Genomic DNA, 72,089 nt, shown 5'->3' on the forward strand with positions numbered 1-72,089 from the left:
CATCGTTTACATTTTCACCAGTTAATTCTTGTCCGTTGGGTGTGATAGCTATACTTGTATCATCGGCAAAAAGTACCAGCTTTGCATCTTCGTGAATATAGAATGGCAAGTCATTAATATATATTAATAACAGCAGAGGAACCGGGACCAAACCTTGCGGCACCCCATTCTTGATTGTTCCCCAGCTTGAGAAATCACCAGTTTTTTTTTTTTTTTGCATATTATGTGAACTGCTTATTTCAACTTTCTGCACTCTTCCAGTTAGGTATGATTTAAACCATTTGAGCACTGTCCCATTGATACCACAGTACTTGAACTTATCTAGAAGTATTCCATGATTCACACAATCATCGTTCGCGCGTACGACGTAGATGTGTTGAGCGTTGTCTTGTAGACTGCATTTGTTCAGGACACACTGGCCCCATCCCTGGCCTTATGATCTGGGGTGCGATAAGCTACATCTCTCGTTCACCTTTGGTGTTTCTGGAGGGGACGCTAATCAGTGCTCGGTACGTGCATAACATTGTTTGCCGTTGTTGGAACGGGAAGGTGATACGTTGTTCCAACAGGATAATGCTCGCTCACACATTTCCTCCTGAAAGTCAACGTTCTCGGCAGGACGTGCCCCAACTTCCCTGGCCAGCACGACATCCAGACTTCTTTGCAATGGAGCACATGTGGGATGTGATGGGAGGAGAAATGATTCGTGCGACTCGTCAACCAATAATTCGTACTGAACTACGTGAACAGGTCCAGATGGCGTGGCATAACGTATAGATTGGATACCAGAGCCAGCACCTGCATTGCCGCCCGTGTAGACGACATCACTTACTAATGCGACTGTTTCAGCATTGGTCTATACTTTGTATCTCAGAACCGCTTGTGATATTGGTATGTTAATGTAAACATTTCATGTACTCTATATGCACTTCTGCAACAACAAATCTTGAGTGAATTGCAACTCACTATAAGGTCATAATAATTTTCTTTCCCACAGTATAATTCTGTAAATATTTTAAACTTTCTTCAAAATTCAGTAAACGTAAGGACGAGAAAATGATTCTCACAGTGATTTACCTAATACTAATAAAAGGAAAAAGGAATAAGCAGAAAATGCTCGAATCTTATTACTGGAAAAATACTTTAATTTTAAGGTTGATATAATATTTTAGACTTAATCTTTGGCATATAAAGAGTGACAAGGGTGGAGTATGATTCCGCATCCCCGGTAGCAGTTCAGACGCTGCTCTTTAAAAGAAGCACTCTGAATAAATATTTTAGATCTTTTTCCTACTTTCCGTATCCATCGGCAGTTGGTTACATAGAGAAGCACGCGAATATCGAAAAGTACGTTCACGGACTATTACGACGGAAGCCTTTGTAAAGTGTAACATGCTCCGTTAGCAGTTCGTTCTGTGGATAACAATATGCATGCCACGGGAGAGTGCTTTTTACTCCGGGATTGTGGTGTACGTTCATCTACCTTGCGCCGACAACTTCTTCAGATACAAAGCCTGTCGGTGAAATGCTTCTAGGTGGTTGATATCAGCCAGTGTATTCTAGTTAATAATACAAACTTGAAGTTGGATCGCGGTCGATCAAAGTATGACACTCACATCTCTCGATCACCAGAAATCTACATCTACATCCACGTTTGTACTCCGCAAACGAGTGTGAACTGCTTGGCAAAAGCTACTTCCCACTGTAACATTTATTTGGATTCTTTCCGTTACATGGAACGCGGAAAAACGTTTGATTAAATGTATCTGTATGCGCCGTAATTTGTATAATCTACACTCCTGGAAATGGAAAAAAGAACACATTGACACCGGTGTGTCAGACCCACCATACTTGCTCCGGACACTGCGAGAGGGCTGTACAAGCAATGATCACACGCACGGCACAGCGGACACACCAGGAACCGCGGTGTTGGCCGTCGAATGGCGCTAGCTGCGCAGCATTTGTGCACCGCCGCCGTCAGTGTCAGCCAGTTTACCGTGGCATACGGAGCTCCATCGCAGTCTTTAACACTGGTAGCATGCCGCGACAGCGTGGACGTGAACCGTATGTGCAGTTGACGTACTTTGAGCGAGGGCGTATAGTGGGCATGCGGGAGGCCGGGTGGACGTACCGCCGAGTTGCTCAACACGTGGGGCGTGAGGTCTCCACAGTACATCGATGTTGTCGCCAGTGGTCGGCGGAAAGTGCACGTGCCCGTCGACCTGGGACCGGACCGCAGCGACGCACGGATGCACGCCAAGACCGTAGGATCCTACGCAGTGCCGTAGGGGACCGCACCGCCACTTCCCAGCAAATTAGGGACACTGTTGCTCCTGGGGTATCGGCGAGGACCATTCGCAACCGTCTCCATGAAGCTGGGCTACGGTCCCGCACACCGTTAGGCCGTCTTCCGCTCACGCCCCAACATCGTGCAGCCCACCTCCAGTGGTGTCGCGACAGGCGTGAATGGAGGGACGAATGGAGACGTGTCGTCTTCAGCGATGAGAGTCGCTTCTGCCTTGGTGCCAATGATGGTCGTATGCGTGTTTGGCGCCGTGCAGGTGAGCGCCACAATCAGGACTGCATACGGCCGAGGCACACAGGGCCAACACCCGGCATCATGGTGTGGGGAGCGATCGCCTACACTGGCCGTACACCACTGGTGATTGTCGAGGGGACACTGAATAGTGCACGGTACATCCAAACCGTCATCGAACCCATCGTTCTACCATTCCTAGACCGGCAAGGGAACTTGCTGTTCCAACAGGACAATGCACGTCCGCATGTATCCCGTGCCACCCAACGTGCTCTAGAAGGTGTAAGTCAACTACCCTGGCCAGCAAGATCTCCGGATCTGTCCCCCATTGAGCATGTTTGGGACTGGATGAAGCGTCGTCTCACGCGGTCTGCACGTCCAGCACGAACGCTGGTCCAACTGAGGCGCCAGGTGGAAATGGCATGGCAAGCCGTTCCACAGGACTACATCCAGCATCTCTACGATCGTCTCCATGGGAGAATAGCAGCCTGCATTGCTGCGAAAGGTGGATATGCACTGTACTAGTGCCGACATTGTGCGTGCTCTATTGCCTGTGTCTATGTGCCTGTGGTTCTGTCAGTGTGATCATGTGATGTATCTGACCCCAGGAATGTGTCAATAAAGTTTCCCCTTCCTGGGACAATGAATTCACGGTGTTCTTATTTCAATTTCCAGGAGTGTAGTTCTTGTATCCCCTACGGAAGCGCTACGTGGGTATTGTGGTACATTCCTAGTTTCGTCACTTAATACTGGTTCTTGAAACCACGTAAGTGAGACTGGTGGCCTTAATTTTGGCGGGCATGCCACTCCACTGGCGCCACTAATTTTGTGTACAGTCGACATCGGTCCTTGTTGCGACAAAGGGCTAAGGTATTTAATGGAGGAGTGTGCTGTTGTGTTTGGCGGGCCGTGGTACCGGCAGTTAGCTGGAGGCCACATGGCTGGTGAGTTGGTTTTTGCCGGTTTCTTGTTGCCCGGGCGTTGAGCTCTTGAAGCCCTTTGTTAAGTTGGTCGCAGCCAAAGTTTTCTGGCTGGAATAAGTATTGATAGCCGTGAACTGCAATAATGGTAGCTGAAGCCGTGTGCAACCTGGTCAGCAAGCACCGGGTCAACCCTGGAGGCTCCAAAAATTATAGATCACTTGTCCCGACTGCAGGCAATAACACCTCTGCTTGTAATCTTGTAAGTCAGGGCTCCTTCGCACCTGAGTGGAGTTAATTTTTTTTGTACTTGTTACTGTAAGCCCACATCGTTGTTAATGTTATATCACACTCGTCATGTTCATGTGGATTGTCACCAGTCAGTGTAACTGATTTTAATCTGTTTGTTCCAGATCATATTCATTGCAAGTGTATGAATACTCTCCGTTTTAAATTGAGTTGATATTACTGGGGCTGCAATATAGTCTTTGTCGAAGGCAATGCTCTGTTAAAAATCGTGCATTGTCAACCTACACAACATTAGTCATTTGGTTAATACTGGCATCATCTATCCAGGGTTAAAATTCCGGGACAAAATTTTTCTCCACCTTGCATATTAAGAAAAATAATGGGCCGAAGACTGTACCCTGAGAGACACCATTCTTGATGCCTACCCATTTAGGGGACTCTGCTGATTTTTGCAGACTATCTGTACTGTTAATTTCAACCTTCTGCACTCCTCCAGTTAAATATGAATTAAACCATTTGTGCACTGTCCCTCTCATACCACAATACTTAAGCTTATCTAGAAGAATTGTATGATTCACACAATCAAAAGCCTTTGACAGATCACAAAATATCCCAGTCGAGCTCCCACATTCCTTTCCAACTCCCTGCACACCTGTTCCCATTTTCTGCACTGCCCAGCTTGCCCATCGTCTAGAGTGTTCCGTTCCTCCTGACACCTACTCGAGCGACCATTTCCCACGTGCTATCTGTTGGCTGACTCCTCCCCCCCCCCCCACCCCCACGTGCATGCACACCCAAATGGCAGCTTAGTAACGTTGAGTGGCGGCTTTGCTCCTCCCTGGCGACCTTCGAAGAACAAGATTTCCCCAGTTGTAGAATATCTTGCACACGTTATCCTTACCGCTGCAGGACGTTCCATTCCTCGCACTTCCTCTTTACCACACCGTGTCCCAGTCCTTTGGTGGACTGTGGCATTCTGCGACGCAATTCGTACGCGGAGACGTGCTCTCCGCGTTTTTAACCTTCGTCCTACGATGGTAAACTGCATTCATTATAAACAGATGCATGCACAGTGTCGTCGCATTCTTCAGGATAGTAAAAACGCTTCATTCACTAGTTCTTTTGACAGCTCCACCACTTCCGGGTAGTGTGGGCCAACCACCGACGGCTCCCTGGGACCAAAAGTCATTCCCCAACATTCACTCTGACAGTAGCAGACGATGCCATTGTGGACCCTATTACTATCTCCAACGCCCTAGGCCGCCATTTTGCGGAAATTTTGAGCTCTTCCCACTATCACCCTGCCTTTCTGCATCGGAAATGAGCGGAGGAGGTTCGGGCTATACCCTGCTCTTCTCAGAATGGTGAATGTTACAATGCCGCCTTTACTGTAAGGGAGCTAGATCGTGGTCTCAGTTCATCCCGATCCTCTGCCCCAGGGACAACCGCTGATCACATTCAGATGTTGCTGCACATTTCTCTTGCAGGCAACCACTTTCTACTTAACACATACAACTACAATTTCCCAGCGGGTGTGAATCCTTCATCACCTTGGCTTTGTGCGGCGCCCGTGTTCACCTTGGCCTTTATTCGCTTCTTAAGGACACCATCCCAGCCTCGGTCTATTGCCTTCAGTTTTAAGACCATTGCATGGAACTTCGCGATAGTACCTTTATGCACACTGATGGCTCTCGAACTGACCGTGGCGTCAGGTGTGCCTTCGTTATTGGCGCCGATGTTTTTGGATATCGGCTTCCGGCACACTGCTCAGTATTTACAACCGAGCTCTTCGTCCTGTATTAGGTCACAGAGCACATCCGCTGACATAGGCTTTTCAGTTGTCCCCCCTGCTCAGGCTCTCTCAGCGCCCTTCAAACTCTCTATGCACAGTACACTTGCCATCCCTTAGTGCAAGATGTCTAAGAAACCTGTCACTTGCTCACTCTGGATGGAGTCACTGTGATGTTTATGTGGGTTCCTGGTCATGTCGGTCTGCCAGGAAACGAGGCTGCTGACGTTGCTGCCAAGACTGCAGTCAGCATACTTCGGCCCACTAATTGCCCTATTGCCTCAGATGATCTCTGTGTTGCCGTCTGTCAGGAGTTTATGTCACTTTGGCATCGCCATTGGTCCTCCCTTCATGGGAATAAGATCGAGATTATTAAGCCTCTCCCAGACGCTTAGACGACCTTCTTTTGTCCCTCCCGCTGGGAGGAGGTCGTTTTAAGTAGGTTGCGTGTTAGGCACTGCCTTTTTAGCCATTGTCATTTGTTAAGTGGCTCTCCCCCACCATTCTCTACACACTAGGCCCAAGTTTCAACTGTCCACTATTTCCTGAAGGAATGCCCATTTTTTTAACCGTTTACGTTCCAGCTTGGGTTTGTCGTCTGAGTTATCGGCCGTTTTAGGAAACGACGCGCAGGCTGTCGACCGCATGTTACTTTTTATTCGTCACAGCAATATGGTGAAGGCCATTTAATTTTTAGCTCTGGACTTCCTTTCCTGTATGGTGTCTTTTATAGCCCTTTTCCCATGTCTCTTTATTTAGCTGTCTTCTCTTACGTCATTTGGGATTGAGGTATAGTCGTTTTTCAACTCCTCTGTGTCCTCGTGTTCTATAGTTTTGACACGGGTGCTATAAACCCAGTTGTTTTTGCTCCCTAAAGGAAAACAGAACAAAACCTAATTATTTACTGCAAGATCTGGCCCACACCTCTTCCATATTACCTAACAACCGAACTTTTCTTTTACTTTCTACCTTTTTTTAAAACAGTTGGTTTCTTAGTGAAAGTCTATATCTACTTGAGCCTCTCCCTCAGTTGACTGAGGTAGCAAGGCATATCTATTGTTTGTGTCAACGATGAAACTGTCAGATACTGTTCTCTTTCTGTGGCCCCTGTTTCTTGCTACAACTTCCCACCTGTCTTCACCCTTCTCCCCCCTTAATCCCATCATTTCCACCCTGGCACAATCCAGTTCTGCCTTAAGGGTTCTAATCTTCCGTTTCTGTTCAGATATTTTCCCGTCCCTTGAACGTACTCTGCAATACCATGGAAGAGATCCATTTATTACCCCAATTCCCATGTCATTACACTCCCACCAATGTAACCATCTGTCACAACAGCTGCACAGAACCCCAGAACTGACTTTCTTATGGCAGCTTAAACACTTCTCGCCCCTAATACCAGTGTGTGAAGAACTGCGTCAGTTACGGCCATAAGGAGCGTCAGTCCTGCATGAGTGCTTGGTCCATCTCTTGGCAATCTTCCTGATTCCGTCCAGGAACACGATTCGTGAAATCGTGCACACCACTCTAGCATCGCTTCCACAATCCCGTCATTTGTCGAAGGCTCAGATTCACGCATGCCATTGGACCAAAATAGTGAAAAATCATATGGATCTGTATCAGAACCATATTGTGGGTGCTCCACAAACTCAAAACCGATATTCTGAATACAATACATTTTTTTCCCTAGCTCTGTCATAATACTGAAGCTAAATCATTCCTTTTGAAAATTTCACAGCTCTTCTTATTGATTTTAGGTTTCAGCTTTCGCAGTAGCTGTCAGTATTCAATGTTTTACTTTTAGGAATGCTGTGATTCAACGGTGGACCTTTCTTATCCGGAAACACCGTCGTCATCAAATTCGTTGCAATAGCTTAATTTTTAAACTTCTTTCTGTTGGTCCAGACGGATGTTTCCACAATACGTTCTGCCTGTTTCTCTCTGTTACAATGCGATTGAGAAAATCTTCTCCGTCCACTTCAGAGTGGCTTAAATGTGATTTGGATATTTCCAGACGTTTTTATTTGTGTTTGTCTGTTATTTGACACGGTAACCAATGAGTATAAACTTTGCGATTGTTTAGGGATTCGTGGACGATTATGAATTCAGAACCGTGGTTAATGTTCAGTTCACACGCAGTATCATCAATTATCGCACGAGCATCGTCACGAATCATTTCTTCAACTATCTCGATGATTCTGTTCGTTCAAGATTATGGCCTTCCCATACATCTTTCTAAAACCCAAGACACGTTCACTGGATCTTTGGGCCTAGAAATAGTGGTCGGCAGTCTCAAATGGTACGAGATGTTCCAAATTCTGAGAAAAATTGGAATATGCTGTAGGAAAAGAGCATGCTGAAAACTAATTCCTCCGAATTTTTATGTGAAAAATATTAAAATTTTAACTAAAACTTTAGTTACATTCCATATCTTTGTTCTTCATATGTACATACTTTTTCTCAACAGTCACCCTGGCGACGAACACATTTCTCCGAACGAGTGGCCGGTTTGTTGATACCGTCGCCGAAGATCTTTTGACTTTTTGAGGGAGCTACAGCCTCAACTCTGTTTGCACAGCTTCTTCACTACCAGAGTGAAGTCCTCGAAGATGTTCTTTATGTTTTTGCGAGACTCCATTGATGCTCCCTTGTTTTCAAGGTCAAAATGGTGAACCCACCTTTCATCACCTGTCTTAATGTTGTTAAGGAATCCATCACTCTCACGCTAAAAACACAAAAGAAATTGTTGACAGATGTCCACTCTTCTCTGCTTCATGTCAGAAGAAAGCATGCATTTCATGTTCCCACCGTGCTTTCTGTTTGCTCTACCACAATTCAGCAGTGATGACCTGTACACGCTCTCAGGATATGAACGCGAACAACCAGAAGCTGCACGCTGCTGATTATATACAATCATCGCCATTTGCAGCTTTCATTCTTCTTCGGATTTCAGTTGGAGGCAAGTTCTCTGTTATAAGAAATTCGACTGTAGCCCGCTGTTTCTCACCCATCGATATACTTACGTTACACATCGCTATGTTTTACATTACAATTTGGAGCACTCTAGCCGCAGAGGGTTGTAGCTTGCGTCAGCAAAGTGGAATGTCGCTCGAGTAATATGAATGACATGTAATACCTCTTACGATATTGAGACCAGCATAAAAAATTCGTAAATATTACTTTTCAGCACACACTCGTACAATAAGTACAGCAATCGAGAGGGAATAACAGGAATCTCAAGACCAAGTGTGAACTTCTCAAATTAGAAAGGTTGTAAGGCAGGCTTGTAGTCTCACGCCCCTACACCTAAGCTGTACAACTAAGGAGCAATAACGGAAATAAGCGAAAGGTTTGAGAGCACTTAAAATTCAGGTTGAAAGGATACGACTGATATGATTCGCTGACGACATTGATATCCTCAGTGAAACTGAGAAAAAAAATAGGAGAACCTGTTGAATGGAGTGAACAATCTAATAAGTACAGAATATGAACTGGGAATAAATCGAAGAAAGACAAAAGTAATGAAGAGTAGAAGAAATTAGACCAAAGTCGTGCGTAACGTTAAAATTCGTGACAACGAAGCAGACGACGTTAAGTAATTCTGATACTTATGAAGCAAAATAAACCGTGATGGGAGAAGGAAGGAGGACATGAAAATGAGATTACCATAGCAAAGAGTACATTCTTTGCCAAAAAAGTCTAGTAGTACCAAACATTGGCCTTAATTTGAGGAAGAAAGTGCTGAGAATGGACGTTTGGAGCGCAACACGGTGTGGTAGTATATCATGCATTGTGGGAAAACCGGTGAAGAAGAGAATCGAAGCCTTTAATGAGAGGTGCTATAGAAGGATGTTGATAATTATATGGACTGATAAGATGAGGATTGAGGACATTATTCGCAGCATCAGCGAAGAAAAGGACACATGGAAAACAGTGATGAGAAGAAGGGACAGGATGAAAGGACAGGTGTGAAGACGCCCCGAAATAGCTTCCGTGATACTTAAGGGAGATATAGAGGGTAAAAACTGTAGAGGAGGACAGAGATTGGAATATATCGACCAAACAACTGAGCACATGGAGTGCAAGGGCTACTATGGATGATGATGTTGCCACAATAGGGGAATTCGTGGAGGCCGCATTCAACCAAACACAAATTGAGAACAACAAAAACATCCGTTTACTAAGACAGCTGTGATCCGAATAATCTCCGTAGATTTAATCCCCTCAAAGTACTTAAACATTATGACCTCCTTCATTTTGCGTTGATGCAAACAGACAAGAAGCCACTCACTACCAAATTCTACGACATCACAGTGAACTGAGCTGTTGACTGAACCACTACGCATAATGCACAAAAACAACAGTAAGAATAAGGCACGCCATTGTTGAGGCAGCCCAAGGAGCACAAAAATGGCCTTTACTTATTAATTTCCCCCCGTATATTACCATTATAACCTAATGTTTTCAGATGAAAATCCTCGAGCTGTCATGAAAGCAAAGCATGAGGTTCGCTTGGGCATCAGTGTACAAACAGGAATATCAGGTGACATATTTGAGTCATGGACTTCACCGTATAACAGGTGATTTATAATGGATTCCTGCGCGATAAATCTTCCGCACTATGGGAGGACGTTGGTGCTGTAATAACACCACAGATGTGTTTTAGGCATGACTGGACGTCACGCCATTTTCTTCACCTCCTATGAAAGTGTCCGACACAAATGTTTAATGAGCAATGCATTGGTCGAAGAGGCCTGGTAACATGGCCTCCCCGTTCAGCTGCAGTAACTTGGGGTCTGGTTATGGGACATTGTAAAGGCACTGGTGTTTCCACACAAATCGACAACATTCACGCGTTGCATGATTCATTTGGCCAAATTAACTGTGTTTGCGAGAGGTGCTGATTCTGTGCGGAATACTGAATGACGAGTAGAAATAAGTTAATCAGATTCAGCACATCGTGTCAACATATACATCAATACTTCTCGCGCCAACTCAAGGTGTGTTGCGGAACGTAGTGCGTGAACCACTGCCGCGTTCCTCCTCGCCCCCGCCCCCCTTTCAAGCCCCCCTTCTTTCAATCCCTACATTTCCATTTCCATGACTACTCTGTAATTCATACTTAAGTACTTGGCAGATGGTTCATAAACCACTTTCAATTTCTCTACCGCTCTATTCTCGAAAAGTACGTGGTAGAAATGTACATCTCAATCTTTTCGAGAGAGCTAATTTTATTACAACGGTCATATTTCCCTGTGTAAGCAGAAGACCAAAAATATTTTCACATTTTGAGGAGAAAGTTGGTGATTCAAAATTTTTGAGACGATGTTACTGCAACGAAAATGCATTTGTTTTAACTATTCCTGCCCATAATCGCTTCTCATATCCGTGACACTCATCCCCTACTTTACGTTCCTTAACCTTCTTTGGTGTCATCCGTCAGTCTTATTTGTTGTGGATCCCTTACCTCGCTGAAGAGTACGGATAAGTCGCGAATAACAACTAGGAAGAACAATTGTTGGAAGAAGTGTGGCGACTTTAGTTTTGGCGGGCATGCCACTCCTCTGGTGCCAATAACTGCCTGTACAGCCGTATCGATTCTGGTCGTATGCCAGGGTTAGGGTCTTTGGTGGAGCAAGATGTTGTTGGGCTTGGAGGGCCTAGGTACGGGTAGTTAGTGGGAGGCCATATGGCTGGCAGGTTGATTTTTGCGGCCTGATGCTGCCCGGGAGTGGAGATCGTAAGGCCATGAGTCGTTAAGTTGGTCGCAGTCGAAATTTTACGGCTAAGTGTTGATAGCGGCGAGTTGCAGGAAGGGCAGCTGGCACCGCGTACAACATGGGGTCAGTAACCACAGGGCGAGTTCTAGAGGCTTAAACATTACAGCACCTGTAGATCACCTGTAGATTGGAAGCAATAACACCCTTGCTTGGAATCCTAGAGGTCATGCCTCCTTCGCACACACATCAACGTAGATTCTCTGCGAATCACATGTAAGTGCCTGGCAGAGGGTTCATCGAACCACCTGAGCGGAGTTAAGTGCTGTTTTTTATTTGGTAGTCGTTGTCGTAAGCCCATGTCTGTGTTAAAGTTGAATAACACTCGTCATGTTCATTTTGCCTCTGAGTGATTGTGTGGATGGTCACCGGTCAGTGTAATTGATTTTAATCTGTTTGTTCCAGATCATATTCACTGCAAGTGTGTGAACACTCTCGGTTGTAAATTGAGCTAATGTAGTTGGGACTGCAATATAGTCTGTGTCGGAGGCAATGCACTGTCAGAAAAGGGAGGGGGGGGGGGGGTGCCCTGCTATTCAGATTTGCAGATGACTGTATGTAGTTCACGTCTTCAGTTTTAATGTATTATTAAAGAGCGTCAAGCTCGTGACATGCATGTGTAGTCACTTCCGCAATAAGTTAACGTTCCCTACATCTCAGATACTGTCGTTTGTAGTCTTATTTGGGAGATTACTGTTTCCTTTCTGACGCATGTTGGGAGGGCAGTTCCGGCAACGGACGACACATTCCTGTTTCCTGGGTCCTGAGCAGAGACGTGTTTTCTTCCTTCTGCGGCGACAGTTCCGTCGTCGCAAGACGTCTAGGTTTTCCCGCAGGCAGGCGCCTCTATCAGCTGCCTCGTGTTAGATCAAGTTAAGTAGATTTGATCGTTTTTGTACGTGCCACGGCGGAGTGTCGCCCATTTAATTCCGGAACCCTTGATCTATTCAAATATTGAGGGTTAATAACGTACACAAGCGTTAAGGTGTGCTCTGGAAGTCCAAAGTTCCTTGTAATTAGATTTGCCCTACAACAATTTATCTTAAATCTTACAGGCCCTATTTTGCTAGTTCTGGATCGTGTTAAGTTGTAAAGGCTTTTACTTATGAGTGTCAAATTTGCGTGGTTGCTGCCAGTGTGCTCAGAGGGTGGTTACTACATTTTTTCACCTTTCCTGTATTTTGAGGGATTGTATATTTACTTGAGCGTCATTGTTAATGTTTCTGTTAGTGTGTACCAGCCGGGAGTCTCGTTTAAATTGTATGGCACTCCAGTTATTCTCGTATTTTAAGATATTGTATATTTAATTGATTAAGATATTTTATTAAGGTTTATTCATTGTTAAGGGCCTCCGAACAGCCAGTCAGTGGCATGAGTTGTAATCCTTTCCATATTCAGGGTGCGCGTTGGCTATTTGTTTAAAGTATTGTCCATGCTTGGGACTTGTTGGTACGTTTAGTGGCAGTCATTTGTAATTCATTGTACTGCTAAAACTCAGCTTGTAGTCACACTTGGTGTGATTTCATGTATTTGGTGACTTATGTATATTCCTGGTCATAAAGCCCGTTCTTCATGGTATAAATTTTTAAAGTCTTTTATTAATGAACTGATTCTGTTTAAGTTCTTTAAATTGTTATGAGCGTTGATATTTAGTTTTGACAAGGTTTTTAATTTGTAATCATAATAATTGTTAAGCAAAAAATGGTTCAAATGGCTCTAAGCACTATCGAACTTAACATCTGAGGTCGTCAGTCCCCTAGACTTAGAACCACTTAAAACTATCTAACCTAAGGACATCACACACATCCATGCCCGAGGCAGGATTTGAACCTGCGACCGTAGCAGCAGTGCGGTTCCGGACTAAAGGGCCCAGAACCAATCGGCCACAGCGGCCGTCCTGTTAAGCAATAAAGCATGAAATGACAAATGACGAAATATGTGGGACAACCTTTCTCGTGCTTTCTTTTTCTTTTTTTTAACTATACCAACAGTTGTTTAGACGTATCGGGTAAGCCTCTGTGTGAGCTCTAATTTCTGTACTTATACCTGCATTGTCTTTTTCCGAAATTTACGAGGGAGGAAGCAATGCATGGAATTCTAGTACTAAACCACAGGTCAATGCACAACGTCTTTTCATTGAACGAAACTGTGACGAAAAGCGCCGTTTGAATCTTCTCTGTTTCCTCTACCATTCCTTTCAATAGACGCTCTTATAGAGAACTAATAACTTATTAACATGGTCTTTCTCCTTTCTAGCATGGAGGATGTTACTCTCCGTCATTAATGGAGCAGTTCATGTTCCCTCTAAGGAATCACAATGTAGCTTACGGCATCTGTGGAGGGATTTGTCAAAAAAAGAAAAAGAAGTAGTGCATTTCACACGTACTCTGCTACCCTTGTAGCTAGCTGCTCCGTGTAGTGCACGTGTGACCTATTGCAAGTGCTCTTCAATTCTCGATCTGATAACGAAGGTCGAGCAAACTGGATCTAACAGCGTCACAGACTCATCTGAGCCTCTGTTTATCATTCCAATCGTCACCCTACCACAGGATCACTATCGGCTCCTGAAACGATGCTGCAAAAAGTTAGCTCTGCTTCCACCGTGTGCACGAGTCTAGAAATCTTTATGTAAACCTAAGTCTAGGAGACCGTAAAGAGATTCAGACTTCGCCACTTCCGGATTCTACTCCAGTACCTTAACCGCTGCTCACTCTCCCTTCGTAGAGATAGTAAAAGATTGCATCTGAAGTAGCCGCCCTTTAACACATAATGTTACACGTCTGCTGCTGTTTTCGTTCTTCATTTTCTATCTTATTTCACAAAAGTTGTGGGTAACGATTAGAGGAATTTAAGAAGGAGACTGTTCCTGAGTTTGTTTCAGCTTTGTTTCCGCACTGCTGTCGAAATGACGGGGAGGCACATTTTGCTTACGTAAAAGCTGTACGCAGAGAAACGCCCGTTCGCCATTGTGCATCCCGTAGCTAGCTGCTCGCAACAGCGGGGCGTCACCTGGGGCTTCGCTTCCCTCATTTAACATAAAGCGACGCGGCGCCGCTACAGCAGCGCAAATTTTGATTATATGCTGGTACAGCCTCAGGTGCTTTGATTCTTTATTTAGTTCATCGTGACAGGTCGACAGCTCCCTCCGCTTACACGAGCAAAAAATTGTGATGCGCGTAATGCAATTTTTAATTAAAAGCGCCTCAACAGTCAGCACATCAGACATATCAAATTAAAATTTTATATTAATATTTTAAGCACAAACAAGAAGCGAAGGGCGGGCAAAACGCACGACAGCGTTCACGCGCAACAGGAAGCGGGCATGCACGCACGCAGATAGCAGCGGCCACAGGCAGCGGCTGCAAGTCGCCACGCACCTGCTAAGAGCATTCGCAACGGCCACGCAGCACGCTGGCTTCACACCCGCGGACGTTTCCTATAGTGTCGTATTTCTGGAACACCTAATGCCGTAACGCTTTCGTTTTGTCTCCACAAGGAAGGCAAATCACGATCAGCTCACTTACACGGCTGTCCGAGGCTAGATACTGCTTCATGGCAGGCTCTAACAACGCTGGATCCTGGATGGAAACAAAAGCTGAATGAAGTCAAGACGTGCGAGAGGACTGCTACGCGAGAAGCGTTCAGAAAGTTCATTAGGAGCATCTTACCCGCAGGCTTATCACAAAACCGTAAGACATTTTTGACCCACTTGAAATCAGTCGACGGATCAAAGTCGCCTGTCCAAGTGCTTCTTGATCGTAATGGGACTAAAACGGAAGATTATAAAATGAAGAAATGGAGGCTCAAATTTCAGTTTCAGTCTTCCAACATTACTTCATCAAAGAAGCTTAAAAAAACAGTATTTTTGAGACAGAGCAACTACCCGGTGTCAATCACCACCAATTTCACAGTCGCCGATAGGTCAGATCCAGCTTCTAGTTACAAAAAGTGCTTATGAAATGTTGCAGAGTCCAGTGTACCTAAATTACGTAAGAATCGTTACAGTAAACGACACCCCAGCCGTGGTCAAGTGAATTTCGTGAAGAAACCCAACGTTTCGTCCCCATCTGTGGAGGACATCTTCAAAGAAAATGGTTCAAATGGCTCTAAGCACTGTGGGACTTAACATCTGAGCTCATTGGTCCCCTAGACTAAGAACTACATCAACCTAACTAACCTAAGGACATCACACACGTCCATGCCCGAGGCAGGATTCGAAGCTGCGACCTCAGCAGCAGCGTCGTTCGGACTGAAGCGCCTAGAATCACTCGGCCTTCTTCAAAGAGGACTGCAGTTTTTATTAGCGTCATGATGCTCGTCGCAGGCCATACAGACTACGGCAACAGGCAAAGGTCAATCGCGCTAACGTTTTCAAAACAAAAAAAAATTTGACGTCGCTCCTTTCCGTGGGAACAGGCGGCCACGAACTTTTACTGCAGTCAGTACCAAGCCAGAGTATAACTCGTCCTTTCATAGTCGCTACAACCCACATTGAACATGTGCTGTGCAGATGGAGATGAAATGTTCGATTCATCCAAGAAATACATTGGACCAAGTAATAGTAGCTCGGAATATTTTACTATTTGTCTTTTTACAAACTCCCCCCCCCTCTCTCTCTTACGCAGACACAACCACACACACACACACACACAACGACACACACACACACACACACACACACACACACACACACACGCCAACGTGCTCACCTCGGTCGCATTAATTTCACATAAGTGCACGCGGTTTGAAAATGCATGCAGTTAGTGCAAGACAATAAATACAGCTGATCGGACAAAAAAGTAATAATTGAAGGGAATTAAATGTTTTCAGTCTCCGTAATGAGATATTTACCAGCTAATGACCCTATTGTTTCCAGCGCTGGCACATAATTTTTGTACAAAAAGGAATTCCACATCAACGTAAGGAAATAACTGATTTTGTTTGACTGTACTGTCGGACATAACTCATTGGAAAAGGTCACAGCCATAAAGCACGAAAGAGTATCTTTCCTCAGCGATTTAAGGTGAAACGACCACATAAAATTAGCCTAGTACGAGGCAGACTCCTGAGTTCAACCTACGCGAAGAATGCTAAAGAATCTGTTCACGAAGAGCGCTTCGTTCGGTCAGTTGTTTAGTTTCTCGGTCAGGAAACCATCACTGACGAGAGAGACAAGCCGGAAAGAAGATCTGTCAACAACGGTTGGTTCAGTCAGAGAGAGAACGTCCTAGAAATACTCAACAAACTAGAGGTTATCACGTGAGACGCTACAAGAAAGATGCCACACACGCTCTCAATACGGCGGGAACACACTTACCAATACGAGTCAGGAAAATTATTTGCTCCCTCCAACATTCATCTCGTGTAGTAAGCACGACGGTAGACTCTGAGACATTTGTACTCATACAGAGGACCGTCGATAATCTTTCTCCCTACATAGCTTCTTTGATGATGATGATAACGATGATGATGATGTTTGGTTTGTGGTGCGCGCAACTGCGCGGTTATCAGAGCCCGTACAAATTCCCAACCTTTGCTCAGTCCAAACGCACCACTTTCAGGAATGGTGATGAAATGATGAGGACAACACAAACACGCAGTCGTCTCGAGGCAGGCGAAAATCCCTGACCACGCCGGGAATGGAACCCGGGACCCCGTGCTCGGGAAGCGAGAACGCATAGCTTCTTTGAACTAGACAGGTGAAACTGGGGTGCGTAGGGGGGGAGCGGGGAGGCGGGGAGGGTACTAAAGGAGTTGTTAGTTGTACGATACGGGGTTCGGGAGGAGTTCCTTTATTGGAAAGCTGGAAAGCATCTCCATGACTAACGACCGGAGCCTTATCTCTACATCCACCTGTATTGAAAGCGTTGGAGACCACAGTGACGTCCTCATGACCTCGCATAATTTTTACGAATGTAATCGGATTCCTTGAAATCAGGGGTAAACAACGGCCGTTCACTTGCGTCCTTTGTGAGAAAGCTTCACGTACTAATGTCCTTGGATGCCTTGGCAGGATGTATCCAAAGAACTTCCATAAGTCTGCCACGCGACTCTGCCCTCTGGTGTTTTTGAAACCTCTCACATGGTATGTATGGCGCTGCTGTCAATGTGACCCTCTCTGGCCGCTGTTTCTGCGATCTGAGGCGTGTAGCGGCCAGAGACCGGTTCTTCTCTCCAGTGACAAAGAGTAACAGTGGAACTAGCTAGTTGTATAGGCCGCCTCTTGCGGTTGTAGTGATAGATTTTCCTCGTTGCATCGCCAAGGCCTGAAGTCATGCATTTAAAGATTGTTGTGACAGGCTCTATCTTGTGCCTTCATGGACAGTACAGTGTAGTTCCGTGTCGCTGAAGTTCTTCTTGAATTTTGTTCTGTTGTTTGATCGTTGTTACTTATTCGTCAAATGTTGGAACCATCGGATTGAATTCGTACTTTCTAATGTCTGAAGTAAGAGTTGTTTCTTGTAGGCACCGGCATGCTAACGTCCCCCGTTGTTAGCGGTGAATGTACTGTGTGTTTCTGTTCTAGACTGATCATGATCACGTGTTCTGAAATACGTTGGCCCCACTGGGAGTGGTTTACCAGACGACGCCTGGTCAGTGGTTAGGAATACGTGTTTCGTTTGATTTATTTTCGAGCCGCTTGTAGGAATACTTATTAACTTTGCGTCGGCCTCATGTTTTTCACCAATGAGCTTTTGTGTTGCCGGCAGGGACTAGCACCATGCCAAATGAAATGTTTTTGATCGCTTGGCGAGCTTTCCAGTGCGACGTCGTGTTCCTAATGGATGTTTACGTTTGCCGTACCCTGGGAGGTTTCGTACTTGAAAGTTTATTCCCGATGAGTATTGTCAGCTGTACATTGAGATCTGGGTTGCGCAATCCACTGAAATGCTGTATTCGATTTTCGTAATAGCGGTTGCAGCATTCGCGTTGTGAGTTGGGTCACTTGCAACGAACTCGACAGTATTAAACCCTACGCTTTATGCACCTGGCGATGGAAGTGTTTTGAATTGTTTCTTTCCGCTACCACATTGCTTGGTAAGTTATTTCGAAATCTGAAAGTAATGGCTAGCATCAGTTATGTTCTATCGGCACCAGGCTATGGTTCGTTGCCTGATGCAGACACAGAGATACTGCTGTCAGCGTTGGTTTATAGCAAGTTTGGTTAGTGATTGCGTTCCTGATTAAGTGATCCACGTGTTGGGGAATCGGTTATAGCTCCATTGTAAGTGGTTCTCCAGGGAATCGGATAGCTCCATGGTGAGTGGTTGCTCTTTGGCCTAGACCTGTTATATATGACTGGATAATTGCACCGTAATACTCAAATTCGATATCAGTAGGGACAATATTTTTGTCAGCTGCAGTGAACACACCCTCTCCAATGGCGTCTAACCGATCTTTTCGATTTACGTTCCATGAATCGCTAAATGTCTCAGAGCTTCCGCTTTGGATTTCACCCATCTCTCAGTCCCGAGAATCATTTGAGCGTGAGAAGCTTCATGGAGATCAGGAAATTCGAGAATTTTCTTACGAACACATCGACAGTTTATTGATGAAGGCTTGACAGTCCAAGTGTCTTTACTCTCAACGTGGTCTGGTTTCGCTACCAGTCAATCGCCTGGCGAGTCTTCATCAGAGAGCTTCAACGAGTGCCTAACCTAAAAAAATCCCTCTGCAATCCACAAGCACTCTGCTACCCGAGTAACTGCTTCCTTTGTGTGGTTCAAAATGGTTCAAATGGCTCTGAGAACTATAGGACTACACATCTGAGGTCATCAGTCCTCTAGAACTTAGAACTACTTAAACCTAACTAACCTAAGAACATCACACATCCATGCCCGAGGCAGGATTCGAACCTGCGACCGTAGCAGCAGCGCGGTTTCAGACTGAAACACCTAGAACCGCTCGGCCACATCGGCCGGCTCCTTTGTGTGGTTCACACCTGATCTATCAAGGGGAGTCTCACGATTTCCCAGCCCTTAAAACAAGTCTAGAAAGCTGCAGCCAAGACCATCACAGAATCGACAAAGCCTTTGATTCCGACCCTCCACACGGCTCCAGAAGACCCCGATTGACTCTGGAACAATGCAGGAACTTGGGAGCTCCACTTGCACCCTGCCCACGGGACCAGCAGCCTTCACCACCTCCGGGAGCCGCCTGTGTGAACCGAAGATGGCTTCACAACCAAAGCTACAGGCGTCGTTGGTGCCGACGTGAGCAACAACTTGAAGACGACAGCACCCTGCACGCTCAATAGTAGAAGGCAAGGCCCCCTCCACATCTCTGATGAGCTGTCCCCACCGCTGAGATACCGACTGTACATTGGTTTTATTTTCAGCTCTGAACGCTATCTGTCTATGGGGCTCCATAACGAGCCTAACGTTGGTGCTCCTGCCCACAATCTTTGCAGCGTGGTTCCTAGCATACAACGCTACACGCCTTTCACGTTGTCTGTGATCAAAAATCTCCCGACAAAGCAACAGCTTGGATAACCACAGCGGAAGCTAGCTTTTCGGCTTTAGAACAGGTAAACTCAGTGGAAAAGCAATTTTGGCGTTGTACTTGACAATGGAAGCATAACTTAAGACAAGACACATTCATAGGATGTGTCGACCTATAAAAGGATTTGACGATGTAAAACGATGCAAGATTTTCTAAATTCCCAGGAAAACTGATACAAATTACAGGGAAACGCAGGTAACGTGCATTATGTATAAGCACCAAGGGCGGTTGGTAAGAATGGATGATCAAATGCTAGGATTAGAACAGATATAAAACAAAGATGAAGTCTGGTCTTTCACACCCACTGTTGAATCTAAAAATTGAATAAGCAATGATAGCATGAAAAGATCAGTTTGGGAAAAAGAATGAAGTATAGGGTTAAAGGATATCGAGCGTTGAATAACACTTAGGCGGATTCTTGTTCTACCGATTTTTATTTGTATGAACTAGTTTTCGTCTTATTAGGCCATCTTCAGATAATTACTGGCTATTGTCTACAAGGAGCTTGTGTTCTTACGAACCAAACATTCTGGTCTAAGATACAACGCACTTACATACGATCTTTAGTTGTAGTATTGTCTTTGGAATTGTCAAACGGGTCTTTTGACGTTTTTGTTCTGTAAAACTGTTCTTTAACATAATAAATCACATTTTACGGTTTGTCAGTATCATGTACGAAAACAATTAGAATTATGTAGAATACACATTACTGCAAATTTTTTTGGTGTTGTTGTAAACAGTTGCACTAGACATAATTGTTGGTTGTACAACAGCGATGTTTTCTTTGGGGGTTACATTTTGTTATTAGAATTGTGCATTAATAAATGCCAAATATTACATTGTTACAGTTGAGTTACAGTTAGGAATGTAAGCAATTAAGCGATATTACATTATACTGGGGTGTTAACTTGATTATTATTGGGGAATTTTGTGGTTAGTAGGTTTACTGTATTGTGGAAAGTTTAAGAGTGGTGATGTGCTCAGTTGCAGTTGGTTGTTTAGAACCAGCTGGGGATTTAGGACTAAGTGTTTGTTAATTTCAAGTGCTTCTAGTAGGCTGAGTTTTCTGCCTTTGTTGGCTATATGTAGGACTTCTGTGTATGTTAGATATTTATGTCCTTCTTTGAGCACATGTTCAGCATGGGTGCTGTCTGCACTTTTTTCTCTGTGTTTTTGATTTTCCAGTTGTTTCTCGTTTTACCACAACATGTTGAGGATTTCTGACTAGCCGTTCTACCTGCTTTTGTGGCAATAGTGCTCTTACAATACTGAGTCTGAATTCTTGGAGGGGAATTCTTGTGCCAGAATATTTATTGTGTAGGGTATGTACGTTTGTCAGCATCATTTCCATAACGTGGAAAAAAGTTTCTTGTACCAGCGTATGGGTTTTTCCATTCTGAGAGGTAATATGACAACATCTGATCGTGGCGATCAACTCCCGACATAAATTTATTGCAGTTTACAAAGGTCAAGGGCTTAGATTTCTTCTCCTTTCCTCTGTTTTCAACCTCAACCATTTCATTTGTAAATGCATTAGAACTGTAGCAAACGTCCCTCTTATCACGCCACTTACCTATTATAACTCCTTCCGCAAATCTGGCAGCGGCTTCACCTTTTCGTAATTTTGCCTTCTGTATTTCCTTGGGTGTATCATTCCTATTTGCCCTCAGAGTTCCCGTGCAGTGAGTCTTCTTATCCAGGAGCAACTTAGCCAATGCGAAGCCTTTGTAGTATTTGTCCATGTACTTGTGGTGACTAGCATTCAACTTTTCATCCACTAAATGAAGAACAATTTTTTTTCACATGACCTCTTCCTCCTAAATCGTAGAGCATGCCAGTGTATACCGCGAATTTTAGAACCATTCCAGTGGGAGTTGTCAAAATATATAGCTTTATGCCATATTTGTGCTTTTTATTTTTTATGTATTGGCGGAAAAGTAATCTTCCACGCCAAAGGATCATTGATTCGTCCAGTGACAGCTCCCGTCCAGGGTACTACACTTGACACATACTTATATTGCAAAAATTGATAACTGGATGTATTTTATACAACCTGTCGGATAGTTTTGGTTCGCCCTGTTTTGGATTTTCAGAAAAATGCAATGCACGTAGTATTAGAAGGAAACGATTTCGTGAAATACTATCGGCAATCGGAAATAAAGGGTCCTTTTTCCGATAGTCCTGCAGCTTCCTCATCTTTACATTTCCCATGTGGAGGGAAACTCCCAAGAACACTAACAATTCGCCAACGGTCCCATCTTTCCAACAATTTATTCGTAATTGTTCTTTGGTTCCAACAGCAAGGAATAATTCAATTGCGTTTCGATTTGTTCTTCCTACAGCTTTCAATAGAAATTCGTCCGTCAGCAAAAGACGAAAATAATCTAAAGGAGTGTTTCCCGTTGGTTGAATTAGCAGTCCCTCATTTTTTATAAACGGGCAATTTACCATTCCAACTGGCACGCTTTCCCATGCAACATTTGTATCAGCTAAGTTACCACTTGTTACCACTCCTCCCCCTTACCACTCCTTCTGCCTGTCGCTTGGATTCAGAGCCATTTCTATAGTCTCATCTAAACTCGGCTCCGTCAGACTCTTCACTGGATTCCCACCCGTCCTCCCCACTGGCCAATTCCGTTTCCGAATCTCTTTGTTCTAATACTTGTAATAATTCTGCATCCGTTACTTTTTGTACGTTTATTGTGTCCCGTATTTTACATTTCTTAGGTTCTGAAGGGTCCGCCGTGTCACGATTGCCGGCCGCGGTGGTCTAGCGGTTCTAGGCGCTCAGTCCATGCCTCGGGCATGGGTGTGTGTGATGTCCTTAGGTTAGTTAGGTTTAATTAGTTCTAAGTTCTAGGGGACTGATGACCATAGATGTTAAGTCCCATAGTGCTCAGAGCCATTTGAACCATTTTTGTCACGATTGTTTTCCATTTTCAGTCCCACAACAGAGTAAAACTGTAGGGAAAAAACGAGAACCACACCCGTAAAAATTGAAAACAATACGTTCTTAGAGTGCCTGCGCAATAAACCACAGCGAATGGTTGTGCCCGACTAAACCGTGGTGCATCGCAACAGGTGAGTCTCTCGCCGCGCAGGCGCGTCCACGGCATGTGCACCAGTATCGGCCGGGCGCGCTGGTGCGCCAATGGCAGCGAACGTGTTCATACTATGCCAGTAGGTACTTGTGGTAAATATGGCGGAAGTAACCGACACTAACCGTGGCTTGTTAGGTATTTAGTTTAGAGCGGGTACTTGACCTCTTCATAAGTAGGCTGGCACTAGACTGATAAAATTACTAAATGGGCACTAGCCTGATCAAATAACTGTTACTAGCCTGCTCAGCAGTAACGGTAAACCGCAGAACACAGCACTAGCTTTAGCAGTAACCAGCGCTCTAGACATCACTAGGACCACTGTAGGACTTTGCAGATGAGAGCTCGAGAGAGCCACAGAGAAAAGTGAACATCAAACACAAGGCGGTTGATTCTAAGGGAAGACAAGGGCACAGCTTAATAGGTAAATGTCCGTGATGTAAGTACAAGGCCAAGTATACCAAATTTTCACATAACGCTACGAACAAGGCCCAAGTTCCTCGGAACCAGCAAGGAAACACATCGCCATTCCTGAAGCCATACGTGATCAGTATACATTCTTTAAAAAAACGCGCAGACGCGTGTTGAACACACAAGTTATATCAAAACCACGACGTGAGTACTGAAAGCAAATACAGAACAACGCAGTGTAACGAAGCAACTAAGCACACCCATGTTGGTCCCGTAATGGAACACTCAACAAGATAATGACAAATTAAAAAAAAAAAGCAGCAAGTTATATTTATCACTTTGTGGAACGCGGCTATCGCAAACCACGTACCGTCGAACAATACTAAGAGTGGTCATCTAACGCACAGTGGCGCCTCCACTATTAATTTAGTTGCTCAAGATTCCACGCGAGACTTTCTGCTCGTTCCTCTCGAATGACTTGCAAAACTTATTTCCTAGTCTATATCACTAATGTTTCATGTAGTTAGACTATCTAAACACACGACACTAGATCTTGCCGATAAACCGACAAAATACTGATCGTACGTAAAATCGGTAAGTGGGTCTAAGGCTTCTATCCACTCACTCGTTGACCAGTCTGGTGTGGCAGTAACAGACAGCAAAAGTAAAGCCGAAGTTTTAAATTTCGCCTTTGAGAAATATTTCACGTTGGAGAATCGCATAAACATACTGTCGTTTGACCATAAGACATACTCCCATATGGAAGAAACAGTTACAAGCATTGCTAATGTGGAGACACAACAGAAAGAGCTGAAAGCAAATAAGTCGCCAGATTCTGATGTAATCCAAATTCTGGTTTACAAGGAATGCTCCACAGCATTGGCGTTTTACTTAGCTTGCATTTATCACGAATCTCTCGTCCAGCACAAAGTCCCAAGCTATTGGAAAAAATGAACAAGTGACTTCTGTGTACAAGAAGGGCAAAAGAACAGACCCGCAAATTACAGATCAGTATCTTTAACATCGGTTTTTATGTATATAGAAATGGAAAAGTGTTCGAATAAATTGTCGGTAATCACTCTGACCTACGAAAGAGAGATGTAGAAATAAATTGCCTGTTACAGTTTTTATTATTTTCGCGCCCAAAACAGTAAAATACAGTTATTCATGAGTTGCAAAATAATGCAATATGTAAAACATAGGCATTAGAATTGTTACATGTCGAATTGATTTTGGCAAAAATGCAGCAGTCTTGATTACTAGGACATTTATTGAAACCAAGTCCACCAGCGTGCGGGCTTCAGTTGATTTCGCAGAGCGTGCAGGTCTGAGGCAACTTCGGCCATACCAAGAGGTGTTCACTATGTCTACATCTACATCTACGTGCATACTCTGCTATTCACAATAAAGTCCCCGACAGAGGGTTCAATGAACCATCTTCAGGCTATCTCTCTGCCGTTCCACTCTCGAACGGCGCGCGGGAAAAACGAGCACTTAAATTTTTCTGTGCGAGCCCTGATGTCTCTTATTTTATCGTGATGACCATTTCTCCCTACATGGTGGGTGCCAACATAATATTTTCGCAATAGGAGGAGAAAACTGCTGACTGAAATTTGATGAGAAGATCCGGTCGCAACGAAAAACGCCTTTGTTTTGCCACTCCAATTCGCGTATCATATCTGTGGCACCATCTCCCCTATTTCGCGGTAATACAAAACGTGCTGCCCTTCTTTGAACTATATCGATGTCATTCGTCAGACCCATCTGATGCGGATCCCACACCACACAGCAGTACTCCAGAATATGGCGGACAAGCGTGGTGTAAGAAGTCTCTTCAGCAGACCTGTTGCACCTTCTAAGTGTTCCGCCATTGAATCGCAGTCTTTGGTTTGCTCTAGCAAAAACACTATCTATGTGATCGTTCAAATTTAGGTTATCTGTAATTGTAATCCCTAAGTATTCAGTTTAATTTACCATCTTCAGGGTTGGGGGAGTTATCGCGTAAACAAAATTTAGTGGATTTCATTTAGTACTCATGTGAATAGCGTCACACTTTTCTTTATTCAGGTTCAATTGCCACTTTTCTCATGATGCAGATAATATCTTCAAGCTCTCCACGTTCGCATGTTGCATCTCAGTAATGTAGCCCCACGGCTTCAAGTTTTGTTTGCACTTGTCGCTCCAGTTCGCAGTCTGCTCACAGTCTTCCGCGTCTGGTAGGGTAGTTGGAAACCAGCAGCCGGTTCTTCCTCTAGGTTTTGTTTGTTACTTCCAGCTGCCTTGTTTCGCCACAGTTCTATAAAAATGGTTCAAATGGCTCTGAGCACTATGGGACTCAATTTCTGAGGTCATCAGTCCCCTATAACTTAGAACTACCTAAACCTAACTAACCTAAGGACATCACACACATCCATACCCGAAGCAGGATTCGAACCTGCGACCGTAGCGGTCGTGCGGTCCCAGCTTGTAGTGCCTATAGCCCCTCGGCCACTTCGGCCGGCGCCACAGTTCTATTAGTCGATTGAAAGGTTCAGCTGTTCAGTGAATACTCTTTCTCGACTTCAGCCTTGGACATGATGGTTCAAATGGCTCTGAGCACTATGGGACTTAACATCTCAGGTCATCAGTCCCCTATAACTTAGAACTAGTTAAACGTAACTAACCTACGGACATCACACACATCCATGCCCGAGGCAGGATTCTTGGACATGATGCTTCGCCCCAAATATGAAGTGCCTGGAATCATTTCCTAATACATAATGAATTGCTTCTGATGTTCAAAATGGTCCAACGTGTACAGTTGGGAGTGAAACTACAGTGTAACTAGTGGAAATACCCATGAAGTCCACACAATCGACATTATTGCAAGTTACTGTCTGCAAAAGGCCAGTGAGTTGGTTCGAATCCCGATCAAGCAGAGGTTTTTCATTTGTCGCAAATATACAATGCAGATTTTTCATTTGACGCAAATACGCAATGCAGCTTTGAACCGCTTTCATGTCAGGCTAGTACTATAACAGACCTATACACACGCACCGGAGGGGCTCTGAGCTTTTCGTTAGTTCCTCTCCGTATCATCCTCTTGCACTAACGTGAATTGTGTCTCATTTTGAAATAAAGCCTTTTCAACAATTTTTGTTTTAAATCTTGCTTTCAATTTTTCAGTCTGACTGCGTCAGCTCAGTTGAATGTGTGTGTGTGTGTGATCTCATACGCAGTCACTGTAATTACAGGCAAACTAGGCATGTTTGTCACTCCGATCAGTTACATTGCGTGGCATGAATGACAAACGCTAATGACAACTTTTAAAAAGTGTTAGGTAACAGCAAGTAGAATTAACAATATTTCTACGGTTTTTTTTCCGAGAACGGGATGTAGCTTACCTTATGTGCATTTCCTGTACATCGCTGTAGAACTAAGCCACGAAACAAAATTTGTTATCCCACATACGTGTTGGTTGCACAAAGCTATTGACGTACTTCCCCAGGCCTATGCTTTACAACGTGAGTTGCGTGTTGCAGTAAGCCACGTGGTTTAATCGGTGTGTAAACCTCCTCTGTGCGTGTAACAAAACATGGCTTACTCGCTGTTGCTGATAAAAGGTGCGGGCTGGCTGCGGGAAGACACCAACACTTGCTGCCTTAATCCCGTTGCACGGTACTCTTTGTTCGGTGCGTTCAGCTGTCCTACCGATTACGCTCACGTCTAGCCCCGCACAATTCAACCAGTAAATTCGCGTTTCTGCATTCATTGTCCAAATGATGCTTTCCTTTGTTTTTGTGATGCTGCATTGTTTGATGATTTTTTTCAAGCGAGACGTAACAGGCAGATGACGGGACCGAATCGATTTAAGTATAAATCGATGTTGATTATGATGAATGCCCGATCCCTAATTATCGTGTCACTGCTTCTTGCAATGATTTACTTTGTCTACATTCTGCAGTCTCCATTTTAAATGGAAGTGAATTCCAGGTATAAGCGCTGCAGGAGGGAGGGAGGGACGGAAATTTGGTTTTAACGTCCCGTCGACATCCAGGTCATTAGAGACCGGGCGCAACCTCGGATGTCTGAATGATGGAAGGAAACCAGCCGTGCCGTTTCAAAGGAACCACCCACGCATTATCGTTAGGTGATTCAGGAAAATCACGGAACACCTAGATCTGAATGGCTGGACGGGGATTTAAGTCGCGTCCTCCAGAATAAAAGTCAACTGTCTTAACCAGTTCACCACCTCACTCGCTAAGAGCTGCGGAGGGTTATTAGCTATTTCCTTTACCAGCGATACTTAAGAGAAAATAATCTCTACATCAGCATACAGGAAAGGTTTAAAATCATGGAAACATGAATTTTTTAAAATATGCAAATAGCGTGGTACCGCCGTAGTTCAAATTCGCGGTACATTTGGCCTTAAAAATTAATATATGGAACGTAAAACTACCATGGTCGATAATGCAAGGAAAGGGATGGATCCAGATCGACCGAGGTGGAGTAAGAAAAACTTTTGAGCTTAAATGTTTGAACAGCATATAGGTAAATACTCCGTGATATCCCTAAAACTTGCATTACTTTTCTGTCTTGAAAAGATCAAAACGTCGATTTGCAGCCTGGCGTCAGTTCTCAGTGGTACTCATCAGCAGAACCAGCATTCTCCTGAAGATGGCGACCAGCTGGATAGCCGAAACATCGAATAGAGTTGATTTTATGATCCGGCAGCAAACCCGTAGAGACTTTCAATATGACATAGGTAGAAAATTCAAGAAGCGAGCATCTAGTTTTCAAAGTCTGCCTTATCCCACCAGGTCGCCATCTTGTGAATGACGATTAAAAGCCGCCGTTGTGTGGGCAAGAATGGCAGAAAGTGATCCAAATGGGAGGAGAGGAGCAGTGGTCTTCAGAGTGGCTCTAGATTTGCTCTTTCCTAGCACTCCCCGCGCTCTCTGCCGCTGTCATATCCCACATCCTGCTTAAAAGGTAATATTGGACATATATACCTACAAATCTCTTTTCCTCTGCCAAATGACAACGTTGGATGGACAAATGAGAAAATAACGTGTCCATCTAAGCAGCATATCATTAATTCTGTTAACAATATTAAAAATAAGGAATTACTTGACTCGAATAGTTGCTCAGATTCAAGGAAGAATTTTAGCATAGAAAAATGGGAAGCCACAGTTCGGGAGATGTTCATATGAAGACCGTCGTCTTCAGCACTGGATGTAGGGCAAATTGTGCATATCTTCAGCAGCCCCCTGCTGAGGCAGGTGTCAGGGTTACTGAAAAGCGAAAATGGCCTTTAGCATCACATTTTAAACAGACTGTCATGTTTTATTGTGTTTCTAGACGACTAATTTCAGCTGATACCCGTAATCATTTGAGTTATGGAGTCGTTCACGATGAGATCCATCCGTCTTTATTAGCTGTTCTGTCTCTGGATAAATAAACAAAGAAGAGCTCTCTGTGACGCTATTGAGAACGATTCGCGAGCTTTATCTCATAGTTCAAGAAATGTGTGTATTCTGCTTCCTAAAGCACTAACTTTGACAAGAATACGAAGGCTAAAGTAATGTCTTGTTTGGAGTAAGTCAAATTGCTTGGTCGTGTTGTAACAACAGCAAGATCTTTTGGTCTGTCTGTTTTTATGCGCTTTAGTATTAACGGAAAACAACGACAGCTGTACTGATACACTTTTATTATGTCACGAACGGTCTCATTCAGAAGAACATCATCAGGTTTCACTGCCAACAGTCATAATAACAAATCCCCACTGAAAGTTGCTGGTAGTGTAACCTGATGCTGTTCTTTCCAACGAAATTTTTCGTGACGTAATAAATATGTATCAGTACAGTTGTCATGATTTCTTATTAATACTAACAAGAATCAGTCAGGAGCTCAAGAATAAAGAATATCAAGATTATTTTCATAGTCTGTTGTTTTCAGCAATATCCTCCTCTCAGCCACATAAGTGACGCGGAAAAGAAACTTACGTTCGAGTTTGCTAGCCCCGAACATATCTCTGAAAACGATAAGAGAAGAAAGGAAACGAAAAATGCTAGTACCAAAAGTTTAAACAAAACTCCCTTTAGTCACAATTTTTTTAGAGTTTTATTAAATTACACGAAGCATTTCGGAACCAGCGGGTTGTGATGCCACGACTAATGACGAGATATAATTTTTTTCCTTTCAAAAAAAAAAAAAAATGGTTCAAATGGCTCTGAGCACTATGGGACTCAACTGCTGAGGTCATTAGTCCCCTAGAACTTAGAACTAGTTAAACCTAACTAACCTAAGGACACCACAAACAGCCATGCCCGAGGCAGGATTCGAACCTGCGACCGTAGCGGTCTTGCGGTTCTAGACTGCAGCGCCTTTAACCGCACGGCCACTTCGGCCGGCTTTTTCCTTTCTTTCACTACCTTGTACTCCATAGATATATTTACGCTGACGTAGAGCATTTTTCATTTGGTTATATAGTGTAGAACAGGAAGTGTGTGTGACTATGTTTACTGTGCTCTTCTCTATGCGAGTTCCTTATATAAAGACTTGGGTCTTTTTCTGATGATCTTTCAGATAGTTTTATTAAATGTATTGTGTGAAACACAATGCAATAGGCCGAAGTGTTGTAAGAACTGTGGAGCGAGAGAGGTATCGATAGTTGTCGGGTCGAGCATTGAGACAGATAGTGGCAGATGACGGGTGAGAATTGCGGTATAGATGCAAGTACTGTGTGTAGTAATTGTTGATGGATATTCTAAACGGACGTTGTATTGCGCAAACGCTGTTGGTTTTTGCAGAACGATGCCTGTCGGAGTGACAATGCGCACGTGAACAAACAGTATTGCTGTTGGTATAGAATTGAGCTGCATTACATTAGCTGTGAATTTAATATTGCTCAATTTCAACTACTATATATGACGTATGCTAAAACACTAACAGCCAATGTGGAAACTGTGAATTGTGTTGCTTCATAAGAAACTGTTTTCGCGGAAACGGTGTTATCATGAACCACGAATATTAACTGTAGATGGACTGTCTAACTTCGCAAATGGCAAATTATAGCAAATGGAATGTTAATTTAAGCACGTCATGTGGACTGTGCCAAAGTATCGTGTGTGAAAGTTGCAGTTGAACTAATATGACCTTCAGGTGCTGCACAAGCAGTTGCTTTGTTCCGGCCTACGACAAATGGATGCTATGCAACTTATTACCACCGCCCAGTCGATGTAAGGAAAGAGGATATTTTAATACCAAGGGCACGAGTGGATGAACTTGTAGGATTCATATCAGTAACTCCAAATTGCTTCTACCGCCGTCGCCACATCACGCCGACCCAGAACAGATAAGACTCAAAACCATTCCTCTCTTCGAGAAACACAGTTATAACCAATTTAATTTCTTTCTGATTTGTAATAGGCTACCTCTTGATGTTTCTCTCTGTAAATAAAAGTAGTGTATTGTAAAGACTGTTCACCTTCAGTGATTGTTGACCCCACCACTAACAGCAGTTACTGACATCATTTTTTTTTTTTTTTTTTTTTTTTTTTTGCTTTTCAGTGTATTTAGTGTATTTCTGCTAGTCGTTGCATGCATTGTATGTGTCTTTTGGAAGGGTGTGCTTCGGTGTGTATATACAGTAATTTAGATAGGACAATTTATGTGTTGCATTGTGAAATGTGGCCACACGCGTAAGTTGAGGCATCTGCCATTGAAGTTATTTACACCTACCAATTACAAAGAAGCAGCTTATTCACCATTGGTTCAAGTTAGCGTATTAGAGGGAACTTTGAATCTGACAGCTGTCAAAATACGCGATCTCTGTTTACATGACGCTAAATGTCGTATTTCCATTTATTCATGTTTAGATGCAAATTTATCTGGGTTTAACTGTTACTGGTAAGCAAAATTACAATATACTGTGTCATTATTTATCAAATTAGCTTCAGAGTGTTTTACTGTTTTCCACTATCAAAGGATTTCATGATCAGAATTGTAACAGGATTGGGAAACTTCTCTTACAGAGGTTTGCTTCTGAAATTTCCGGAAGTAAAACAAATTTGTGGGGTTTACACAATATTAATTTACCTCATGCAGTTTTTCTTTAAACATTTTCTGATTACAAATTCACGGTCATAGTAAATGTCCAGGAATCGTTTTCTTCACAGGGTCCATCTTTATGTGCAAATATGTAATACATAATGATTTGCTCTTGACTGAGGTGAAATGCGTTTTCATTTTATAAGGAAGTTAGCTTTCGTATTTTTTTTAAATTGACTTCGGAAGTATATGAGAAACAGTGGGAAAAAAATCAGTGAAAAACTTAACAGAACAGACAAGGAAGAACATTTGTAACCTTTCGAGCCGAGCATACTATATGAATAGTATAATTTAATTAAACAAGAAGAAACTGAGATTGAAGGCACTTTTATTCAGGCCGGCCGATGTGGCCGAGCGGTTCTAGACGCTTCAGTCTAGAACCGCGCGACCGCTACGGTCTCAGGTTCGATTCCCGTCTCTTGCATGGATATGTGTGATGTCTTTAGGTTAGTTAGGTTTAAGTAGTTCTAAGTTCTAGGGGACTGATGACCTCAGATGTTAAGTCCCATAGTGCTCAGAGCCATTTGAACCATTTGAACTTTTATTCAAGCTTCATGTGTACTGAATACACCGAGGAATTCACAACTACAAAATATTGACAAAACAAATTACTAGAAGTAAATGACATAATTGTATTGTAAAATTAAATTCTGAGCTATCGTGTCACAACTGAGATGCTCTATGTTGTGTACCCTATTATGTTCAGCGATACCATGGAGTCTGTGTACTCCTGTGACGATAAACGTATAACCATTGGAATATGGCCCTGGCTGCTGAAACCGTTCTTGGTGATCGAAAATAAAAGTACAAAGGCAGCTGTTGTCGTCTTTGATCCCGAATAATACTACAGTTGTGGAACTTGGGTGAACATGTTCCATATGCTCGACGAGAGATTATTCCGTCCCTCGATTATAACTGGAAATATTCACAGTACCTTATGACATGAATATAATGATGGACACTAACTACAAGTTTATAATTCCGGTAACACAACTGTATTATTGTTACTTAGCCGACAAATGTACTGTGACTGCCTTTAGAAGCTAAGCAGAGTAAACTAGTTCCTTACAAACTGTCGACGTTATTACGCTCGCACCAGATGATGGCCATTTCCAGCAGTCCACCGGGCTCCCGTGTACATCCTCTCTTGCTCCTTGCGCGCGGCGTGCAGCAATTCTGCCTGAAACTGCTGATGTTCGCTGCCTTCCACAGACATGTTTTACAACGTAAATAGTGTCTGATTCGCCGTTACTCCATTGCACCTCACACGCAGTAATGGGAGAAGTTCAACATGCGGCAACACAATTTTTTGATGATTTGCACAAGAACATAAAATGTCTGACAGGCAATAATGCAATTTTTAAATCTAACCGAAAAACATTTCTCCTAGTCGACACCTTCTACTCCATGGACGAATTCTGTTTAAAAACTGATAGCCTCTTTGAGTGAGTGGGACTAAAAAATAAAGCGTTCATTAATGTTAACACTAATCAAGTATACATATCCTGTGAATGGTCTCGTGCCACATCATTTTGATAAAGAAATCATTCATATGATCTATGGAAGGTGCAAGTAACTAACTAATTACCTGTTACACTATACTTCCTCTGAATCAGTACCACTAGAAGGTTGCAATACGTTTCGTGCAGCTTTTTTGTTCTGTCAATACTTTTTTTTTTGTTCTATTAGTCGAGTGGCGGCATTCGATACCGTAGAGTAGTGAAGTACACCGTTACGTCCTGTGAGTTCACGCAGCATCTCATAGAAGCAATTTATCCTCAATTTCCTCTGTGCTCTTTAGTTAAATCTCCAACATTTCGTGTGTGTCTACATATACACCACGTACAGTTATATGTTCTATCAACTGTCTAGAGTACATTTCCGAAGTCTTTAGTATGATTCGGACTGCGATTGCTGTGTCCAGATGCGAGTTGGTGACCCTTTGCTCACAGCTCCAGCTGACGTTGCCTTCAGTCATTCTGCTTGAGGCTGTTACCGATGGGCATCAGTGTGGGAGGACGGACGTGGGAATCTGTGGGACGTCCAGCGCGTCACATGTGTCTCCCGATTCTGCCCGCACTCTGGTTGAGAGGCTGAGTGAGAGGTGGCTTCAAGGCATGGCAGGCGGCGAAAGACTTTCCGAGAGGCCGATTGGTGGGCCTCTCCGATCCATCTGACGAGCAGATTGCAGGCGTTATCTCCAGATGACAAAGATCCTGAGCCAGATGCAGTCGCTTGTCCTGTTCCAGAGGAAGCCTCTCTACTCGCTAGGTCTGGGCAGTCACAGAGGGTGGAATTACTGGTTCTTGGGAGCTCCAACGTTAGGTATTTAATGGTGCCCCTTAGGCACATGGCTGCTAAGGAGGGGAAGGAATCCGATGTGCACTCTTTGTGCGTTACGGAACGGGTCAATCCAGATGTGGAACAAGTGCTTGTGGATGCCATGAAGAGCACAGGGTGCAGCCAACTGCAGGTGTTGGCTCATGTCGGTACTAACGATGTCTGTCGCTTTCGATCGGAAGTCATTCTCTCGAGCTTTGGGAGGATGGCTGAAGTGGTGAAGACTGCTAGTCTTGCTTGTGAGATGAAGGCAGAGCTCACCATTTGTAGCAACGTCGAAAGAACTGACTGTGGTCCTTCGGTAAAGAGCCGAGTAGAGGGTCTGAATCAGAGACTCACGTGATACTGTGACCGTGTAGGATGCAAATTCCTCGACTTGCTCCAGGGGGTTGTGGGTTTCCGTCTTTGCCAGAACATAACTGTGAATGCAGAGTAATCATGTGAATATAGCTGTAGATGTAGATTCCAAAGAAATTTAGGTAGACAATGTACCCCTAACAACACCAAAACTGTCAGCAATCCGAAGACTGTTTCGAACGCCACAGTGCTTCAATGAGCATAGCCCATTCGGCGCGATGTCATACCGTTGAATTCATCTTAGCCGGCCGCGGTGGCCGAGCGGTTCTAGGCACTTCAGTCCGGAACCACGCGACTGCTACGGTCGCAGGTTCCCATCCTGCCTCGGGCATGTATGGGTGTGATGTCCTTAGGATAGTTAGGTTTAAGTAGTTCTAAGTTCTAGGGGGACTGATGACCTCAGATGTTAAGTCCCATAGTGCTCAGAGCCATTTGAAACATTATTTGAATTCATCTGGCCTTGGACTGATTTACTCAGCCAGTTATACGGCGACCTACAGTCTAACGTGGAATCCGGGACATGGTCTAATTTGGCACTTTTCACATCTAAATCATTGCCTAAGGTGAAAGAAGTGGTTAGTGGCAGAGAAAAATCTTTGACGTGACTGGGGATCGAATCTGAGTCCTCTAGATTTATAGTGTGGCACTTCACCACTTTTTCTTTCTTTTAACCATACCGGTGCCCAAAGGGAGGGACGTGGGCAAAGTGGACAGAGGTCTCAAACCGAGGCCTGGCCACCATTTCCTGTTCCCTTCACCAGGAACCAAGGAAAGTGGAGGGAACGAGGAATAGTAGAGGTGCAAAGCTTATCAGCCGGACCAAGGCGTTTTTTTTTTCCTTTTGGTAATACCACTTCACTTACCAGGAAACCGACATCACGAGGAAGAGGGACTATTCGTGAATATTTTCTCGGAGAATAATTTTTTGGGTTAAGAAAAACATTTTAAAGAAAATTAGAGAAAAATGTCTGTATTTGGGATTGTGGACAACTTCAAAATGTCGTTCATTAACGAATTGCCAAAAAATGAAGAACATTTTTCTCGTCGTCAGCAAACAAGTAGTGAAATGCATGTCCATAACTCCACTTCATGGAGACCGTCTTCGTTTCCGGGAAATACCCCGAGTCGAGAAAGAGGAGAGGGTAAGGAGGTGTCCGCTGAGGAGACGTGCAGGCAATAAAGGCCAGCATCTGTTACACCAAGAACCAGACACTTAACGCCACACTGCAGACCAGGCGATGGTTGTCCTTGTCCGGAATGTCAGACGCTGCACACAGTGGGATGTGTCGAAGGTGAATCCCATGAAGGCGTGACTGGCATACGTGCTTCTCTTTGACCGTGAGGAACCATGCACACTAAACGTCAGTGGCAAAATAACGAGCGCACACCAACCGCCAGACTGCATCCAGGCGACGTGGGGATGCGTTCCCCTCAACCACATTCGGTATCCTATTCTGCTGAAGAAAGCCATATCACCTTCGTGGACATCAAACGTGTTTGCAGGAGCGCATTAATGACATAGCACTGTTCGATGAAAAAAAAAGCGGAAGTAAAAGACGGGTGGTGGGAAATCTGAAAGCTGGATAGGGTCTGAGAGAGTGTGTGTGGGGCAAGGGTCTTCAGCAAACAGGCTGGTGAGACTCGTGGGATAATGATGCCACGGCCCTATCTGAGAACTGCCGAAAAAGGGCTATCGCACTTCAGGGACATGATACAGGCCTAAACTGCGCCAATACCATGGTAGGGAGAGGGTTTCGTTACGAATCGTGAACAGCAAGTCATGGCAAACATACGAAACCAATGTTATTAACATGTGGCGCTCCATGGATGGTGGAATTGGGAGTGCCTGTGCCACATGGTAGATACGTGACGTCAAATGCACATTAATATATCGCGCGCGAGACATCCCAGGCAGGCGTTGACAAGAGGCCGCAGATCAATGAATTCACGCGGAATCATACTACATCCCAAAGAAAGCAGGCGTTGACAGATGTGAAAATTACCGAACTATCAGTTTAATAAGTCACGGCTGCAAAACACTAATGCGAATTCTTTACAGGGGAATGGAAAAACTGGTAGAAGCCGACCTCGGGGAAGGTCAGTTTGGATTCCGTAGAAATATGGGAACACGTGAGGCAATACTGGCTCTACGACTTATTTCAGAAGCTAGATTAAGAAAGAGCAAACCTACGTTTCTAGCATTTGTAGACTTAGAGAAAGCTTTTGACAATGTTGACTGGAATATTCTCTTTCAAATTCTGAAGGTGGCAGGGGTAAAATACGAGGGAGCGAAAGGCTGCTTACAATTTGTACAGAAACCAGATGGCAGTTATAACAGTCGAGGGACATGAAAGGGAAGCAGCGGTTGGGAAGGGAGTGAGACAGGGTTGTAGCCTCTCCCCGATGTTATTCAATCTGTATATTGAGCAAGCAGTAAAGGAAACATAAGAAAAATTCGGAGTAGGTATTAAAATCCATGGAGAAGAAATAAAAACTTTGAGGCTCGTCGATGACATTGTAATTCTGTCAGAGACAGCAAAGGACTTGGAAGAGCAGTTGAACGGAATGGACAGTGTCTTGAAAGGAGGATATAACATGAACATCAACAAAAGCAAAACGAGGATAACGGAATGTAGTCGAATTAAAGCGGGTGATGCTGAGGGAATTAGATTAGGAAATGAGACACTTAAAGTAGTAAAGGAGATTTGCTATTTGGGGAGCAAAATAACTGATGATGGTTGAAGTAGAGAGGATATAAAAAGTAGACTGGCAATGGCAAGGAAAGTGTTTCTGAAGAAGAGAAATTTGTTAACATCGAGTATAGATTTAAGTGTCAGGAAGTCGTTTCTGAAAGTATATTTATGGAGTGTAGCCATATATGGAAGTGAAACATGGACGATAAATAGTTTGGACAAGAAGAGAATGGAAGCTTTCGAAATGTGGTGCTGCAGAAAAATGCTGAAGATTAGATGGGTAGATAACATAACTAATGAGGAGGTATTGAATAGGATTGGGGAGAAGAGAAGTTTGTGGCACAACTTGACTAGAAGAAGGGATCGGTTGGTAGGACATGTTCTGAGGCATCAACGGATCACCAATTTAGTATTGGAGGGCAGCGTGGAGGGTAAAAATCGTAGAGGGAGACCACGAGATGAATACACTAAACAGATTCAGAAGGATGTAGGTTGCAGTAGGTACTGGGAGATGAAGAAGCTTGCACAGGATATAGTAGCGTGGAGAGTTGCATCAAACCAGTCTCAGGACTGAAGACCACAACAACAACATTCTACAGCGCAGGTAGTGAGCGGCATTGATACACTGAATGACGGATCAGGATGTGGGGAGTCGGATAGCCATTACAGAGTACACAGGACATCGCACCACGGAGATGCATTTAGACTGGAGCACCCCTTCCAAGTAGTCGTGATCAACCCAATCGAAAGCCTCTCTGAAGTCAAGAGTGGCTAAAACGCCCAGACACACGAAGGGCTTGAGCTAGAGCGATTATGTCTCGATAGTGACGGAGAGACACGTTCACAGGATTTCTCGACCTGAAAAAAGCGTTCGACAATGAACGAAGTGTTCGCATTAAAAATGGTATAAGACATCCCTACTGCCCAATCTATACATCGAAGGAGCATTGACGGAAATAAAAGAAAGCTTCAGGAGTGGAATTAAAATTCAAGGTGAAAGGATATCAATGATACGATTCGCTGATGACATTAGTGTTCTGAGTGAAAGTGAAGAAGAATTACATTATCTGCTAAACGGAATGAACAGTCTAATGAGTACAGAATACAGAGTGAGAGTAAATCGAAGAAAGACGAAAGTAATGAGAAGTAGCAGAAATGAGAAAAGCGAGAAACTTAACATAAGACTGATGGTCACGAAGTACATGAAGTTAAGGAATTCTACTACATAGCAGCAAAATAACTAATAACGGATGGAACAATGAGGACATCAAAAGCAGACTAGCACTGGCAAAAAGGGCATTCCTGCGCCATAGAAGTATACTAGTATCAAACATAGGCCGTATTTGAGGAAGAAACTTCTGAAAATGTACGGTCGGTGCACGGTATTGTACGAGAGTGAAACATGGACTGTGGGAAAACCAGAACAGAAGAGAACCGAAGGATTTGAGATGTGGTGCTACAGACTAATTTTGAATATTAGGTGGACTGACAATGTAAGGAATGAGGAGGTTCTGCACAGAATCGGAGAGCAAAGGAATATGTGGAAAACACTGACAAGGAGTAGGGTCAGAATAGTAGCACATCTGTTAAGACATCAGAGAATGACTCCCATGATACCAGAGGGAGCTATAGAGAGCAAAAACTGTAGAGGAAGGCATCCAGCAAATAACTGAGGATGTAGGTCGCAAGACCTACTCTGAGATGAAGACGTTGACTCAGGAGAGGAGCTCTTGGCGGGCTACATCAAACCAGTCAGAAGACTGATGAACCCAAAAGCAAAAGTGACAGAGGACTCCGTGGATGTTAGCGGCACCGCCAAAAGAGCCACTCGTTTAAGCCATGCAGCCAACTACCGAGTGAAATCTTCATGTTGCTGTTGAACAACGTCAAAGGCGATAATTGCACATCCTTGGTGATCCCCAAGGCTTGACCGTCGCGGAAACCGTAGGGGATCAGCACAATAGGCGACATAAAGTGTCGACAAATTTCCATCCACGCCGACGCCAATAGGGGGCGAAGTGTCTTATAAACATCTAGTGAGAAGCATCATGGACATTGTCCTCCATGACGTCAGTAAGCAGACCCATCGTTTCATCCCTAGGAACTGAGCCAAAAGAGAGTCGGGAGTCTGCCGCAAGGTTGTGGAGTGGTTACTTCGTGCAGAGTACTGCGTAACATTGTGTGCTTGTAGGGCAGACCCTATATCGCGCTATCTAAACATCATCCATCATTAGTTGTCCAACAGCGACACCATTCCGCTGTCACGTGGTACATAGACAGACACTCCTGAGCTAACTTGTCATGTGTATGCGCCCTGATCATTGCTCCTTCAAGGTGGCATCGAGCGAGGGCAGTGAAAGGCGCCTGACGCCCTGGCGAATACAGCATCATAGTACAGTCCAGGAGGACGGTGAAATAGGTTTCTTGGAGTCATCTCCACCACGCCATGACTGCCATATCGTAACCAATCAAAGCCTCACTTTGTGCAGAGTACCCAACATGACAGCGCAGATTGATAGCATTGCTTTGTCGACTACAGGCTGTCCACATGGTCTAAATGAGCAGCCAGCCAGTCAGGTGAAGTAAGGTGGATTACGAGGCCCCGGCTGCGCCACACTTTTTGGTGGCATTGATAGCAGAGATCGACAGCACTGAGATAGGCTTCATAATAAAAGAACGCAATGGGCCAGACTTCACCAGCCTGCCCCACCGACGAGATATAAAACGATCCAGGCGACTGAAGGAATGGCTAATATAATGCATAAACCCCAGACGATCGCCATCAACATGCTCCCAAGTGCCCACAATGCACTGCACAACTTCTGCTAGTTCTGTGCATGGAGAGTGACACAGCATTTGCTCTTTGAGTGCTTGAGTGAAATCGCCTCCCATGGTCAATCCATCGTGAAAACACGGGAAGAGAGACGTGATGGTCTCGGAGAAGTAAGAGAAATGTTGTTGACGGCGACCCGAACGCAACGTTCATGATCACGATGTCGCCTAACGTGATGGCTACACCTTGTACATCTGCGCGATAGACAAATGCATCAGCGAGGATAGTATCGTGTGAAAGTTTCGCCAACCCGCTTCCAGTACAGGAAGCATTGAAGACATGTGCCATAAAGCCATGGGGAGCACAAAAAGCTGCAACATGCAGGGAGCTCCCTGCATTGCCACCGCTGAAGGGCACATCACTGTGACAGGGAGGGAGTCGACCCCACCAAGGAGCTTCCATCACTCTGTACATCTCCAGAATGTCCAACCTCAGCATCGACGTCGTCCGCCCAGGAGACAGCCGTCTCACCAGGCCGGTTCGGTGGAAAACTTTCAGGAGTTTGCCCGTAGGTAGCGTCAGACACAGAACGGGAGGCAGCCACAACGCACACGCAAGGGAAGGTTGCTGTCCGTGAGAAGATGATGAACAGAGACATTGGTGAGGAGAGACGTTGCATCATCCGGTGTCAAGGCGGCGGAGGACAGGATATCATCAACGAGGTCGTACACACATTTAATGGAGGCAAACAGCCGAAGGGGTACGATGCTGTCTATTTTGTTACATCAGCGACCGTTGCCTCCTGACGTGCTATTCTGTGTCGGATGGCGGACGGCTGTCGTCCATCATCTGGCCAGATGGCAGGAAAGCGGAGGTAGGTACAGCTTCTTGATCAACATCCCTGGGTTGTTGGGGTTGTTGTTGCTGCTGATGGCGACGTTGTGGGAGATACAGGAAAAAAGTCCACTGCGTCTTCCAGAGGAGTCGATGCCGCTGCCGACTGATTCAGAGTGGGTGCAGAGTGGATGCAACCCTGCCACGGACGGGTACGACAGAAGTAACAAAAGTGGGCACTGTAGAGAGAGCGACGTCGCTGATCGGCATCTAAACCAGTCTACTTCGGAGATATTCAGAACGGACATGGTCTTGCTGGTCATAACTTGAACACGTGTGCTGCTGGCCATCGTCCGTGATGACAGTCCTGCATCCGACAATAACCGAGGAAGAAGGAACGTTTTCGCTCACTTCAATTTTTATCTGATACTGAGGAGACGGCAGGTTTCGACCGTCTTCCACGTTTCAGCAATGTCACTGACGACTGTTGCTGTAAGATTTGAAGGCAGATACCACAGCGTCCAACGGCACCTGAAATGGGATTTCGAAAACCCTCAACGTTCGCAGGCCAAAACCAGCATGACCAACCACGTCAGATCTTATTTGACAGTCAGAGTATCGGAACTCGAGATCTGAGTATGACGACGCACAATGTCGGCTCACATCTCTTCATTCACCATCTTGGTATACACGGAGATAATAATGATCGGAAACTGAATCCCGAGAACATCTTGCAGTAGGAGGCTCATTTCTTTCCTTATAAACCATTCTACTTCACACGCTTTTGTTATTGGGTGATACAAAGAAAAAGATGGTTCAAATGGCTCTGAGCACCATGGGACTTAACATCTGAGGTCATCAGTCCCCTAGACTTGGAACTACTTAAACCTAACTAACCTAAGGACATCACAGACATCCATGCCCGAAGCAGGATTCGAACCTGCGACCGTAGCGGTCGTGCGGTTCCAGACTGAAACGCCTATAACCGCTCAGCCACAACGGCCGGCAAGGAAAAGATAATTTAATCGTGGATTGACGATAGCGGCAAAAAACGTGCGCTCTCTCATAAGCAGCACAATAGGCGAGATGCTAACAAGATGTGCTCGTCTCTCCATTGCGAACGAGCTAAAGTGCAACATTATTTTAAACGTCAAGAACTGCATTATTCAGTACGTCTCTGTAACATTTATTTTATTAGAGACGATCAATTTTCATCTAACATCAGACCACCATCGGCTCCCAAAGCTATCTCAACAAAGCGTTTCCGTAATTAGAATATTCAAAAATGCATAGCTTTCATGATTCTTCGACAAGACGATGGTCTGATCCTAGACCGAAATTGATCAACTCTAATAAAATATTCCGTTACGGCTGTATATTGCATAATGCAATTATTAAAATTCATTAAAACTATACAACACCAGCTCCATAAAATACTACTTTAAAGTTCTATAGCCTGACTTATCCCAGTGGAAATACACATGGACTTACGTACAGCGAAGGAAAAATAATTAATGTAGGGTAATTAAATTTCAGAAATATATTATCTCAGGTTAATGTTGGCGAAAGAAAAGCCATTGCTAATGTGAAATGGTGGTACATTAATAAGCGATGTAAGCACAAGAATGTTGAACACAAACATGCAAACGTACGTGCATTGTGTCATATGGGTACTGAATGTCGGTTAGTGAGAGGGTGCCGAATGTTGGTTTGTGGAATGAAGTTCCATGCCTGTTGCAGCTGGTCGGTCAATACATGGACGGCTAGTGCTAGCTGTGGAGAATGTTGGATGTAGAGCGTGTTGAGTTACGACATCGGAATGTGAGCGAGCGTTATCCTGCTGGGAAACACCCCCTAGAATCCATTTCATGAATGGCAGCATAACAGGTCGGATCACCAGACTGACGAACAGATCTGCAATGATAATGCATGCGATAACTACGAGATTACTCCTGGTAACATATGAAGAAACCACATCCCAGGTGTCTAGGCCGCAGACAGGTTAGCTGGAGGACCTCACCAGGCCTCCATCTAAGACCTCCTTCTAAAGAACACACGACCATTACTGGCACCGAGGCAGAACCGGGTTTCATCAGAAAACAGAACATACCTCCACTCCGCCCTTCACTGAGACCTCGCTTGACACACTGAAGTCGCAAACGGCTCTGGTTTGGTCTCATGCAGTGCACGCTACATGGTGTGTGGTTCAAAGCTGTACTTAAAGTAACCAATTGTAACAGTTAGTTGTATCACTGTGGTGCCAACTGTCGCTCGAATTGCTGCTGTAGATGAGTACGATGCACGACAACCACGTGTCGGGCCACGACGGTCTTCCCTCTCGCGAGTGCAACACGGCCAACCGGAGTCCAGACTACTTGCGACTGTAACGTCTCGTCACCACTGCTGCAAGCAGTCATGTACACTGGCTACGTCACTGCCAAGTCTTACTGCAGTATCGCGGAAGAGACATCGAGCTTCTTGTAGCCCTATTGGACGACCCCGTTCAAAATCAGTAAGCTGTTAATACTGGCGTCTTCGTTGTCTTGTCGTTCTTGACTAACATCAATTCACTATGTGTAATGTCAAAGGTAACTAACGGTCACGACCACCACAGTGCGTATTTAAAGCAAAACTGATTTGTACGAGGGGCGTTCAGAAAGTAAGCTCCGATCGGTCGCGAAATGGAAACGACTATGAAAATCCGATAAAGCTTTGCACAGATGTGTTGGGTAGTGTCTCTAGTATAACCCCAGTTAGCATCACGTCGCTCTTCTCATTTCTGAGCTCGCAGTGAGTGCGTAAAGATGTCTAGAAAATAGTGTCTGCCGCCAAGTACGAGGGCCTGATGAGAAATTTCGCCTGAAGCTATGCAGCTAACATTACATAACTGTCGTGCTGTTTCTTCTTCAAGACAATTCTCAGCCGCATTCTGCAGGGGCAATGAAGATGCTACTGCATCGTTTTCAAATGGAAATGTGAGATTACCCACAATACAGTCCGCAATTGTCTCCCCCTGAGTTTCATCTCTGGTCACATGAACCGCTGTCTTTGAAGACAACATTATGACACAGACAACGAGGTGTAGGCCAGCGTGGAGAATTGGCGGAAAGCACTGGCGGCTGCCTTCTATTATGAGGCTATTGAAAAGTTGGTACAACGCTATGACAAAAGTCTAAGTCAGAACGGCGACTACGTAGAGAAGTAGCTGAAAGGTGTAGCTAATTGTTACAAGTAAAACATTTCTGATGTTCACTGTGGTTTCAATTTGGCAATCAATCGGAGCTTACTTTCTGAACAGGCCTCGTATATTTGCATCCTCACAGTGGCACTACTACACAGAAGCGCTAAAGAAACTTGTATAGGCATGCGTATTCAAATAGAGAGATGTGTAAACAACCACAATACGGCACTGCTGTTGGCAACGCCTATAATCTATAAAAAAGTTGCCTGCCGCAGTTGTTAGATCCGTTACTGCTGCTACAATGGCAGGTTATCAAGATTTAAATGAGGCTGAACGAGGTGCTATAGTCGGCGCACAAGCGATGGGGCAAAGCATCTCCGAGGTAGCAATGAAGTGGGGATTTTCCCGTACGACCACTTCACGAGTGTACACTGAATATCAGGAATCCGGTAAAACATCAAATCTCCGACATCACTACGGCCGGAAAAAGGTCCTGCAAGAACAGGATCAACGACGACTGAAGAGGATCGGTCAACGTGCAAAAGTGCCACCCTTCCGAAAATTGCTGCAGATTTCAATGCTGGGCCATTAACAAATGTCAACGTGCGAACCATTCAACGAAACATCATCGATATGGATTTTCGGAGCCGAAGGCCCATTCATGTACCCTTGATTACTGCATGACGCTTTACGCCTCGTCTGGGCCCGTCAACACCACACTGAACTGTTGATGACTGGAAACATGTTGCCTGGTTGGACGCGTCTCATTTCAAATTGTATCGAGCGGTTGGAGACAACCTCATGAGTCCATGGACTTTTGAAGCTGGTGGAGGCTCTGTAATGGTGTGGGGTGTGCCCAGTTGAAGTGATATAGCTCTCCTGTCACGTCTAGATACGACTCCGACAGGCGACACGTATGTAAGCATCCACTCATGTCCATTGTGCATTCCGACGGGCTTGGGAAATTCCAGCAGGACAATGCGACACCCCATACGACCAGAATTGCTATAGAGTGGCTCTAGATACACTCTTCTGAGTTTAAACACATCCGTTGTCCACGAAATTCTCCTGAAATGAACATTATCCAGCATATCTAGGATGCCTTGCAACGTGCTGTTCAGAAGAGATCTCCATCCTCTCGTACTCTTACGGATTTATGGACAGTGTCAGTTTCCTCCAGCACTGCTTCAGACATTAGTCGAGTCCATACCATGTCGTGTGGTGGCACTTCTGCTTGCTCGCGGAGACTCTGCACGATATTAGGCAGGTGTACCAATTTCTTTGGGTCTTCAGTGTATTACCACTCTTCTGTGAATGACGCGTAATTTGAATAGACATCATCTTTCAGACGCACACACACGCCAACAACTTTTGTTTATCTCACACTACTCTTTCTTGGTTTTGGGATTTTTGTTTCGTCAATGTATTTGGAACACAGCATAAATTAATGCCATTATGCAACATTCGTACCGAAATATTATTTAAGTGCAGCATACACTACGACAAAATTTAAAAACATGATTGTGGTTTCAATATATTCCTTCTTTAAAAGTTCGCTTGACGCAGCTGGCATTGCTATCCAGGTAAGACGACGTGACGGAGAGATACTGTTTCTCATCCGAGAGCAGTTTTGGCGTCGCTATGTAGGTTTATGGACCTGTGAGTGGACGGAAATACGTAGTAACTGTTGGAACCGGGACGAAGTGTTCCGGGAAAACGAGAGCCGCCGCTGGAGAGCGCCGTTTAAGGCGGCGCGCAGAGGCTCGGCACGCGCGCGTTTGTATTCGCTCTCTGTATGGCGTGTGTGTTTTGGGATGCGCGCGCAGCCGTATGCAAATGGCCGGCGCGCTATTACCATGTTGGCGCGGCGTTGCCATGGGCGTCAGGTGGCTGGCAGCGCGCCCGCCGCCCACCGCCGGGCATCCCAATGCCGGCCCCGGGGCCCGCGGTCCGCCTCGGCCGCCGTGGGCGACGGCGGACGCACCCCATTGACGGACTAGGCCGGCCGCTCGACTGCCTGCTCGCGCACTCTGCTCCCTTGATGGTCGCGCATGCCCCAACTGCGAATGCCGCGCGAGATCCGCGATCGACGTCGGCTGTACGGCGTCTAATCTCGCACGCGACTCATCTGTACGCGAGCAGACTGTCGCCGATGCCAGCGAAGAGGTAAGGCCGCTGGTGGCCATCCGTTGTGGAGCTGGCAGTTTCATCTGTTTCCCTGCACTCGGAGAAATCCAGCGTGCCTCAGTTTCAGTCCGCCGGGTGCAGATATACCACCTGGCAGTGTTTTCTCAGACATATCTTCCTGTCACTGCATCTGTCCCCATCCTTTCTTCCGATCCACTGCTTCCGAGAATGCCATCGAGTTCCCTGCCAGTTACTGAATGCTGTGGCATTCCTTAGGATACTGAAGACGTACTGAAGAAGCCCTAAGTTCAGATCTGATCCATTCGTCAAAAGAAGTAGATTTCCATGGTTTCCATGACTAATCTACATGATTTTCATGAGGGCTGTGGCAGCGAGATCACGACCCACATCTCACCAGAGGAAAAAGTTTTGGAAATTTGTGGTAAGGTCTTTTGGGACCAAACTGCTGAGGTCATCGGCCCCTAAGCATACACACTACTTAATTTAACTTAAACTAACTTACGCTAAAGGCCATCCGCAGTGGCCGACCGGTTCTAGGCGCTTCAGTCTGGAACCGCGTGACCGCTACGGTCGCAGGTTCGAATCCTGCCTCGGGCATGGATGTGTGTGATGTCCTTAAGCTAGTTAGGTTTAAGCAGTTGTAAGTTCTAGGGGACTGATGACCTCAGAAGTTAAGTCCCATAGTGCTCAGAGCCATTTTGCACTTACGCTAGGGATAACACACACACCCAAGTCTGGGGGAGGACTCGAACCTCCGACGGGGGGAGCCGCTCGTACCGTGACAAGACCCCCCTAGACCGCGCGGTTCACCAGAGGTAAAATGCTCCTCTAGGAGAACAAAAATGCGTATCTGTTCCTGTTTATTTAACACACTCTAACTCAAAAGTGAAGTACCAGCTGCCTCGTTCTACCTTCCTCAGCACCTTTAAATATTTTGTCAAAAATTTTGCCATGCGAACCTATTCACAGTCTTTTTAATAAGCAACTCACTCGTAATCCTCACAAGCTCCCCTAACTGTAACTCTCTAACACCCATTAGTCCATCACTATAAATCGCTCATACTCGACCACTCCCACTTCCCCATTCTCACTCATTCAGCTCAGCTCACTGTCACTTTGTGCCTCTTTGTAATTGTCTCCTACATCACAGCCACAGTCCTCTTCGTTCTGTACCACTACTACTGTTTCCTCTAATGTCACTGTCTCCTTATTGTTCTCCCTTACTGCTAATTTCTCATTCCTTCATTCCTATTGCTGCTGCCCCTTCCTACTATCTTTCTCTTCCTCGGTGTCATTGTCATATACTCTCTCACTATAACTGCCTCTCACTTGCTCCCACTTCCCACTTACTTCCACTGTATCTTCATCTTTATTCCTCCTCCCCTAGCACTGCCTCCTTCACTTTTTTCCTAACATTTTTCCGTCATTGTCAACTATGCTCCACTGCCACTGTGTCCCACTCTTTCTCTTACATGTCATTGTCTCCTTTGCTCTTTGTATACCACAAATGGTTCAAATGGCTCTGAGCACTATTGGACTTAACTTCTAAGGTCATCAGTCCCCTAGAACTTAGAACTAATTAAACCTAACTAACTTAAGGACATCACACACATCCATGGCCGAGGCGGGATTCGAACCTGCGACCGTAGCGGTCGCGCGGTTCCAGACTGTAGCGACTAGAACTACTCGTCCACTCCGGCCGGCTTGTATACCACAACTACTGTCTACTATCATTCAGCATTTATAACATCTCCTTCTCTTTGCCACTGTCACTGTCTCGTTCTCTGTCAGCATAAAAAAGGGCGAATATGTTCACGTGCCCAAATGTATGCGATAATTTGTAAAGGTGCTGAGGAAGGAAGAATGAGGGAGCTGGTACCCCATTTTTCAATCAGAGTCTGTTAAAAACATGTTCGTATTTCTTGTGCTCTGATTGGAGCATTTTTCCGCTGATTCCCTTCGTTTCCCTGCTGCAGCAGAGTATGTCACTATACGAAAAGAAATGTATCGGTCAGTGGAATTTTAACAGCTCATTTATGTGAAACTGAAACAACGCAAAACTAATTAACACCTCATTTCGGAGTTCATGTGTAAAAAAATTTGCATGTGCTTCAGTGCTACAACATGAGGTGTTCAGAATACTTCTTATGCTAACGGAAGCTGTTTACAGCATATTTCTCCGTGCTACGTCAATTTGTAAACTATATTTTCACCTCACAACGAATTTTACGGGCGGATTTTACGCGTGTAAGTAGGGAAACCTTGAACCTATGTACAACAAAAACGGATGAAGATATGAAGAAAATTTTCAAGTCTGTAGAGAGATTGAGATCTTAGGAACATATTGTAAAAATTACAGCCATTTGCTGTTCGTAGCCTTCATGAAATCTGCGGCTCTGTTTTGGTACACAAAAACCAAAAATTCGGGTGTATCTTGATAGCGGATAAATACGTCTGGTAACAGAAAAGTGGCACTTCCAGATAAATGTATAGAGAATACACCGTTAAAATTTGAGAAATCTGCTGCGATTATTTATTGTTTAAATTTCAGTCCATACCGGATTCTATGTTCGTATTTCGCGTGCAGAAGTAGGATAACTTTGAACCTCTGTATCTCGGAAACGGATGAAGATATTAATACATTTTTCAATGAGTTTCGAGGTCGAGATCTTAGGAATACATTGTAAACTTTTCAGCCACTTGCTGTTTGTAGGTGTCTTGGAATATGCGGCTTGGTTTTGGCACCCAAAATCAAATTTTGGGAGTGTTTCTCACTAATAACGGATTAGCAAGGTACCTCTGAACTTCAGTATATCGACAAAGTACAAAGATATCAAGGTTGTTCGATATCTAGATAACAGGAATATAATGTTAAAATTTCAGTCATTTTCTACGCAAAGCCGTTGTGGAAACCGCTGCTTGGTTTCGGCACAAAATAAATGATAAAAAAAACTCTTTTTGGGATTTTTGAAGGAACTGTCCTTGACCTAATGGTGCCTTTGTAAGCCCGTCACTCACCACATCAAATGAAAAAAGAACCAAACGATTTATTCCATTTGCCTAAGCATGAGGAAGTGTGTAATATTCATACTTTAACACTGTACTGTAGAGTAGTGGCCCTAAGACGATCTTTCTGTTGGGTATACAAATGGTCCCTAGCCTAGTGACTATCCAAAATATTTGACTCTACGTTTCTGTAACCAACAGAACCCGAGTTACGTACCCCGGAAGAATCTCGCCTTTGTGCGCGGCGTTTTAGATCATAATGGTAACTTGTTCTTGCGTACTTACCGACACTCCTTTCTTGGTCAACTAAAATGCGCAGCATCTCTGTTGAAACCACTGCTTATGAAACCTTTGCAGTAAATCCTTTGTTTTCCTTCAGGGGCATGAACTGACAAGAGATAGTTACTCCTGCATTTCAACTGGAATGTGTTTATTTCAATTTCAATGACTGAACCTAAGCTCACGAATGGCAACACTATATTGCGAGGAATTTCGGAGACGAGCGTTAGCTTTCGTTATAATGTGTTTTCTGATGGCCTAGGAAGAGTTCTTACGGACTTACCAGCGATTGCAAGCGTCGACTGAACACACGCCTGGGAATCCTCTTTTAAATATTTTCTGTTTCCATAAATCATTTCAGTCAAACTCTGGCATTTTTCTGTAAATGACTAGGGCGGCAATTTTCGTATAGCTTAGCTACTATTCCATTTCTAACGAACTCTTTGTCAGTTGGATGTAAAACATTGGACTACCTTCTCATGATTAGGCACTGAAATCTTCGACTCGTCTGAATACACCATAAAAAAATTCGGCTTCTCTTACAGCGGAGGAAGCGAACATCTTTATGTGACGGGAAGACGCAAACGGAGCATTTATTTCCGTTTTAGAAATACAAATCCAGGACACAAGTACTACTATGTCGTTGATGAACCATATGAAGTTCATTTTCTATCTTTTACAAAGAACTATATCACAGAGATTAAATGTCTCACTGAATACTTTAAATAATAAATGAATTTATTTCTCGTAATTTCCTGTTTTCCTGTATATGATTTGATATCGTCTCTATCTAGGAGGGTGGCTACCTACGAGTTCTGAGGGAAAGGTTTATAATTTTCAGGTATTGCAAATTGATGATGCGTGGGTTTGTGAGAGGAACGTGTACTAGGATCATTATGAGATTCGTGGCAGCTGTACAAGATGCATGCATCAAACATCAACGATAAATCCGGTTGCTACAACCAAAAAAATCAACAGGAGACAATTATTGCATAGGTACGAGCAACTCTAAGGACTACAGTAACCTGAAGAGCTTAGCTTCCACCTCATCGTTTTGGGATTCAGTGTTTAAGAAAGCCGTGGAGATTCGAATAGCGGAACACTTAACAAGTTAGGAATGTTGTTGTCTTGGTCTTCTCTCAAATGACTCAAATGGCTCTAAGCACTATGGGACTTAACATCTGAGGTCATCAGTCCCCTAGCCTTAGAACTACTTAAACCTAACTAACCTAAGGACACCACACACATCCATGCTCGAGGCAGGATTGGAACCTGCGACCGTCGCAGCAGCGCGGTTCCAGACTGAAGCACCTAGAACCGCGCGTGCACAGCGGCCTGCTCTTGGTCTTCAGTTTGAAGGCTGAATTGATACTGCTTTCCACGCCATAAAGAAGAGCTGCACGCCCTCGTGATGTACACTGTCCAATTGAATTAATGTGACCACCTTTCAAAAGCCGGAATAACCACTTCTGCAGCGTCGACCGCTGCCAGATGTGGTGGAAGAGAGTCTGTGAGCATCTGAAAGGTACCGACCGGTAGACGGAACCATGCAGGCTATAGTGCCGTGGCTAGCTGAACCAGGTTTCTCGGGTGAGGATCCATGGTGCGAACAACCAGACCGAGCTGGTCCCACAGAATCACGGCTGCATGTGAATCCTGGGAGTTCGGTGGTCAGCGAGTTATGGTAAACTGATCCTGGTGTTCTTCGAACGACGCAAGTACACTGCGTGCAGTGGACAATAGTTGTCTTCCAGAATGATGAGACTGTTCAGGGAATGCCCTCTGACCTGGACCATTCCAAGATTGTTGCAAAGTGTTTGCTTCCAGACTGAAATGGTCTTTCATTGGTGGCAGCAGGAATTCATGGAAGGGACAAGCCCCAGGTCAAACAACTAAATTTATTTCATGAAAATTTGCAATAGAATGAAGCGAAAAGCCAACCAATAATCACAGAGCGCTAGAAGGGTATAAAACTTTTTTCGAAATTTATCCCTGTTTTAAAAAAGAAAATTACAACAAGATCAACATCAATAATCACAAAGCGCCAGAAGGCTTAGAATTACCTTAAGATTCTCTCTTTAAAAATTTATAACAAGATCAAAATCAGTTGTCACCAAGTACGCAGAAGGCCTAGAAAATGCATCGAAACAACAAGGTCAGAGCCCCAGAAGGTTTAGAAATATTCCCTTTTAAAGAGTATTAAAAAAACACTTTAAAAGGCATAGATCAAGATATTTTACAATTCTCCCAAAACAATTAAAGCGCCTAGAACCGCTCGGCCACAGCTGCCGGCTTTGTACAGTAGACACTACTGAAGTAACTGCTTGCCGCACTTCTTTCAGGCCCTCAGTTATTTGCTGGCCGGAGTGGCCGAGCGGTTCTAGGCGCTTCAGTCTGGAACCGCGCGACCGCTACGGTCGCAGGTTCGAATCCTGCCTCGGGCATGGATGTGTGTGATGTCCTTAGGTTGGTTTGGTTTAAGTAGTTCTAAGTTCTAGGGGACTGATGACCTCAGAAGTTAAGTCCCATAGCCATTTGATTTGAACCCTCAGTTATTTATGAAATAGAGAGTAAACAGAGTAAACAGCTACTATTCTGGTTCATAATCGAAATACACAATCGAGTTAGCTTAATAGTTTTACAGGTTACACAGAATACTAGTTCCGTAAATTTATGCCGCAGTGTTGCGTAAGAAATCCGTTTTCATCCGTCAAGATATCTTATTTAATTCTCTTGAAGATCTTCTCGCGGACTGGTCATCGAGGTTACATCCTCACTAGTAAATCTCTGAGTTTCGCATTTAAGAATAATTCACGCGGGAGGATAGTGCAGACATACCATCGTTCGACCGCCGCATAGATCCTTGTGTACATGACTGAAACAGTTGAAAGCAAATGTCACCAGGTCCGGATGGAATCTCAATTGGGTTTTTCAGAGAGTTCGCCACAGACCCCTTACTTTGTACTTATCGAGAATGTCTGGCCCAGCACAAAGCCCCGAACTACTGGAAAGAAACGCAGGTTCAAAAATGGTTCAAATGGCTCTGAGCACTATGGGACTCAACTGCTGAGGTCATTAGTCCCCTAGAACTTAGAACTAGTTAAACCTAACTAACCTAAGGACATCACAAACATCCATGCCCGAGGCAGGATTCGAACCTGCGACCGTAGCGGTCTTGCGGTTCCAGACTGCAGCGCCTTTAACCGCACGGCCACTTCGGCCGGCAGAAACGCAGGTGTTTCCCGTATACAAGAAGGCTAAAAGAACGGACCCGCAAAATTACAGACCAATATGCCGAACGTCGTTTGCTGCAGAATTCTTGAGCGTATGCTAAGTTTGAACATAATGAAGTCCCCGTCCACAAATCAACAAGGATTTAGGGAATGTTGCTCGTTCGAAATTCAGCTTACCCTTTTCATGCATGATATCCTACGAACAAAGAATGAAGGACAACAGATGGATTTCATTGTCCTAGATTTATGAAAAGCGTTTGCGACAGTGCTCCACTCCAGATTGTTAACGGAATTCCGATCGTATGGGACAGTTATCCCGTCAGGAGTGCCCCAGGCGAATGTGATAGGACCTCTCTTGTTCTCTATATACAGAAACGGTCTGACGGATGGATTCAGCAGCTATTTGCAGCTGTTCGCTGATTTCACTGTATTGCACGAGAAAATGTCATATTTGAGAGAGAAGCTGTAGGGAGAGGGTGGAGAGAGTGGCAAGGCGCCGGGCCAGTAAAATATTAGGTAAAATGAACTTTATTCACAAAACCCAAAAGGCAACTTCACACACGGCAAAAATATCAGAATTTTGTGGAAGCCTTTACCAAAAACGACAGCAATTTAACCAACCAAATCTTTGACAATATAGAGGTTACAAGACATATAAAACCGTTCGAATAAATACAGAATTCCCTACAGCTATCAACTATGCATCACACAGGCATTTTCGAGCAGTTAATAGCGCGCATGAATAAGTTTAGGATAAGTGATTACCACAAAGGACAAGGGTCTATTAAAGAAACACACAAAATTTGGAAGTGAAATGAAATTAATTTTTATTTTAGAGAATCCAAATTTTAAAGCAGACCGAAAACAGTTAAGGTGTAATAATTCTTTAAAAAATAACATAAAAGTTTAAAAATAAACGAAAAAATAAAATGAAGAAATTTGTCCTTTAAAATAAACGGCGATGCAAAATTATTTTATTTAAAGCTGAGCCACTGTTAATACTGAAACTGGTCACACCACCAAAAAAGTTATTTAAACGCTCAAAATAGCAAATAGTGGCATTAATCCTAACAGATCCACCGTATTACTCACAGTGACGAAGTGAGAGGTCATTTCCTTCGCCTCAGTGAATACACAAACAAGTTTTATAGCGTCAAAATTAACTATCATGCACGTCAGTATCTACAGAAGTCTTTAGAAGCAGTAAGAGAAGAAAATAGCACTTATACTTCGTGACCCGAAGATAGAAATGGGCCCAGCATAGGTTTAGCAGAAGCAGGTAAATGAAAAACAGTCCAGTAAAGACGCCTAAGCTGAAACATCAGTGGCCGCCATCAACGGCACGAACCACTTATTAAATAAAATAACTCTTACTCACTGAACTCATTAACAACCAGACGGAAACTCGATAAACGAGGGCTAAAAACAGACACACAGAACGATTATCTTAATTTAAACAGGTAACAGATATAACAGTTAATTGGCAGCAGGAACACTCCCGTTTTAACCTGGATGTAAACCAATATTAAAAACTGTAGGCTAATAGAACCGAGTCAGAAACCAATTCTCTAATGTTCGAATATGTATGGGCGGTATGTTACCTTTCAGAGTCACATCGATTAAATATGTAAGTATAATGCTGTAAAATGGTATGAAATCTAACAAGCACGTCAAGTCTGCATCAGGGAAGGCATATAGTCGACTTTTACAATATTTTTGCAATCCAATCTTAGATACTGCTCAGTATCTGGGATCTCCACCAGGATGGGTTAAAGGAACACGTACAACCAATTGATAGATATGCTGCTAAATTTGAAACTGATTGTTTTGATCAGCACGTGAGTGTCATTGAAATGTTCTGTGAACTAAAATCTGAATCCCTGGAGGACGAAACACTATTCAGAAACAGTGGAGAAATAACACAGTCAGCCGCTTGCAAATAATTGTTTAAGACATTTACCTACGTTTCGACACCTCTAAGGAAGTCTTCATCAGAACGAAAATTTAAAAACCCTATAAAATAATACATAGTGAAATGTTCTACAGAAACGTTATCCAAGATGAAAAATGTCAACATAGAAAGGTTATTTATGTAAAGTTACATTCGGAGAAGGCAATAGTCAAAGTGTAGAGCAGAAGTGCTCAAGTCAAATCATTCAAAACCGGAAACGTTACAGCCTTTAGTACGTACATATTGCAAGGAACAAAATCAGACTGAGCGGCCCAGTGGCTTTCATTGCTGCTACGGAAACAAGACACAAGCTGGGCCGTCTTTCGGGCGCGGACAATGACACATATGCCTATCTGAGACATTATAACAGAAATACTGGAATTAAACAGTTAACTATTAAAAAAAATTCAAAAGATAAGAGTTAATGTGTTTTTGAAAATAGAAAGTAGTCAGGTGAACGAAGTACAACTAAGAGTCATCTATTAGGCTTTACTGAAATTTCTGTTACATATAGTACAGAGTACTCTAGAGTATTTACACAAACTGCTGCACAGTCAAAAAATCTGCATAAAGGATCCTTTAGTAGTTAACGTCTATATGATATTTGGAGGAAAAGATGTTTCGGAACTAGATGAAGGAAAATATAGTAAAAAATAGAGGAACCAAAAATCCACGAGTAGTGGATTAAGGTCATTTCATAATTGTAACTGTTCATTAAGGACAAGGGCGTCGTTCTTGTAAATGTGCTTGAAAATCTTTAGCTCTTCGAGTACATTTCTTTTCCCTCTGTAAAAATGGAAATTTCTTCGACTGTTTTCGGTTTGTAACCGGAAATTAACAGATGATCGGCAAAAGAGAAATTATGTACATTAGTGTCTCTTTTTACCCAGTAAATGTTCTTTACCTGACACTGGAAAATCTTCCGGTTTGTCCTGCACAATTAAGAGGACATGTCTCACAAATGATTTTATGAACTCTTGAATTGTGCATAGGAGCAACTGCGTACTTGAGATTGCGAATAAGATTTTTCTGGATGCTACTGTTTTTCAATTTTATTTCTGATGAAGACATCCTTCGAGGTGTCGAAACCTAGGTAAATGTATTAAACTACTATTTGGTACGGGATAGCTGTGTTAATTCTCCACTGAAACTAATACAAACTTTCTGAAACTCAGCCATGTTCAAAATAACCTATTCAGAAAACAGGGAAACAGGTTTTGTCGCTGATTGCAGAACGATTCTACTGCCACCAACGTATATTCTCAGAAGGACTGCGAAGGCAAGATAAGAAAAACTGAGCTCCTATGAAGGCATACGGACAATGACTACTCGAAGCGGAAGAGGAAAGGAAATGACTAGTGGTGGTGACTATGGATTAAATGAGATTTCAAGTGCAGTCTGCGCTGTTGCCAGATTTCCGGTGATGTATATTCTCCTATGATGTCACACAGCGTTGGCAGATTTTCCCCCACGAATCATCCCACTCCTCTGACGTCACAGTACAAGATGAAGAATTTCTAGATCGCTTATCATACGTTTAAAATGGTGGGAATTTGAAAAAATTAATCCATGATAGTTCCGAAATCAGCCCCTAGTACGTTATTCCTAGTGCACTGCATTAACCCCCCTGACTTACTTCTCCCACTTCTGTGATGTTGCAACCAATTTTTCCTCAGTAAAATGGTAGGAAATACACGTGTGCTAAGTGGAAATTTTGAGAAATACAAATTAATATAAGAGGCCACTTGTCCCAAGCCAAAAAATTGGACGGTGCTGGTAATGCGTTTAAATTTCATCACAAAATTGTCAACACACTTTGTTTAATAAGTTACCACTTCCCCTGCCACAACCAGGGAGATGGCAAGGATGGTGTGAGCTAAGAAACTAGTTGTTGAGAGTGGCTCCAGCAAGTCTAGTTCACAGGGTGCAAGAGGGGAAAAATCATGTCAAACAAGGCAGCAGCATTGAAACTAGCTCTAGAGAGTAGCTCTAGTTCCTAGGATCCATGAGTGTGGGATTCCTACCCACAGATGCATCATAAAAATCCAAAAGTAATAGCACTGAATGTATACCCCCACTATTTATGAGTGAGGTACGACGATACAAAGCAACAAGGGCAATCGTAGCTATCAAAAGTGTTGCAAATACAGGCGACGAAAAAAATAATATGTTATGAGAGTATAGGTCAACAGCCTTAGTTGTGCTTTGAATTTTGAGAAGAAAACATTGCCTGCACGTACAGTGTCAGTAGATAGTTTTCTGGTTGCCCGCCCGACAACAAAGCCACAGGTAGGCACTAGCGTTATCTGCTGAGAGGCTAACGCTGGCAACATATACTGGATGGCCGCATGTCATCAGCACAACGGGTGCACGTGGCTACACTCAGAGACGCTGACACTTGCTACCAATAGTTGACAGATCAACCTACAGCAACACCAGGCCAGTGCAGTCTACAGCCGGCCGGTGTGGCCGTGCGGTTCTAAGCGCGTCAGTTTGGAACCGCGTGACCGCTACAGTCGCAGGTTCCACTCCTGCCTCGGGCATGGATGTGTGTGATGTCCTTAGGTTAGTTAGGTTTAAGTAGTTCTAAGTTCTAGGGCACTGATGACCTCAGTAGTTAAGTCCCATAGTGCTCAGAGCCATTTGAACCATTTTTTTTGCAGTCTACACCACGTCAACAGTGTCTAGCTGGCACGAGAACACTCCAAGAGGCTGACACATGTTCGAGCTGAGAGCATTTGAAAAATTTAATTTCGACTCCTGTTTTCCTGCATACTAATACTTTAGGGCTTTCCACATCATCTTGGCCTTAAGTTGCCAAATCTTCTACCCCATATTATAATGGAATTTGAGCATCGAATTTAAAGTTTTTGCCACTTCAGCAACTAATCACCATTAAAAACAGTTTTCCCAATAGTGTAAAACTCTGATTTCCGGTTGCTAGGTGCGTATTATCGAGGCCACCACGTGTAGATACGTCGTAAACATCATTTTTAGCAGTTTTTTTAATTTTCCTATCTAGTACTATTGCTGAGGCATTTCACAACTTCTTGACAATATAGTGGCAACTCTGTTACATATTCTAGCAGTCCGTCAATCTTTGCTGAAGTGTACAGGGCTATTTTAAGGTAAATAATTGTAAATAAAGGCGGACAGTAGGTAGTCCACAGATAGGTCTTATAGCGCTACTACTGCTATGCAGGAGAATAAAAGTCAAAATCAAAACCCACGTATGCTGTCATCTAGAACAACATACGCCGGTCTCTTTGAGTGTAGTTGTTGAGAATATAGCTCGCATTAGCATGGTGCCCCTGTAGGGCAGCCTGAAGGGCGTCGGTATTGAGTGTCGGTCTCTTGGGGTACAGTTTATGCCAGCTAGAATCACAGATGTCGCTTGGCCAGCCTGCAATGTAGGCACTGTCTTCCTCTCAAAGGGCAACCCACAACCAGGCTGTTGACCACTACCCTTGAAATATGTCATTCCTTTAGTCACCGGTATTTATGACGTTTCAGATGGCCGTGATTGCTCTTCACTTCGTATAGCCGTATCTCACTTTCAAATGCTGAGGGTACACATACATGCAAATTATTTTTGGATGTATCCCACGCTTTAGCAACATATGAACTAGACTGGCTACAGCTACACTCTAGTGCTAGTTTCATAGCTGCGACCTTATTTGTCACGGTTTTCCTCACTCTTGCACCCTATGAACTAGACTAGCTAGAGTCATTCTCCACTGCTAGTTTCATAGATCGCTCCTTGTTTGTTGCTTCCATAGTGAAGGCCATTATTGCCGTAAGAGATTAAACAGATTAAATGTTTTGTGATGAATTTTATAGCACCATGAGCTTCCACTATTTTAGTGTAAGACAAATGGGATTTTGCATTTTTTGAATTTCTCATTGTTTTAACTTAGCACAATTGGATTTCCTGCCATTTTAAACTTAGCTCAAGTGAACTAGCGTTGCCATCTAGAACTTGTTGAATTTTCCGCCATTTTAAATTTAGGACAACTAGACTAGTTCCGCTATCGTTGATTTTTTCGAATTTCCGCCATTTTAAACTTAGGACAAATGGCCCATTTCCGCTATCTTCGGTAGATATGTTAGAGAGGTTGGGTAGAGGTAGGAGTTGGGGAAAATCTGGTAACGCAGCTGGCATCATAGGAGAAACAATGCTAGCTGCACTCCTACTTTCAGATAACTCCTACTGTGTTGCGAGGCACCCTTCACCATGCATGGCTGACTTGATGTTGGCCCACATTCAGAGCACGATCCCAACTGCAGTGACTCCGACATCTCATCCCTGATACACCGTTTATCCACCTGCTAGGATACGTGCAGAGTTTGACCACATTGTATCTTTTCTGGCATGATGAAAAGCACTTTCTCTAATTTTGGACCTTCCCATTGGAACGATTTATTCGTCTCCGGCGCCAACTGCGCTACCGTCAACACTTTGCTAATTGCTAAGTGTCTTCCTGGACGCACCCCGTCGTTGGGATATTCTGCGAATGAGAAGTTAATTTTACGGACCGGAACTAGTGACAGAACAGTACAGACGATTTCTTGGTGAAAACGAGCCGGGCCCCAGTGGCATGTCAGATGGATCCGCGGACGTGTTGTCGCCAGTAGCCCGGGTGTAGTGTCTGATGTTGGTTCCGCTGGAAGGGCAGCCTTCACGTTGTATTTATGCATTGTGTACTGTCTTTACTCTTGGGAGGACACAACTGTACGAATAAACATGTTTGGTTTAATCTACATCCCAGTTAAAAAAAGGCAGTTAAGAAATAAATAAATAAAAGAAAAAAATCGAGAACAGCGATTAAAGCAAAAAAGTGGTCAAGGCGACAGCTCGCGATAACTGCGCAAACAGATGAAATCAGTCAGGATCCGAGAAATGCGAAACCATTTCGTAGCTTATATATCAAAGCTGCAGCGTCAGAACTGTGTCTCTTCTTCAGACAAGTATATTCGGGAGGACGATGGTTCAATCACGCGTCCGGCCATCCTGATTTAGGTTTTCCGTGATTTCCCTAAATCACTCCAGGCAAATGCCGGGATGGTTCCTCTGAAAGGGCACGGCCGACTTCCTTCCCCATCCTTCCCTAATCCGATGATACCGATGACCACGCTGTCTGGTCTCCTTCCCCAAACCAACCAACCAACCAACCAGACAAGTATGCGTATCTGAAGGACTTTGTAACGTGAAGATACAGACACTGTATATATACGGACATTATAACTATCGGAAAGGTATTTGTCAAAGAAAAAAAAAAGCACAAAGAAATCATAAATGCATTGCTACTCTATAGGGACACACCGCAGACACCGGGTCCCTTGTACCAGAATATTTAAAAAATGTCCCTGAACAAACTGTGGGATTTTGTCCACAGAATTCAGGTCCATCCCGTACAGGTTGCAGTAATTATGTAGAGATTATGCTAAGGCTAGCGAAGAGACTTGCATCAAATCGATGAAACTACAGCAATGCAGTACTGACATCACATTCGACTTTTCGACAAGTGACTAATTATAGGTTAGCTGTCTGTCCGTTTTATATTTGTTTCCTCGGAGTCACACAAAATTTGTCTTGCTAATAACACAACAATAAAACAGAGCAATATTGTTTTCAATATATCCAACATTCGAAAGCGTTAATTCTAGTAATAAAGACATGCATAGTCTTTATTACATATAAGTTTTGGAACTACGACGACGGCAGATGAATACTCATCTAGTTAGAGGTGGTTTCGGAAACATAGTCACGTTCCAAAGCCCCTGAAACTACGAAGTGAAAGGAGCGGTGACTGCTCATTTTGATTTCTGTATAATTTTTTTCCCCTCTGGAATTCTCTAGAATTTCGTGTATTCCATGACAACGGTCACGAAAATCTGAGGGGCGGAGGACTGCACGAGGCGCCAGAGGATTTATGGAACGGAGCACGGGGCGAGTACCGCTAAGGGTATGCTACCAGGCGCAGCTCGTCAGCTTGATTGACCACTGAATGGAGCCGAGGGACTCTCAGCATGCAGCTTATGCACAGTGACGGATACCTGAGGCCCCTGATGAATCAAAGATGAATGTTTTTCTGTTGACGTGTCTACATACGGGGGATGCGAGCGGAATGGTGAGCGCGGCGCCCGCTGCCCGCGGAATATGAATTGCGGGAGCTGACCTTTAACCGCCCCGCTCTCCGCCGCGGCCGCCCCCAGCTCGCCAGCGGCCCTCATTAATCACCCTCCGCCGTTTAGCTTGTAATTCGAACTAATTTATAACGCAGTCTGCAAAGTTGCTGCTACATCTTCCGCTTCTTGTTGCCAATAAAACTGGCGCGGCTCTTCACATAGCGCGAGAGGCTCAGGCGTCCGGTGAGTTTAAAGCTGATACCAAGGATAAGTGACGCTCTCGTGGACAACAAAATCTGTATCGAGACACCGAAGTTGAAAATTCACTTTTGACGCTCCTCTTCCCGTGGCTCCTATTTGTCTTTCCTTGGCGTTTGTTGCATGCAACTATTGATAAATCATAGCTCAACGAACTGTGTTTCTACGAGGAGCGTTTGAAAAGTCCGTGAAAAAATAAAAACTACTTCAGTGTTTGGGGTAAGCTTTTTTTATTTTTCGACTAGGCTCCTTTTAGACTTACACACTTCGTCCAACGCTGTTCTAACTTGTTGATCACTTCCGAATAATAGGAATTGTCCAAATCTGAAAAATAGCTATTAGTTGCTACAATCACCTCCTCGTTTGAATAAAATCTTTGCCCTGCCAGCCATTTCTTCAAATTGGGAAACAGATAGTAGTCCGAGAGAGCCAATTCTGGAGAATAGGGGGGGATGTGAAACGAGTTGAAATCCCATTTCCATTAATTTTGCGACCACAACTGCTGAGGAGTGGGCGGGTGCATTGTCGTGATGGAAAAGGACTTTTTTTGCGGTCCAATCGCCGGCGTTTTTCTTGCAGCTCGGTTTTCGAACGGTCCAATAACGATGAATAATATTCACCTGTAAAACTTTTACCCTTTTCCAGATGGTCGATGAGGATTATCCCTTGCGAACCCAAAAGACAGTCGCCGTAACCTTTCCGGCGGAAGAAATGGTCTTCGCCTTTTTTGGTGCAGATTCTCCCTTGGTAACCCATTGTTTAAATTGTAGTTTGGTCTCAGGAGTATAGTAATGTATCCATGTTTCATCTACAGTGACGAAACGACGCTTAAAGTCCTGCGGATTCTTCCTGAACAGCTGCAAACCATTCTTGCAACACTTCACACGATTCCATTTTTGGTCAAGATTGAGCAATCGCGGAACCCATCTTGCGGATAGCTTTCTCATGTTCAAATGTTTATGCAAAATATTATATACCCGTTCATTCGAGATGCCAACAGCACTTGCAATCTCACGAACCTTAACTCTTCTGTCATCCATCACCACATACCGGATTTTATCAATGATTTCTGGAGTCGTAACCTCCACAGGGCATCCAGAAAGTTCAGCATCACTTGTGCCCATATGGCCACTCCGAAAATTTTGAAACCACTAGTAAACTGTTCTAATCGAAGGTGCAGAGTCACCATAATGTTTATCAAGCTCCTCTTTACTCTCCTGAGGCGTTTTGCCTTTCAAAAAAGTAATGTTTAATCACCACACGAAATTCTTTTTCGTCCATTTTTTGACAATCACTCGATTTCCTTGATTCACACGAATGCCAAACACAAAGACATAGACCATTATGGCTGAAGCTTGGTGTGCGTTCTTTCCAAAGATACTGCTAACTAAACATGACCTCGATACGCGCCGGTGGTGCCGTCTGTCGGACTTTGTACGGACTTTTCAAACGCCCCTCGTACATACAGAAAAGGTTATCCTTATCTTAGCTGGAAATGTTACGTCTACACTAGCTGCGAACGAGACAAGTGTAATACACAACTTAAATTTCAGAAAAGTTAATACCTTTTCCCGCTGCTTTTTTACGATGGTAACCAACGCCGGTGCACATTAAATACATGCAATGCATTCGCAGTTGCGAATATAGATGACCACCAGCAGTGTAATGGAACGACGTCAGTGAAAATCTATGCTTTACCGGGACTCAAACCCGGATATCCCGCTTATCGTGAACGGTCGCCATACTATTAGGCTAACCGAGAACCCTTCGCGGCCAAACTTCTATACGTCGTCAACCATGTATCTACAGCCTGCACTCGTAGATCTACGCACGTCCGAAGAAACAAGTACTGCGGTGACTACAGTATACGCAGGTGCGAGTATGGACAACCTTTAGCTGTATAATGGAATGGCGACAATGAAAATTTGTGCTGGACCGTGACTCGCAACTGGAATTTCCGCTTGTCGCGAGAGGTCGCCTTACCGTTGGGATATCCGAGCACGTTTCGCGGCCAGACCCACGTTTCGATAATATGTCGTCACCCATGTGTCTACAAAACCTGCACTCGTACACTCATTGTTTATATTCCCTTACACGAAGAGACATTTTAACTGAATGTCGCTTGCCTCGTGTCGGCGGATAAATACGATACTGCAGGGTCTATGTTGTTCAGAACTGGGATGCATTGTTACTTCAGTCATGTTTGCATGTTAGAAGGAGCACTGCATCGTACTTGTGAATAACATAGATGCTGCAGTATCGTATCGTAACATCCCATGTGTCCGCTTTTCTAACTTCCTTCCTTCTAGGAGGCATTTCTTGAGGTATTTTGGGCATTTTGTTATTTGAACCCTAATGAAACGAGTTGCACGCAGAGGAATGGTAACGGTAGTAGCAGCCGCCTTCGGAGAAATTAATTTTCAGTTCCGTAGAACAGTACGAACAAGCGTACATATAAATACAGCCTTCCGAAATGCCTTCACAAAAGAAGACGAAGTAAATGTTCCAGAATTCAAATCGAGAACAACTGCCAACATGAGTAACGTAGAAGTAAATATCCTCGGATTAGTTAAGCAGCTTAAATCACTTAATAAAAGCACGTCTCCTGGTCCAGACTGTATACCAATTAGTTTCCTTTCGGAGTATGCTGATGCATTAGCTCCATATATAACAATCATATACAACCGTTCGTTCGACGAAAGATCCGTACCTAAAGACTGGAAAGTTATACAGGTCACACCAGTATTCAAGAAAGGTAGTAGGAGTAATCTACTAAATTACAGGCCCATATCGTTAACGTCGATATGCAGCAGGATTTTGGAACAGATATTGTGTTTGAACGTTATGAATTTCCTCGAAGGAAACGGTCTATTGACACACAGTAAACATGGTTTTAGAAAACATTGTTCCTGTGGAACATAACTAGCTCTTTATTCACATGAAGTGCTGAGTGCTATTGACAAGAGATTTCAGATCGATTCCGTATTTCTGGATTTCCGGAAGGCTTTTGACACTGTACCACACAAGCGGCTCGTAGAGAAATTGCGTGCTTATGGAATATCGTCTCAATTATGTGGCTGGATTTGTGATTTCCTGTCAGAGAGGTCACAGTTCGTGGTAATTGACGGAAATTCATCGAGTAAAACGGGAGTGATTTCTGGCGTTCCCCAAGGAAGTGTTATAGGCCCTTTGCTGTTCCTTATCTATATAAACGATTTGGGAGACAATCTGAGCAGCTATCTTCGGTTGTTTGCGGATGACGCTGTCGTTTATCGACTAATGAAGTCATCAGAAAATCAAAACAAACTGCTAAACTATTTATGAAAGATAACTGAATGGTGCGAAAAGTGGCAGTTGACCCTAAATAATGAAAAGTGTGAGGTCACTCAGATGAATGCTAAAAGGGACTCGTTAAACTTGGGTTACACGATAAATCAGTCTAATCTAAAAGCCGTAAATTCAGCTAAATACCTAGGTATTACTGTTACGAACAACTTAAATCGGAAGGAACACATAGAAAATGTCGTGGGGAAGGCTAACAAAAGACTGCATTTTATTGGCACGACATTTAGAAAATGTAACAGACATACTAAGGAGACTGCCTACACTACGCTTGTCCGTCCTCTTTTAGATTACTGCTGCGCGGTGTGGGACTCTTACCAGATAGGACTGACACAATACGTCGAAAAAGTTCAAAGGAAGGCAGCACGTTTTGTATTATTGCGAAATATGGGAGAGAGTGTCACAGCAATGATACAGGATTTGGGCTGGACGTCATTAAAAGAAAGGCGTTTTTCGTTGCGACGGAATCTTCTCACGAAATTCCAATCACCAACTTTCTCCTCCTTTGCGAAAATATTTTTTTTGCCACCGACCTACATAGGAAGGAACGATCACCACGTTAAAATAAGGGAAGTCAGAACTCGTTCGAAAAATATAAGTGTCCATTCTTTCCGCACCCTATACGATATTGGAGTAATAGAATATTGTGAGGGTGGTTCGATGAACCCTCTGCCAGGCACTTAAATGTGATTTGCAGAGTATCCATGTAGACGTAGAAGTAGTAAGGGAAGCAATAGTTGAGACGGAAATGAGAGAGGTTCATGACCTATATCCGACTTTAATCAGTCTGTACGTTTAGCGCACTGTGAAGGAAGCCAAGGAAATTTCTGAAATGTATATAATGTTAGGGAGAATGAATAACAATTTCGCGCACTGTCGGTGAAATTTTAGTTCTGTAGGAGACGGTAAAGGACTTGGAAGAGTAGTTTAAAGGATTGAAGATTGTTCTGAAAAGAGATTACAAAATGAACATTGACAGAAGTTAAACGGGGATAATGGAATGCAGTCGAATCGATACTTATTGTGAAGGAATTGGACTAAGAGACAAGACACCAAAGGCAGTAAATGATTGTTGTTATTTGTGCACAAAAATAACTGACTGTGAGTGAAGTAGAGCAGATTTAAAATCGCAGACTGTTAATAGCAACAGGAGCAGTTATGAATAACAGAAATGTGTTTACATACAACGTAAATTTAAATGTTACTAATCATTTTATTATTAGGGCTTCTTCCAGATCCAATCACGTATGGTGTACGAAAAGAATGAGTGTTTAAACCCCTCTGTGCGTGTTTCAATTACTCTAACCTTATCGTTACGATACTTACGGAAGCGATACGTAAGGGTTTGTAGTATATTCCTATATTCTCCTTTTAAAAGCTTCTTGAAATTATGCAAGCACGTTTTCTCGGGGTACCTTCCATCAGTCTTCAAGTGACTGCCAGTTTAGTTTCTTCAACATCTTCGTGACACTCTCCCACGTGTCAGACATACCCCGTCAGTCCTACTTGATACGGGACCCACACACTTAAGCAGTATTCTACGATGGGTCGCACAAGTGATTTATGAGCAACCTTCTTTGTATGATTGCATTTGCCGAGTATTCTACTTATGAACGGCAGTCTGCTACCTGCTTTACCTATGACCGAGCCCATGTGATCGTTTCACGTTATATCCCTACAAGAAGTTATACCCAAGTATTTGTATGCGCTGCCCGATTCCGGTTGTGACGCGTTGATACTATAGCCTTTCTGTTTTGTTTTTTAACGTTTCTGAAGATTTGAAGAAAGTTGCCAGTCTTCACATCACTTCAAAATCTTATCAATCCAACTGATTATTGTGGAAATTTTTCCAGACAGTACTTCATTATAGGTAACCCTATAGCTGAGTGGTTTCGGAGCTTCCGCCTTTGAATCTTGTAATGCAGGAGTCTTACCAGATTGTTTCAGTCTTTTCGCCTGCTGTGTCTGTTGTCCGCCCCTGTCCGCAATATGTTGTGCTTGAGCCCTATACATCTCCGGCTGCTGAGGCAATTTTACCTCAAGGCCGCCGTACATCGTGTGTCCAAACGGATCTCGCTCTCCGCCTCAAGAAATAACAGCTTGTGGGTTCTGCAGGGACTAGTCCCCCTCCCTCGGACTTGTCTATGGACTCGATAATGGATTAATGATCGGAATGTGGCGTAGATGGGCTTTACCTTTGTCCCTCTGTGGCACATGGCTCTGGCATACACTCTTTTTACTTTTAATATGAGTCGCACTGAATCTGAGTTGCATCTCACTGCTCACCGTCAGTTTATTTATGGTTCCAATACAGACCTTATGTAATTGCAGGAAGTATTGTTTACCACCTTTTCTTTCCCCGGGTTTTAAACATTTTTGGTATAGTGCTTGAAAATTCGACGGATAATGCTCCGTTTTATTGTGAAGGTATTCGTGTCGCTGACGTCAAAGTCCTAGATTCTGTCCGTGGGACTGTTTGTCGTCATGTTTACCTTCCCCTGATTACGCTTTATGCACCGTCTAGCATGGGTCAAACGGTGGCGAGCTCGAAATTTTACAGAGAATAGCTCCCTTATCTTTTGCGTAAGAATCCTTGGAGCCTCCTACTGGGTAGTGTATTCAACTGCCTGTTGCGTCGCGTTGACCAGTCACTCGTTTTAATTTTAGCCGTGATCTCCATAAATTGGTCCGTACGATGCGTTGGAGGAATGTCTGGGAAAATAAATTTCCAACGTTGATAAAATTCACATTGTTTATTGCGACATCTAGCAGCAGACTTGACAGATTTTATTTGTCCGTTGCTTTGTGTCAACAGATCCTTCCAATCGACGTAATTCCTGTACCTTTCACTGATCACTGTGGTGTTGCAGCTACTATCAACCTCACCCGACAACCCACGAAATATTGTTGCGCTGTGGATGCTCAATGTTTTTCATGCTGCTGACGCGTCTGTTGACGCCGTCATTAGTGCTGAGTGGGAGTTTTGCCTCCGCTCGGTAAAGAGCTGCCTTTTCTTATTGGGATGGTGGTCTGAGTTTGCAAAGCCGCGAATCCGAAAAACCTTGATATGTTATTCTGTTGCAAGGGTAAGAGACTTCGGGAAGACATGAGTTTTATTATACCGTTCTTCGTGAATTATATGCACAAGTAGGTGATGCCCCTCTGCAGATAAAGGCCAACTTGCTGCTGATGACGGATTGAGTGTGAAGTCTAAGCCGCATTCTCTCGTAACCAAGGAACTGACATACTTCTGTCACCTACTTCGCCATCATACCCGTCATCGTCGCTCTCTTATTACCTTCCCCACTACACTGACAGCCGTGAATAGACTACTCTGTATGACGTGACCCACGCTTTTCATCTATACTACGCACAGTTGTAGCAACGGATGGCACCTTGGGTTCCCCTTCCGATGCCACATCTACATCTACATCGCTACTTTGCAAATCACACTTAAGTGTGCAGCAGAGGATTCATCGAACCACCTTCAGAATAATTCTGTTATTCCACTCTCGAACAGCGCGTGGTAGAAACGAACACCAGTATCTTCCCGTGCGAGTTTTGATTTCCATTATTTTATAACGATTATCGTTTCTTCCTACGTATGTCAGGGTCAACAAAATATTTTCACATTCGGAAGAGAAAGCGGGTGACTGAAATTTCGTGAAAAGATTCCGCCGCAACGAGGAACGTCTTTGTTTTAATGATACCCATCCCAAATCCTGTATCATGTCCGTGACGCTTCTTCGCAGTTTCTCGATAAAGCAAAACTTGGTGCCCTTCTTTGAGCTTTCGCGATCTTATCGGGTAACGACAGCACACCGTGCAGCAGTGCTCCAAAAGAGGGGGACAAGAGCCGTGTAGGCAGTCTCTTTAGTAAATCTGTTGCTCATTCTAAGCGTTCTGCCAATAAAACGCAGTCTTTGGTTCGACTTTCCCACAACATCTTCTGTGTGCTCTTACCGATTTAACTTATTCGCCATTGTAATTCCTACATATTTAGTTGAGTTTACGGCGTTTATTTTTGACTGATTTATAGCGTAACGGAAATTTAACGGATGCCTTTTAGTACTAAAGTGGATGACCTCATTCATTTCATTATTATGGTCAATTGCCAATCTAAATCAATTAGTTTTGATCTTGTGATGACTTGACTAAACGATAAACGACAGCATCATCCGCAAAAAACTTAAGACGGCTGCTCACATTGTCTGCTAAACCATTTATGTAGATAATGAACAGCAGAGGATCTGCTTTACTCGATGACTCCGTCAGTTACTACGAACTGTGACCTCTCTGACAAGACAGAGACGATATTCCATATGCACGCAATTTAATTATAAGCCGCTTGTGAAGAACAGCGTCAAAAACCTTCTGAAATCTAGAAATCGAAATATCGTTTGACGATAGCAGTCAAAACTTTGTGTAAGTAAAGAGCTAGTTGAGTTTCACAAGAATGATGTTTTCTAAATCCGTGTTGACTATATGTCAATAGACCATTCTCTGCGAGGTACTTCATAATGTTCGAAGACAGTAGATGTTACACAATCCCGCTGCATATCGGCGCCATTGATATGGGCCTGTAATTTCGATCCTTGAGTACTGATGCGACCTGTGTTCGGGAGGACGACGGTTCAATCCCGTCTCCAGCCATCCTGATTTAGGTTTTCCGTGATTTCCCTAAATCGTTTCAGGCAAATGCCGGGATGGTTCCTTTGACAGGGCACGGCCGGTTTCCTTCCCAATCCTTCCCTAACCCGAGCTTGCGCTCCGTCTCTAATGACGTTGTCGACGGGACGTTAAACACTAACCACCACCACCACCACCGCGACCTGTGTAAGTTTCCAGGACTCAGACACGGATCTTTCGTCGACCGAATTCTGGAATATTCTGGAATATTTACTTCGCCTTCTTTGGTGAAGGAATTTCGGAAGACTGTATTTAGGAAGTCTGCCTTAGCAGCAGTGTCATGGGTAGTATTTCGATTGTTATCACAGAGAGAAGACACTTCTTGCCACTAGCGTACTTTAACTCGACCGGAATCTCTTTGGATTTTCTACCAGGTTTCGAGTCAAGTTTAATTGTGAAAACTATTATAAGCATCTCACATTCGTTCTGGAAACTATTATATGCATCTGGCACTGTAGTCCATTCTAAATTTCCAGCTTCTGTAAGACGTCCTTACTGGGAGTTTTGGGTTCGTTTAAATTTGGCGTGCTTTTTTCGTTGTTTCTGCAACACTCTTCTGACTTGTTTTGTATACCATGGGGTATCAGTCCCGTCATTTGTTGTCGATACTATTTCTCTGAATTCAAGCCCCACCCGGTCTACATTTACTTAATGTGAAAGAAGTGGAGATTGTTTCTCAGGAAGGCGTCAAGGAAATTTTTATCTGCTTTTTTGAATAGATATATTTTTCATTTATTTCTGGGAGATTTGGGAATTACGGTATTCAGTGTCTCTACAAGAACCCTGTGTTCACTAATCCCTGTATCCGCACTGATGTGAGTTATTAGCTCAGGGTTGTTTGTTGCTAAAAGGTCAAGGGTGTTTTACTAATGTTTCCTATTCGAGTGGGCCCACGAACTAATTACTCGAAATAATTTTCACATTATGTGTTTTGCACATTTCGGATGATGTTTTATGCATTTCTCCGGATTGAAACATGTATTTTCGTCACCAAATACAATTGTTTGAGTCGGGTACGTGTCTGAAATCGCTCTCAAGTTTTCTTTAAACCTTTCAGCAATTGTGTCATCTGAGTTGGGGAGTCGGTAAAAGGATCTCGTTATTATTTTATTCCGGTTGTCAAGAATAACATATACCTACACTAACGCAGAGGAACTACTTACCTCAATTTCATTACAAGATACACTACTTCTAACAGCAACTAACCCACCACTGCCAACCGTATTTAGCCTATCCTTTGTGGAAACCGTTAGATCCTTCGCAAAAATTTCGCCTGAACTGATCTCCGGATTTAGGAATGTTTCAGAGCCTATAAAGACTTAAGCATCAGTACTTTCTATTAGCGCTTCGAGCTCTCGTACTTTTCCAACACAGCTGTTACACCGATGGTTCATAGATCTACGTTCTTCCTTTGTTCGTCGTGTACTCTTTGAGACTGAAGCCTCTTTTTTGTGTTTCCCGACATCCCCTAACCTGAAAAACAAACCAATCCACGCCACACAGCCACCATTAACCGTGTAGTCGCCTCCTGCGTGCAATGAGCTCATCATCTATTTAACTTAACCCGAAACCCCACCACTGAATGCCGCAAATCGAGTAGTCTGCAGCCTGAAAGGTCACTGCCTCTCATTTAGACCCTCCGCTAGGCTCTGTTCCAGTGGTCAGCTGTCGGTCCTGTGGACTATGCTGCAAATCGTGAGCTCTACTTTCACCTCGCAAGTAAGACTGGCAGCGTTTAACTCATGTTAGCAGCTCGAAACCAAAGGTAATCTCTTTCAATCCAATGCGACACACATCACTGGTATCGATATGGGGCACCAGAGGCAGTTGACTGTACCCTGTGCTCTTCATGGCATCCGAAAGGACCCCTTCCACGCCTGCAGTCACTCCACCCGGTATGCACACAGTGTCCACATTGGCTTCCTTCTGTCCTTGACAGCCATGTATCTAAGGGGCCCTATAACACGCCTAACACTGGAGCTCCAGCTGCTAATAATCCCATCCTGTGTGACTGACGGGATCATACACTCTGAGAGGTTTTCTCTGAAACAGGTCAAGTGACTGCATCTGGATGAGCGACACTGTCAGCACCTTGAACTTTTTTATCAGACTAACCAGGGAGGCTTCACGTTCGCCCACCTGCCCCCCCCCCCCCCCCTCCCCCAGGAAGTCTTTTACAGCCTGCCACACCCCGAGGCAACCTCCCACTCGGCCACGGATGAGGGATAAACCTCAATGCGAGCAATAGCTTGGCCTGGAACTGATAGTGAAGTGTCACCAACTCAGCGCGCATCAGCACACAGCAATCATAGTTCCTGTTGTTGATAATTCTTCCGCGTTATATGGCCGTGGTCCATGGAATTCTTCTATTCCTAACGTTTCGTCCAATACTACGTTGGACATCTTCAGACGTATGACTGGTCCTGCTGAGTCTTGCCGACTGACAGGTCGGGCGTCGGAGAGCCGCCTAAATACCGAGGAAAGTGGGCGTGGTCTAGCTTGCACATAGTAGCAGAGAGAAAACTAGTCAAAGATAAAACGTAACCATCGATAATAGTCAGTCATAGATAAACGTCACTTATCGATTCTGCAACGCCACTGTCCATATCTCGCTTAATTTCAAGGCATCTTCTTTTCTATTAAAATTATCTTCATGTTTATAAATTTCAATAGCCTCCCTATACAGTCGTGGATAATAGTTCGTGGTAGCACTTAAACTGTAGTTTCAGGAAACTTAACTACATGGTCACCTGACTCAAGTGCATGTTCTGCAACGGCCGATTTATCTATTTTTCCCAGCCGACAAAGACTTTTATGCTCCTTTACCCTCGTATTCACACTTCTTTTCATCGTACCAATATAGACCTTGCCACAAGTACGCGGAATTTATACACACCGCTAGATGATAATGGTGGCCTTCTATCTTTAACAGAACGAAGTACTTGTCCTATTTTTCTGGTAGGTTTGAATACCGGTTTCACTTTATGTTTCAGCCGATTCGATCTGTAACCTCACTAATGAAAGGTAAAGACACCGTGTTCTTCCATTGCTGTGTACCATCCTTGTCCTTTGGCCTGCTGTAATTAGGTCTTAAAACTCTATTAATTGTATGATTAGAAGACTCTACGGGGAGAATGTCTCGAAATCACTTAGACTTCTGGAAGGTTCATGCAAGAAGAAAGCACATTTACTTTGCGCTCCTCTTGCATACCAAAATTTTTAAAATTTAGAAGAATGTTTCGCACAGCTAGTGTGCAACGGATTTATGATTACGCAGAAGCTGCGTTGCTCCGTGAAAGAATACATTTTACCATACGAGAGATGGACTCTGTGGACCGTAAGTTACTGCAACTGCATTTATTTATTGCTAACACTGTATCGGTAGATCTGTGGAATAAAATAGATGGTTTAACGTTCAAATCAATGGAATCTATAAGTTATCTCCATTTTGTCGATCACTATGCATGCAATATAACATGCTGCGTCCTCCCTATCAAGAAATCCTC

Source organism: Schistocerca serialis, chromosome 5 (assembly GCF_023864345.2).
Source record: "Schistocerca serialis cubense isolate TAMUIC-IGC-003099 chromosome 5, iqSchSeri2.2, whole genome shotgun sequence".
Classification (NCBI taxonomy): domain Eukaryota; kingdom Metazoa; phylum Arthropoda; class Insecta; order Orthoptera; family Acrididae; genus Schistocerca; species Schistocerca serialis.